The 72089-nt window shown below is 39.4% G+C and overlaps 3 protein-coding genes across 3 annotated transcripts; 2 read left to right on the plus strand and 1 right to left on the minus strand.

Moving 5' to 3' along the window:
• Positions 1–11865: 11865 nt before the first annotated feature.
• LOC146681458 (scavenger receptor cysteine-rich type 1 protein M130-like) lies at positions 11866–22088 on the plus strand. The gene is made up of 16 exons (XM_085448774.1): positions 11866–11923; positions 12226–12405; positions 12505–12659; positions 12848–12992; positions 13240–13548; positions 16019–16324; positions 16610–16906; positions 17327–17635; positions 18233–18529; positions 18820–19092; positions 19484–19650; positions 20079–20187; positions 20394–20582; positions 21017–21112; positions 21669–21818; positions 21904–22088. Exons 1-16 carry the CDS (start codon positions 11866–11868, stop codon positions 22086–22088), a joined length of 3225 nt encoding a protein of 1074 aa, XP_085304900.1.
• Positions 22089–34876: 12788 nt separating this feature from the next.
• On the plus strand, positions 34877–47464 carry LOC146681459 (scavenger receptor cysteine-rich type 1 protein M130-like). The gene is made up of 15 exons (XM_085448775.1): positions 34877–34934; positions 35207–35386; positions 35496–35650; positions 35839–35983; positions 36231–36539; positions 39010–39315; positions 39601–39897; positions 40318–40626; positions 41224–41520; positions 41811–42083; positions 42488–42651; positions 43066–43174; positions 43350–43508; positions 43912–44007; positions 47385–47464. The coding sequence occupies exons 1-15, from the start codon at positions 34877–34879 to the stop codon at positions 47462–47464; spliced, it is 2937 nt and encodes a 978-aa protein (XP_085304901.1).
• A 3821-nt stretch (positions 47465–51285) lies between these two features.
• LOC146681460 (serine/threonine-protein kinase SBK1) lies at positions 51286–57659 on the minus strand. Its single transcript, XM_085449409.1, has 4 exons — positions 57231–57659; positions 54103–54265; positions 53119–53321; positions 51286–52277 (listed from the first exon to the last, which is right to left on the minus strand). Exons 2-4 carry the CDS (start codon positions 54263–54265, stop codon positions 51684–51686), a joined length of 960 nt encoding a protein of 319 aa, XP_085305535.1. The 5' UTR covers positions 57231–57659; the 3' UTR covers positions 51286–51683.
• Positions 57660–72089: the final 14430 nt, after the last annotated feature.

A 72089-nucleotide genomic window follows, 5' to 3' on the forward strand; every position in this document is an offset into this window, starting at 1 on the left:
ATCCCTGTCAGAGGCCTTGTTGAGGGATCATGGTGTAGCTGAAGCTGAAATAGATACAGCCTTCTCCAGACCTTCTCCAGAAAGTGATGCATATCTGTCTAATATGAAGAAATATGATAATATGATAAACCTTTACTGCAGTCTATAAAGAGTCTATAAAGTCTATAAAGGGTTTAGAGTAGTTATAAAACAGCTACCCGATCACCTGCAGAGGAATGGTTTATTCAGCCAGATTTAAAAGTCATCACAGTACAGAAAAAGCATCAGTGAAGGTCACAAATTATCAGATAGTTGACTATTATCTGTGCTTGTTCTAGTTGGCCTCAGTACTGTTGATCATAATATTTCATTACAGAGATTAGATCATGCTGTAGGTATTAAAAGTAGTGAACTGCAGTGGTTTGAATGATACCCATCTAATAGACTTTAATGTGTTCATTTCAATGGGGGAGTCTTCTTCATGCATAGTGGTTAATTATGAAGTTCCAAAAGTTTCTATGCTAGGACCCATTCTGGTTACACTATACATACTTCCCCAAGGCAGTTTTATTAGAGGGCATAGCATAAATTTTTATTGCTATGCAGATTGTCACTCCACCCTTTGGAGAAAGCTCATTTCCACCACTTGTATCCACAATCTTGTTCTTTCAGTCACTACCCAAAGCTTGTGACCATAGGTGACGGTAGGTACGTAGACTGACCGGTATATTGAAAGATTCGCTTTACGCTCAGCTCTCTCTTCACCACGATGGACCTGTGTGCTGTCAGCATCACTGAAGCCGCAGCACGAATCTGTCTGACCATCTCCTGCTTGCTTCTCCCCTCATCTGTGAACAAGACCCTGAGATCCTCCACTTGGGGCCGTAACTCTTCCCTTACCCGGCGTGGGCACTCCACCCTTTTCTGGTTGGGGACCATGGCCTCAGATTTGGAGGTGCTGATTCTCATTCCTACTGCTTCACACTCAGCTGCGATGGTGAGTGTGAAGTGGTCTGCCAATTCAGAGGTACCCCCCCCCGATCTCCAGGAAACATTGTAGAGGCATGTCAACCAAGACAGCCATACACATCCAGAGTCTTCAGGAATTTAGGGCAAACTTCGTCCGGATGATCTGATATCCTCGTATCGGTGTTGTTCCCACATCATCATAATAAATGTTGTTCCAGATTCAACATTGCAAGTGACCAGTCACATTGTTGTGACGTCCCCCTTTTGTGCCTTTGAAAAATACCGCCTTAAAAAAATCTAATTCACTTGCGAGAAGAGAAACCGCTTCTGTCCGCAGATCCAGGAACTTGAATTCTTTGCATTTCAGGATACTTTTCTTTAATAAACAGTAAGCATTATACATCCTTACAGAGGCGGTTTCTCTTCTCGCAAGTGAAGTAGATTTGTTTTTTTTCGAGGTCGCGGATGATGTCAGGAGAAGGTGATTGGTCACTTGCAATGTTGAACCTGGAACAACATTATTTATGATGACGAGGAAACAACACCAACACGAGGATATCAGATCGTCCAACCTAAGTGGCCCTGCCACCAAGGAGTTGTTTAGCTGCCTCAGTAACCTCCCTCCCAGAGATTGATGAGTTTCCTCCTCATCCCCAAACTCTGCTTTCTCTATGGAAAACGTGAGTGGGATTAAGAAGGTCCTCAAAGTATTCCTTCCTCAGTTGAGGTCAGCAGTGCTCCCTTCGTACTATACATAGTGCAGGTATAGCACCACTTTCCCCTCCTGAGTCACCTGATAGTTTGCCAGAATCTCTTCGAGGCAGTCCAAAAGTCTTTTCTATGGCCTTTCTGAACTCCTCCCAAATTGAGCCACTGCCAGAGCTCGTGCCAGGTCTGTCCAGCATCCTCCCCTACCTGATTACTCAACACTAGATGGTGATCAGTTGACAGCTCAGCACCTCTCTTCAATCGAGTGTCCAGAACATATGGCTGCAGATCTTGATGATATAATTACAAAATAGATCATCCACCTGCAGCCTAGAGTATCCTGTTGCCATGTATACATATGGACACCCTTATGTTGAACATGCTGTTCATTTTGGAAAAACTGTGGTTTGCATAGAAGTCAAGTAACAGAACACCATTCAGGTTCAGATCTGGAAGGCCATTCTTCCCAATCATGATTCCCATGATGCACTTAGCATTTCTCTTTCTCTCACCTCTTTTCACCCACAATACGTTTATACTCTAAACCTAATTATCAGTTATTGTTAACCTCTGGGTCTCTTCCACAGCATGTTTTTTGTCCTGTCACCCCCAACCAAGAGGACTGCCCCTCCCTGACCAGGGCTGGACTGGGACAAAAAATCATTCCAGGCATTTTGACTAGAGACCGGCCCACCAGGTATTATAGGAAAAACCATAAAGCCTTTGAATGAAAACAAACGTTGTTGTGACAGTGATGTACACTGTCTTGTTGGTACATATGTATCAATCTAATAAAATTAAACCTACACCATCCTCCCTATTCTGGTATTCTAAACAGTACTTAGCCGAAACCCAAAGACTGCTTGGTTGAGTTAACTTCCTGAACTATCTACAACATATGGTGGAAACCTGAAATTAAGACAGAGAAGACTAGAGGTGAGACATGATCATTACTGAATATTAAAAATAATAAATGACAGATTTAGTGATATTTTCATAAACTATTTATTTACCACATCAATAAACAGCATGGCAGGGCAAAATAGTTTTTCTAACATGGCAACCTTTTAAAAGTGAAAGGAGACAGAAAGACAGGTGAGAAAGAATAAAACTTAACTGACTTTTTGATGGCATTTTACACAAAGTACTAATACAGTATCTAGAAAATGTGGGAAAATACTGGCATCATGTACAGTACTTTCTTCTGAAGAAATTATGTTGGGACCCTGAAAAAAACTTACTATGTACAATAATGGATTTCTATAAATTTGACATCAGATGAAAACTTTGGTTGTAAGATTCGGATAATTATTTGTTAAAAGCTAGAAATTTTAAATGAGAATAAGAAAGAAAAGTATTTCTTTGTGCCCCCTTTCCCTGTTAATGCTCTACCTGGCCCCCTGGCAAAACTTTGCTAGACCCGCCCCTGCACAGTTACCAGCTGTCAGCTACATAGAAAAGGATCCTGGTGTAAGTTGTCTCTCAGAAACAGTTCATAGCTTTCCTTCAACCCATTCATGTCACCTAAAAGGTAAACCTGTTTCTCCATCACCTGTTCAGCTCTGATGATTCAGTAAGAACATCTCCTGGTTTCATCTTCATGTTTCCCTCTCACCAGATAACCAAACAAACATCAGCTGATACTAGAAAGTAATATTAAATAAATTCTAACAACAGCTTATTAAGTTTAAAGGCGCTGCTGCTGTTTAACGCGACCTCTGCTAGTTTCCTCTTTCTAGCGCAAAGCGGGAGATAAACAAGCAAGAGAGACGGGACTTGTGGCAGAAACGCCAATCAGCCGATCATTGATCAGTTTCATGATTGAAGTAGCAGCAGGAGAGGGAGGTTTGAGAATGAGAGAAGAAGAGGCAGCTGACAGCGTAAAAGACAGAATAACTCCAGCTTTTTGTCTTTTTTTTTATTGTAGCTGAAGTACGGGACTAATCCCGTTTATTTTCAGCTCAATACGAAACGCATAATATTAACTCTGAATACCAGAGGATTCCGTTTTTTGCTGGACGGTAGGCAACTCTACTAACTAACCATATGAATAAAATAAAGTTCACCAGTAACATCATAGCACCCACCCAACTGTATAGAAACTCCGTCATGCTAGAGTACACAGTACGAGTTATTGTAACTGACTGTAAAAAGTCAGCACAACGAAAATAAACTCCACCTAAACTTGGTTTATATCTGACCCAGATAGACTGCAGGTCATAACTTCTTACCTGAAGCTCATTTCACCTGACAGTCGGACCTGCGGCCGCCTTGGGTCTCTCCACCTCCGCCTCCCCTTTCCCCCATCCACCTGCTGGCCTCCACCACTTGCTAAGTTTACTGAATCTGTGAAAGCTCCACCATAGCCACTACCAAACAATTGAGTTATTTTTACACGTCTGCCAGCATCTATCCAATCCGCCACCTTTCACTGTTTACAAGGTTACGGAAAAAAAGACAACAACAAAACATTGGTCCATTTAAAACGAAAAATTACCATGCCCGATGGCCAGTCCAGCTATGTCGCTGACCCTGGTTCTGCCAGAGGTTTCTTTCTGTTAAAAAAGAATTTTTCCTTCCCACCGTAACCAAAGTGCTTGCTTTTAGGGGATCGTTTGATTGTTGGGGTTTTCTCTGTGTAATTGTTGGGTCCTTATCTTTCAATATTAATGTGAAATATGCTGAGCGACATTCAAACGATGGACTGATGTCTTCTTCATGTCACGGGGCCAAGTGGCCTGTACTGAACAGGACTCAGGTGCAGAAACCCAGAGCAGAGACAGCAGATGATGTAACAATTTATTAGGCTAAAGTGCAAAAAAGAAAACGTAGCAAAGACAAAAAAAACAATAAGACGTGGAGTTTGACGAGGTGTGGCCCGGGGAACGTGGCTAGGGAGCCTAGCTAGTGGAGCTGAGCAGGGAACAGTCACACTGAAGAGAGAAGATAGAGGAGTTAGCGAGGTAGTGGAGGCAGCTCTGAAGTGGCCAGTTGTAAGAGTAGCAATTCTTACTTGCAGTAGGGGACAGGGAGTGTTGAGAGGGGGGGTGATGAGAATCCAGGGGAGGCTGAGTGGCGTGGAAAGGCTGGCCTGAGATCCGGGGCTTCAGATGGAGTGTGATGGCAGGTAGTGATGGGACGTTCTGTATCGAGGCTTCGGAGCGTGTGTCGAGTAATGGAGGGGGCGTTTCCGCGAAGCGCGTATCGAGGCTTGCTTCATTTATGGGAGGAGCTGAAAATGATGACGTCCGAAGCCTCGCTGCCCGGCTGTACCACGTGACTGGTTCATGAAGTGGTTCGAACTTTGCCGCGAGATATGACAGCGATATAAACCCCTCAGACTGCATTCAAAAATGTGGGTGTTTGATGGAGAGTTGCGGTTAGTGAGAGTTTGGAGACCGTTTGGAGGTTTATGAGAGTGAGGAGAGAAAGTCAGGAGAGAATGGAGCCAGCTAAGAAGAGGAGGATGTCCTCCCCTGTATGGGAACATTTTGATCTTATTCCTCCCAACAAGGTATGTAAATTTCTACAGAAGATGTATTTTCATGATACTGATGGTGCAATACAATTTATGTTGAGCTGTCTTGACTTTTGTACAAGGTGAAGTGTTTGCTATGTGCCAGGGAGCTGGGATATAACAACAACACCTCATCCATGCTTAGGCACTACAGAGCTTTGCATGAGAATAAGGGGGACACCGATTGTGGAGCAAGACCAGGTGAGCCATCAAATGCAATGATAATATAGGATGCAGTAATGTTACTAAATGATATAACAATATTATACAACTGTTATAAGTTACGTGTGTGATATTTATATTTGTGCTTTATCTTTATTGTCTTTCCTCAGGAGAACAATCTCAAATAGATGAAGACCTGGTCAGCATGGTGATTGAGGACTCCCAGCCATTTAGCATTGTGGAGGACAAAGGATTCAAAAGATTTGTTAAATCATTAAATCCTAGCTATGTTCTCCCCACTAAAAAGGTCGTAAAAGCAGTGAAAATTTAGTTTTTACAGAATAAAATGTGAACAGGCAGGACTGCTGTCCATACCTCAACGTTACAAAAGCACAACTACTGTCCACACCCCAACCACACCTCACCTCACAGTAAATGATCATTTCCATTTCAAGCATTTCCAAATAATCATTTCCCATACTGCCACTATAAATATACACAGTATACTGCCATCACTACAATATACATGTTTTACACACTCCTTTTGTTGTTGACATTTACAGGCTGTGTGCAAAATGCCACACTCTTCAAATTCATGCCAGCTATTATTTTTACGTCCAGTAGGTGTCCTGCTAGAGCAAATGAAGCTTCATGAAGCTTCGCGTTGGGGTGAACCAATTGGATGAAAAGCTTCAGTGCTTCATGAAGCTTCATCTGCCCATCACTAATGGCAGGAGGGCAGGCAGGTGAGGCATAGAGAGATTTTCAGAATGATTGCTTGGTATCCTGAGTCCGGAGGTGGAGCATGAGCCAAGATGAATCCAGCAACTGCAGCACAAGAGAGTTAACAAGTAGATCACAGCAAGAACTTGAGGTATAAGGCCTGTTACCAACATGTGTTGATGACGAACTGGCAGTGAATGAACATCAACGTGTGGTTTAAATCCCTCTGGCTTGATTGCCTGCAATAGGCTCCAGGTGTGCAGGAGCTGGAGTTGGCCCTGCCCAGGGGCGGATCCCAGGTCAGTTCAGGAGCCTTATGGAAATTCCAGCCACCCACCGCAGACCATGACACTTCAATTTTAAACCAACATTTAGTAAGTTAATATTAATGTAACCAAATGACAGATGTATTACTTGTTAAACAAATGTGTAAGCTACTACACTATGGTGCCACTGGACCAATATATATTTAGGTTTTTTTTTTCAAACTTGTTTTGTTTTTCTTGTTGTAATCTCATGAGTTCCTATATTAACTGAGATCTTAAACATCTGCATCCACATTCAAAACCACATAAAAAACCAAAATATTTCTCAGCCTTCTCATTGGTTACTCTGTGTGTACGTGTGTTCCTGTGTGCGTAAGTTGGGTACATTTTGTGCACTGGAGAAGGGGAAGACATTATGTGTCTGTGGTTTACGTGTTTGGGGTGGATGTGGGTTCTGAGTAAACATTTTCACATGCATTTAGTGGAATCCAAAGCATGCTCAGATGACTTGAGGTAAAATTTGTTACATAAAAAAGACCAAATAAACCTCTTGTTTTAACTGTGTTTCTCAAACCTTTTCATCAAGTGTAAACCCACATCCAACCCTGCCAGATATTCTCCTTCATCAACACAACCAGGAATGTTTCAAATATATACGTTTTTGTAAACCCAATATTATTTAGCCGTCATTGACTAAGTGTGCATGAAATCTCTTTACAGACAGTTTCAAGTGTTTATAGTAGTTCATTTAAGTTGCAATGCACGCCATGCACACATAACCTTAGTCTGAAATTGTGGTCATAAATTTTTTGTACTTGTAAATCAAATGTTGAATTTGTGTACTGAGTTTTGTAACCTTGTAAACCAAAATTTCTGAAAGTTTTATGTTTATGTTTTATGTTTGTGCATCTACAGATGAGAATTTGTGTGTGTAAAAAAAGTTATGTGTTTGTAAAAAATATTTACACGAGTTACAATTTTTTTTGTTAAGGTCTGGTTGCAGATACAAAGCAAAAAACTATGTGCACTCAGGTTCCCTAATCCTAAAGTAATAATGCTATTTCTAGCATTATTACTTTATCCTTTCAGCAGCTACTGAACGTTAGTGGACCTAGCTTCTATGGGATATTTATATAGAGATTTATATAGAGATCTTCCAGCTTCAAACTGTATTACCCTTCCAGGACCTGAAGCTCCGTAGAGGACCCCTCCAACAGCCAAACCCATCTGTTCTCTGATTGGATTGTTAAATTTGTGATTGACATTACATTGACCAATCAGCTTAAAGGAAGAAAAATCGGGTCAAAATTTGTACTTGTAAGTTGAAATCCACGTGCAGTGAGGAAACCTGAGCGCAAAGTTTTACACGTAGTTTTTTGCTTTGTATCTGTAACCAGACTTTAACAAAAAAAAATTGAAACTCGTGTAAATGTTTTTTTGCAAAAACAAATCTTTTTTACACACAGACAAGTTCCCATCTGTAGATGCACAAACATAAAACTTTCAGATATACTACTTAGATAGGTATACCAAACAACCTGAATCTGAGCGCATGTGACTCCATCTATATCCAATTACAAGTTCTCTGCCTACATTGCTGATCACTTGCTGAGGCTCCAAAGGGGTCCTGTCTTCTTTGTCACTGGCCTTCAGAGGGTCCCCCGGCCAATGTCACTCCCCAGCCAAGCTACAGGGGTGTCCTGGCACCTCTGCCAACACAAGCCTCCATAGAATGTCCTCCAGACATGCTGACCTCAGTGTAGTGGTAACACTACACCAAAGGTGCGTAGTGTGTACAAACACACTACACACCTTTGGAGTGGAAATCGCAAGTTCAATTTCCAGCACAGTGTCCTGGCTAGACCTCCCATGCTAAAAATCAATCCTTGGAATGGCGTGACTATACCTGCAGCTGTGTATGATTGTCTAGGTGACAAATAAAGCTCGGTTTTTGTTGTTGTTTTTCACAAGGCACCAGAGGATCTCCACCACTGATGTTGACCTCCAGCTAAGTAAAGCTGAGCTGTCCCATGTCCTTCTAATTTGTCTTGCCTCCACTACTGGTTTCCTGGCCAAATTCCAAATGTTTTTGTAAAGGTTAAATTACATCATGGGCGTTATCATTTAATATTTTCCAAACTTCATCTTATGAAATGTGTTTTTTTTTTCATATATATATCTTAATTTTTTTTGCAAATATGTTGTCATGTTTTTGCATCTAGTTTAAGATCTTGGCTGTCTTTTCTGGATGTGGTTGAAGAGTCCTGGTGTCTGTAATGCTGTTTAACACGATTTTGCACACAGTTTTGCTGCCATCATTATTTAGCAAAAAACAAAAACAAACCAAAAAAAAAAAATCATTGTCTGCTATCCTGGCTGCAGGGCATGCTCATGTGTTAATTACATATAGAATTGCTATGAAATCTGACACATTACTGAATAATAATATAACATTTTTTGAGCCACCCATAAGTTGACTCGCTGGTGTGTTTCACATGCCCCGATGCATAACCCATTGCATTTGTCTTCTTCTGAGTTCTTGAAAAAGTCGCACAGTCTTGTGGAACAGTGTGTGTTTCCATAGTGTGCATTGACCTACAACAGGGTTTGTTTGTGCACCCCGAGAGTCTTGTTTGGTGGGTAGCATGCCCTTTAATTTTGTATTCAGTTTGATACAGTAAAATTCATGAATTTACTGTTTAAGTAAATATTTAAAACACATGAAAGCATACATCTATTTTTTTTTTTAAATACACACCTTTAAACACAGTTGGGAGCTGATTTTCTCCTGAGAATATATCTGAAGCAGAAGCATATGTGATCACTGCTTCCTGCCTAGATAAACGATCTGGTTTCAGAAATGCAACCCAGAGGTTTGTGGCTTTATTTCTTTTAAGCTAGTCTGGAGTGATACTTATGCTTCATTTCTGATCAGGTCCCTGATAAATGTGGTCAAGTTGCCTCTGTGTGAATCTTATACTTAGATGTGAGTAGAGATGGACCGATCCGATATTACGTATCGGTATCGGTCCGATACTGACCTAAATTACTGGATCGGATATCGGAGAAAAATAAAAAATGTAATCCGATCCATTAAATATCACGAAAGCACCTCATAAAACTTGCAACACGCGTAACTCACCTCAGAACGTTAGCACGTCGGAGCAGTATGCATCACGAGATAGAGCGGCTGTGGCATTTGTGACCTGTCGGTGGTCTGGATAGCATGTGGAGCTTCGCTAGCAACCCGGCATTTCATCTCCGACAAAGTTATCCCCGAGAGAAGTAAAGCAAGTGTGTAAGTCCATCTCTGAATGTTTGTAAAGCATTCCTGCGTAAAGCTTAACAAGCGACTGCCTCTTCTTGCTGCTACTTCAATCATGAAACTGCTTAATGATCAGCTGATCGGCTTTTCTGTCGCGACTCCGTCTCTCTGGTTTGTTTTTGGCCCACTTTGCACCAGAAAGAGGAAACCAGCGGCTGAACAACAGCAGCGCTTGATAAGCTGTTGTTAGAATGTATTTATTATTACTTTCTACTCGAGGATCTTTTGTAGCTGATGGCTGGTAACTGTGCAGGGGCGGATCTAGCAAAGTTTAGCCAGGGGGGCCGATAGGGCATTAACAGGGAAAAGAGGGCACAAAGACATACTTTTCTTTCTTATTCTCATTTAAAATGTCTAGCTTTTAGTAAATAATTATCTGACACCCAAAGTTTTAATTTGATGTAAAATGAATAGAAGTCAATTACTGTATATAGTGACTATTAAGTCTAATATAGTACTTTTTCCTTTGGGAAGGTACCATCTGTGCAGTCTGCAATTTTGTTGAAGAAAGATGTTGAATCTATTTAATATTTCTTGAAAAATAATTGATTTCTGTGCATTTTTTTTCACACTGCATCAAATTAAGGTTGATTACGTCGATTAAGCATCATGAGGTGGAGCGTGAGGGGTGGTTCCCTATTTTTTATTTATTTATTTTTGTTGTTCCTGGGAGTTGGAACCCTATTAGTTAGGTTGCTTAATATTTACGCTAAGTACTCTTTAAAATACCAGAATAGGGAGGATGGTGTAGGTTTAAGTTTATTAGATTGATCAGTATTGCTGAACTATGAAATTTATTTTTTTTTGCATACAGGTATAACAGAATAGCTTTAGTGTAGTTGTTGTTTTAAACTTGAGTATGAACTTATACAAAATGCAGCAAGATATTTAAAAAAAAAAACAGTTTTGTTGATTAAAAAACACTATATCGGATTCATATCGGTATCGGCAGATATCCAAATTTATGATATCGGAATCGGTATCGGACATAAAAAAGTGGTATCGTGCCATCTCTAGATGTGAGAATAAATTCTCAGAATGTTCTCCTGTAATAATCAGATTTTCACAAAAACTATTACAAAACAACTTTTTTTCAGGGACCATGCATTGAAAAAGTCACCAACTGAGGTCCAACATTTTATTATTTTACCATTAGTTTATTTATATTCAGATTTTTATTACATTTTCTTTTAAGTTTGGTTAGTGTGTCTTAGTGACAGGAATTAAGAGAGGCCACAGACACATGTAAAATAATTTAGAGTGAGTTATAATATGTAAGCTTGACAATGCTCCTTTGCTGTATTAAACCACTTAACCTTGACGTATAAATCATTCAAACATAACCAATGCACCTAACTCAAAGAATGAACGACTGTCGGATCAACATATAACAGAAAGGTTGGTACCTTTAGACAGGATGTTAGTAGCAGCATGTGGCAAAAACATGTGTTCTGTTCCCATTTCTTTATCTGCATGTAAAATAAAGTAGGAAAATGACACAGGGGAAAAAATTTTTATTTTTGCAGCAACAAAGAGATTCTGATGATGATGATGCAGGCCTAAAAATGATTTACTGTGTTCCCAAGAAATAGGAAAAAATGCAGCACAGCGCAAATATCAGTGACAAATTGTAATTAGTATGTACAGACGAGATCAAGAGGGAACAGCAGTGAGTGTCCAAAGCCATTTATAAAAATAGTGGATGCTCTGTCGTAGCTTGGGGCTGCATTTCAGCTTGTGGTGTTGCAGAATTGTCACAAATAACGGAATTATGAATGCAGGAAATGACTGCTTGGAACAGTGCTGGGTCAGGCATCCTATCAGCAGTTGAACTGGAGTTAAATCAGTCTGTTAGCATTTCTTTTAAAATTATTAATTTAAAAAAACAGCTATTGAATCAGCTATTAAAGGTTGAATTTAAAGTTTATCAGTAAATTAAATTTCACATTCTCATAAAATCAGTAGTGTGATTTACTGTTGATATGTTTACACATTTTCTCAGTGTTACAGCATCAGAGTGAGTTTAAGTTTAACATAAAAAGGTGCTGTATAAGAAATTAGAGCACTTGTGTTTTCTTTCAATCTAAGTTAACATTTGTGAGTCTAACTTTGGCGCATATTCTGCTCATTTCCTTTTTTGTGGGTGAAGCCACGGGAATATAAGGTTGAACATATCATTTGTCTGCCTCACTCTCAAGTCATAAGCTGTGGTGATGATGTGGTTCCTGCTCCCCCTTCTCCGCCTCACTCACATTGAGCTGGTGATCTCACAAGGCAAGTTAATTTAGTTTCTTTAACTTTGAATAGTAGTAATATTATTAATTAATAGCATTATTTTAAATTAAAAATCTTTAAAATATCTTTGAAATCTTTAAAATGTTTAAAGTGAAATCTCCCTGTGTGTGTGTGTGTGTGTGTGCGTGCGTGCGTGTGTGTGTGTGTGTGTGTGTGTGTGCGTGCGTGCGTGTGTGTGTGTGTGTGTGTGTGTGTGTGTGTGTTCAGGTGAGTTACAGCAGTGATAAAAACTGTTAAATATTAAATATGGTGGTGAATTCAGAAAGTGTTTTTATGAACAGGTCATACGAGACTGCAGCTCAAAGGAAACCAGTCAAATGTGTGTTCTGGGCAGCTGGAGAAAGAAGAAAATAACAACTGGGTACCTGTTCAACAGGACAACTTTGATTTTGATGTGTGCCAGCAAATGCACTGCGGTAACTCTCTCAGCCCAAACAAAAACCTTAATGTGACATGCACAGGTAATTCAACACATCTATATTCCAACACAAACAACTTCCAAGCAAACACTTCACACTGTGAAACTGCTCTCTCTCTCTCTCTCTCTCTCTCTCTCTCAGATAAAGTTAAAGTAGTTCTGAAGCACTCTGGCAAAGACAGCAAGTGCTATGGTACAGTTAATATTGAAGTGAATGATTCAGTTAATCCTGTGTGTGCCTCCTCCTGGACTAAAACTGAAGCTGAATTGGTCTGCAAGGAGCTTGGATGTGGGGAAGTGAGTTTTCAAGTTTAGTCACCATAAGTTACCTGTTGTTCTGATACATGGATACTGAGCGTTCATGTATCAGAAACTGTCCATACAGCAGTGCTACTGGATTTATTGTGATAAGTGTACTAACGTGCACCATTAATACTGGATGATTATCAATGAAATAACATAAACTCATAAATGCTCTGTTCTAGCTGATTTATACTGAAGAACATCAGAATTCAGGAGGGATAATGGACCATGTGAGCTGCAAAGGCAGTGAGTCCTCACTGTGGCACTGTCAGTCTCAGCATGGCAAGAACATCCAGTGTTCAAACCAACCTTATGTGGTGTGTTCAGGTGAGATACAGCAGTGGAAATGTACAGAGTGGCTGCTGATGGCCTTTGTCTGCTTTTATAATGGGATTTTAAATCCTGCAATAAATTCTATGTCGAGAGAGAAAATGAGTTACTTCATTCAGTGAAATTGTGACATTGTTAAATTCTGATTATATTTTTCCCAAAATGTGTTCAGTAAGAGTTTAATTTAATGTATTTATTCTTTTTGTGTTTCGTGGCTGATAAATCTCTTATTGTCGTGGTACAGACAGTGTGGAGGTGAAACTGGCAGATGGTCCTGGAAGATGTGCTGGAAGATTGGAGATAAAGCATGAGGGCCAGTGGAAGAAAGTTCTTGCAAAAGAATGGACAGACGCTCAATTAGCAGCTGTCTGCAAACAACTGCAATGTGGGGAAAAAGGCAAAACTGAAAAGTTCAGTCAGGGTTCTGGTAGCTTCCTGTCAATAACGTGTCCGAGAAATAAGAAGATATCAAAGATATCTGAGTGTTTAACAGAAAACTCAAACAACCAATTTTCGGATCGGGAAGCGGAAGCAGCTGGAATCACCTGTGAGGGTGAGTGTCACGTGCCCTTTGACCTTGTTGCTGTGTATAACTGTTATAAGTAATTACACATGTGTCACAAATGATAGTGCTTTCCCAAAGTAAACATACTGAAATATAATAAAATGCTAGAACCAGGAAAAAGACATTTTCATTCATCGATGTCAGTCAGAAGAAAAAAGTGTTTTTTCCCTCTGCTTAGTTACATGCTTCTATTTATTAAATCATCAAGTCTAAGGTCTAAATACACTTACCTGTGAAAATCCAACTAGAAACCCAGATAAACAATTTGTCTTTTTGCAGTGTTGGTCCACGGTATAATTGGCCATTTTTGACTACTTTTGATGTTTCCTCTACATTTCACCTTAAAAACTATTTACTTTGCCTTGTTTGGTATCATTGTTTTCAGCACAGCCTCACGTGTCTGAATTTACAGTTATGTTTTCATTTTGACATGCTGTATTAACACAATTGATCTAAAATCAGACAAAAAAACATAAAATCAGAGTAGAAAAAGTTATATTTTTTACTGTAACAACCACAAACATGTTTAATGAATCATATTTCATAACTTTAAATGCAAATATAAATTGTCAATTTTAAAATTCTATGCACAAGTTTTGCAAACAACAAAGTTATTTGCATCCATTTACCTTGACTTTTTAAATAACAATTTCAAACTATTTACATAACAATCAGCTGTTCTGCCTTCAATAAGATGCCACACAAATTATTTGTGCCACTCCAAATATTTCTGTCCACTATAAAGGAGAACATCACAGCCTGATACCTGCAGGTCTGACAGCAGCAGGTGTATCACTCCTGTTTCTACCTGGAGACAGCAGTCGCCTCATTGTTCTGACACACAACACAAAACTATCCACAACACTACACACTAACTACACAAGACAACACATTAACTACACACTCCAAACACACTAAATGTCACAAATCTCTCTCTCTCGCCGTCACTCCTAAAACCTCTGTTTTTGTTTTTTTGTTTTTGTTTTTGCTCATAAGCAGAGAGTGCTTGCTAACGCTGTCCTTAGACAGTAAACGTGACAAAACTATTCAGGAAAAAACGCCACGTATATATTGTTTATCATGACTCTGGTTTTACGTGGCCTATCAACACAATTTAAAAACTGGTATATATCACCTTGTTGCTTTGTCTTTAAGTGGTCATGTGATTGGCTTACCACGACTACTTTATTCTTCCTCAGTCAAACAGCAGCACTCATGTGATTGTTTTGCCCCCTTAGCTCCAGGTGTTGTGCTAGACAGCGATCGTGATTACCGTCCGCGGGAGCGCGCGCAGCTGCTTAAAGCTGTAGCGTCCAGATTACTTACAGCTACTTCCATGCAACTGATATAAGATGCGGTAAGCTGAAGACAGCTTCAACCGTCTGTTTGTTGAAAAATAGTAACGGACCGCGTTTTCTTCTTAGTAACTGTAACGGCGTTGTAACGATTGGAATAGTAATTAGTTAGATTACTCGTTACTGAAAAAAGTAACGCCGTTAGTAACGCCGTTACTTGTAACGCCTTTATTCCCATCACTGGTCTTTTGTGAAAAAGTCATTAGGCTTTTTTGGGTGCCAAATGTCTTTGTCAGTAGATTAGCAGACTAATTACAGACAAAACAATGTTTTCCCAATAGTGGAGTGTTTACCAGCCACTCACACCTTGGCCAATAGAATAGAATAGAATAGTCTTTTATTGTCATTGTAAATTTACCACAAAATTGTGGGGGCTCCTCGTCAAGTGTGCAGAAATAAAATATAAATAGTAAGACAACAGGAATAAATAACAAGCATTCTTCATTGCTTTTAATGTCTTTAAATTTCCTTCACCTTAATTCTAAAAAATCTGAGGTTGTCAGTTGTTACAGTAAAACCGAATCATCATTTAAGAGCCTTCGTATCATTTTTGGTACTGATTTGAAATTTGAATCTCACATCTCAACGCTCACCCAGTCTATTTCTCTCATTTAATTAGGAAACATCACAAATTTCAGACCCTTACTGACACTTAGCTTTGTGGAACTTTTATTGCACGCTTTAATTTTCTGTTGTCTTGAGTACTGTGACTCACTTGTCACATGCACCTCTCGGTCCTCTTTAGCTCGTGTTTAGCTGGTCCAGAATGCAGCACCTACACTGCAAACAAAAACTAGCTGGTGCTCATACATATATATAATGCTTTTCTACTCCTTTAGAGCACCCAGAGTGTGTTTTGCTGAAAGTAGTAGAGAATCATTATTCTGCTCAGCTATCAGCAAACACATTCAGCATTTTAAAGTCAAAGCGCTTTTTACTACAAGCCCAATTAACCCAGTCACAAGCACACATTCATGCAGTGCTTTAATCCTGTGTCTAAGGGCTTTGTCTAACATTCACACATGAACGAATGACCTTTCAACAGGTAGACGACCTGCACAGCCACTTACTGTATATCATGTTTCTCTCTTTGTGTCCATCAGGTCACAAGGTGGTGTTTTTAAGTGGAACCTGTTCTGGTCATGTGGGGATAGAGCATGGCAGAGAAATCTACTGGCTCTCTGGGTCTAAAGAGACATGGAACCAAGAGTCTGCAGACACAGTGTGTCAGCAGATGCATTGTGGGAACGCTGCAAACTTTTCTTTCAATTCTAGGGCTGATATGATTAATAAAGTTTGGAAAAACTCTTTTAGCTGCTCATCCAGAGAAAACTCTCTTTTTGAGTGTAACCAAACTACACCTCTGCCTCCTGACCACCATAATTCTACTGCCTATGTGAAATGTTCAGGTAATGTGAAATATGAATGAGTTAAAGTATAAAACTAAGACTGACGTCAATATGGAATTGATTTATTGTGTCACTAGTTGTAATGTGATCCACTCAGAAGAGACAATTTATTTATAACAGACTTTACCTTTTAATGTCCATAGATGTACATTCACCTCCTTGTTTTCTCTCAATCAAATTTCTACTATTTTCTATTTTTTCTGAAACCTAGCTTGGTCTAAGAAGTTGTGAAATATCTGCTGATACTAGTTTCCTCTTAAATTTAACTTTTTCATGTCACAACAGGAAATATTAAGATGAGGTTGATGAACAGCTGCTGGGGAAAAGTCAGGATTCGTGTAGAAGAGAAGGAAGGAGATATGTGTGGAGACACCTGGACAGAAGACAAGTCTGTGAAGCTGTGTGAAAAGCTGAACTGTGGGACGCCCATAAAAGCCCACAACAGTCCCAAAGATGGTGATATCCTCTTTAAGAGTTTACACCCGACAAATCAGACTACTGACCTGACACAGAGCATCTTTGTCAAAAACCAGGACAATGATAAGTCCTGTAAACAAAAACCAGCCTATGTTGTTTGCTCAGGTAATTGTTTTTTTAAAAGTAATTTTATATTACAAAAATATAATAAATGTCATAACTTGCTTTTTAAAAAGTTTCATTTTCAACTGATTTGGACCCTTTGGAAAAAAGTGCCAGTTTTATTGGTTTGTTGATTCTTCAGTAACTAAGTTACAGGATAACAGAATGTAAAAAACAAACAAAAAGACATAAGTCTGTTTTTAAATGTTCCTTCAAATGTTTTAAAAATATCTTTTTAAATACTGTTTTTATAATTAAGCTCATTTGTGTTAAAGAAGCAAATATAAATCTTTCTGAAGCTATCAGACTGAAATTCTTTACACTAAGATGATGATAGTTCTTGTTGCTTAAAATTCTAATTAAAAATAAAATAAGACTATTATAAATATATGGTATTATTATTTTTGTTTTGTTTTCTTGCAGGTAGGGTCAAGCCCAGATTTAGCATTCCCAGTTACAAATGCTTTGGAAACGTAGAGGTGGAGTATGAGGGGAAGTGGATCCCTGTGTGCGAGGATGCTCTCAAAGACACTAACAATGGAAACACCATCTGTCAGGAGCTTAAATGTGGTGATGCTGTGGAGACTCTTCCCTACTTTGGACCTGCACCAGCAGAGAAATTAGCCATTTCAAACCTAAACTGCATTGCAAATGCTAACAGTCCATTATCTGCATGCAGCAGTATTACTGCTTCTACAGCTGCCTGCAAACACAGTGGCCTCCGATGCTCTGGTGTGTATAATGATCTTTGTGTCAGCAGTTTCTGAATTATTCTTTGCTCCTTCAGCCTAATTTTAAAATAAAGGCTTTGAAACTGAATTGAAATTGAAACAAACTGAGACTAGTTTGTATTTCAGAAAAATGTTGAGATAAAAATAATGCTGCTTTCAAACTTTGACATGCTCGCCTTCAAAGGTTACTTTTAGTGCAATAAAGGTTAGAATGTTAACATCCTCACCTCCATTAATGATATTTGTTCTACTCAGTTTTACTCTTTTCTTTTCTGCTTGTTGTCCATGTCACCAGTATGGCTCTGCCACACAGTCTGACTCACTTAATGTCTGGAATCAGCTGGAAACAGCTGGCCTGTGCAGTCTGATGGTTATAGAAATATCGCTGCCATCAGTTGTCATCTCTTTGTTATCACTCTATAAAATCATTTTATTTACACAGCAGTCAGAAGGGTAGCTAAACTTCAAAAGTGTAAAACTTTAAGTTGATGCAGGATCATAATGTCATTTCTGTGTGCAGAGTGTGTTATTTATATCATTCAGATCCTGTTGGTTACATCATGTTTTGTGAACTTTTTATTTCTCTTGTCTGTCTCAGAATGGAGGACGATGGTACCTGACAAAAAGGCCTGTAGTGGAACAGTGTTGGTTCACTGGAGACAGGGACTCAGTGCTGTTTCCAGAGAAAACTTCAATGAAACTGAGAAGGAAAAGCTTTGCCAGGATATGGACTGTGGTGGATACCAATCAACAAATAAAATCCACCCCCAAACAATTGAAATAGATTCTTTTTGGAACAAAAGCTTCAGCTGTGGTGAAAATCCAGGAAGCATTTGGGAATGTGAAAATAAATCCACACCCTCAAGGAAGGAGCCTGTCTTTATTGAATGCAAAAGTAAGATTTATATCAGCAGGACTGATCTTAAATGATCACAGACTTTTTACATTTGCACTGGAAACACTGAAGAGTGAAACAAGACACTCGGAGTGTGAAGGAGAATTATTCCAGATACACTGGATAAAGTAACAAACCAAAGCTAAAAGTGTTAAATGAACTATTTGATTATGGACTTGTGCTTCATATTTTGACTTTGCAGTGCAGAGAAGATTAACTGATCATTTCTACCTCAGTGCTTTATGTCTTTATCAATACTTGACTGCAGTGTTTATTGCTTTCCTTCCCAGAGGAGCCCAGTGTCAGCATTTCACAGGGCTGCCGTGGGGAAGTGAGGATAGATGGCGTTCCAGTGTGTGCTAGTAACTGGGATCTATCCTACGCACACAAAGTTTGCCAAGAAAACCTTTGTGGCAATGCTGTCTTTATTGAATCCAAAGCTTCATCAAAGGGTTCAGGTAACATTTACCATGTCAGCTGTGAAAAGTACCATTCCATCATTGGCCAGTGCAGGAGGACTAAAGGAAAGTGTGACACAAATGTGGTGTTCATTACTTGTAGTGGTAAGTGTGAGTCCATACACCTCTCTTTCCATAAACTCATCCCTATATACAGTACATACATGTATGTCCTCTCTTAATTATGGTAGTATTTTAATTCATTATCTTGGGGTAATTGTTACAGGTTTTTGTTTTTTGCAAAAGGAAACATGACAACGACATTCTCAAATTGCTTATGCCACTGTTAAGGAACTTATTCCAGTTTCTGTAACAATGACCATTTGGCTTGTTCATTAGAAAAGTCATCTCAGAAATTTAAAAAATGTACAAATTATTTTTGTTCATTTTTTAAACACATTATGAACGCAAGCAGATCATCTCTAACATCATATTTGCCAGACAGAAGTGGATGAGCTTGTTTCCTTCTTTAAACACAGTTTCTTTGCTTTTACAGAAAGTGTAAAGTTCCGCACCGCTGAAAAACATGGAGGTGTCCTTTATGTCATTTATCGAGATAAGTGGGAAAGAGTATGTCCATTTAATCGTTCCGCAGTGTTAGAGAGAAAGCTCTGTGAAGAGATTAAGAAAGAAAACCATAGCATCTCTACGGAAGACAAACAGGTAAATCTTTACATTCTGTTTCTTGAAACCGGTCACTAATCTTTCTCGTATGCTACAAACCAATATCATGGACAGTTTCCTGGCTCTGTGTCTCAGTTTATTTAAATCTAATAATGAAGAATGGAATGTGATTTTTATATTATTTAGGTTTATGAAATGGAAAGAAATGTATGGGAGGTTTAGCTGACTAAATACAAAATGCTCCAAGATTTTTAAGTTAAAAACTTACTGGACACTTTGCTGACACAAAGTTGCAGAAACGTAAAAGAAATGGACTGTCCTACCTTTGGTTTGGACTTCTAGTGACTTCTTTTGCTGTGTGTTGCTTTGATGCTTCAGTCAGGCCTGCTTTTTACTGCCAGAGATATTTTAGTGTTTTTTGTTCTGGCTGTATCACTAAATGTGAAAAAGTTTAAATTTGATTCAAGATAAACTTAGAAACAACACTGGAGTTCACTGATGTTACCATGGACATCAAGCGCTCTGTCAAACAACGTTCCTGTGAAAAAGTTTCTCCAGCTACAATCATTTGTCCCGGTAAGAGAATTCATGAATCCTTTCTTAATATCTTCTATTGGTTTCAGAAATATTCCTTCACATGTTTTGCAGAGAAGAGACTTTTTTTAAAATCTGTAACTCTGAGCTTACTTACCTTGAGGTGGTGCAGATAAACATGATGAACCAACTACAGCTCTCACTGTGACTGGATCCAGAAACACCTAAGTGGCTTTGCTTTATTTCAGGCTATGTGAAACCAACTCCCACGCCAACATCACCCTCACCACCCCCACCACCCTCACCAACCTCACCACCTCCTTCTACATCCATAGCACCTATTATCGTGGGTGTGGGATTTCTTCTTGTTGTAATAATTTTGATTTCTGTATTTATACGATTTTGTGTCAAGAGAGCCAGGAAGTCCAAAGTTTCATGTGAGTATATTTATTACATGGCTTGTTTCTCTTTTAACAAATTACCTTAGAACGTATCAAAAACTAAACTGAACATGAGATCCATCCTCATCATCCAAGTTTAAAGAAAAAGGCGTTGGAGGCTTTTTGCCACAAGAGGGCAGTCTTTCAGCATACTGACTGAATTCTGACTTCAGACAGCATTTTAAATAACACAGTCACTGTTGCTGACTGAACAAGCAGCACATTAGCAAAGTCGAAGATTGCTTACTTGATTGAAAATGTACATACAAAACGTGTAGAATTACCCAAACCTGTGCGTGTGTTGCGATTTTCCTTGTCTTGTGTTGTACCCTGGTACACTGGTACATCACTGGTTCAATAGCACAGTGCATTGGTTAGACAGCTGTAGTTATGTACTCTATCAGTAAATGTGTAATACATTAATCTTTCAGCAAAAATGCTGCCTGGGAAAGAACTGGAGTTTGAAAGTGGGGAATATGAGGATGTCATAGACAAAGAAAATGAGATGGAAGACCTCAGTCATGGTAGTGTGTCATTTATTCATTCATTTGTTTATTGATTGATTGATTATTTTGTTCATTCATTCAGTTTTTTCATATTCGTGTTATTAATCCTAATCAAAGTCTAGATTTTAGTGTCATTTAAACATAACTAAAACTCATTATTTGTATTGTGGTAATGATGTGGTAATTTAAGAAGCAGTAATACCTAAAACACTGTTATACTTTACACTGATAATATTAATCATTATTACATATTAATACACCAATTGAAGTTATGTCTACTTAATTGCACTATATCATCAACTTGAGAGGTTCTGTCTATAGAAATGAAAACCTTACCTGAATTAAATTTGGCTTTACTTTTTGATGTTGTCTTCTTGCCTTGAGCTACTGCTTCTCCCTGATGTCCACTTAAAGGTGCACAATTTCCCTTTCAGCGTGGGCCTAAACAGAGATATAAAACAGATTTCAAATTACTGCACTAGTCAAGGTTCCGTTTTCATTAAAAATATGCACATATCTGAGATGTGGGCGTTTTGGGGGAAACTTTTTTTGTGTTCTCATGTTATTTTTCATTCAGGAGTCAGATCAGAGGCGGAAATGATCTCAGAGAAAGATGGGCAAAGTGTTTCCTCTTTACCTTATGAGGATATTGAAGCAGATGAGGCTCGACCCCTGACCTTCTCAGGCACGACTGCTCCTGCTGCCCGAGACATCAACGTTCATGAAGGTGTCCATAATGAAAGTACTAGCACTATCACAGTGTTTTGACTAATCAATGTTTAACATTTGCAATCTGATTTTCTTTGTGACAGATGGGGTGACTTACGAAGAGGAAGATTCACAGGAAAGTTATGACGACATTGGTATGATTACTGAAACTGCACAGACTACACCAGAGGTTCACAACAGCTCCCAAACAATTGATGACTTAAACACAGCAGCCCCAGGATTGGTGGAGAGAGATGAGGACTACCTAGAGCCAGATGTGGATGGGTGAGCCAAATATGGCTTTAGCACCTACTTAAAAAATCAGATCATGTAAAATGTGCCTTCCTTAAATGATATTATTTTAAATGGCTAAAAGAAAATTCAATTTGACCCAAAACCTCAGTGTAAAAAGTAGCAAAATCTGTCTTTTGATAAAGTTTGGCAAAAAACTTGAAATGTATAATATATAAAAAGAATGTTAAGTACTAGTATTCTATCTTTCTATTTTTTTGTTTGTTTGTAAACCTATAATTGAATGTAAGGTTTTTATAAACATCCTTACAGTGTTTCATATGTAACATTTATTATAATTAAATCTTTTATAATTATTACATTTTTAGGTTTGAACCTTTAAGTACTTCTAGTGATGCCTCAGAGACTCAGGAATTTGGGAAATGGTTTAGATGTTGAGTATCAAACTGTATGTTATGTATGCTATATATAGTTTGATACACAGCACAATAAGCCGTTTTATCCATAAGATGTCGGTTTTAGAGTCTCTGAAGTTCTAAAACTGAAAATAAAATGTCCCATTCTTTTAGGTTGTTCACTTGTTTGTTTCTTTCTTTCTTTCTTTCTTTCTTTCTTTCTTTCTTTCTTTTTTAAAATCAATGCTTCGATTCAGAGTGTTTTGAATAAAAATTCATTATCACACAATTTAATGTTCTATGTAATAACTTAATAATTTCTCCTGGTGATCAAAGCTAGAGTCATTGCTTGCTACCAATGTTAACATGAATAAGGTCATTGCTAAGGCACTGACAGACCAGCTAGCGCAGCTATTAGAAGACCACTGAGAAGAGAGACAGCGATACAAGCAAGGGGACTAATTTGTAAGCAGTGCCCCTCATATCTCGTGTAAACATCACATCTAGCATCCCTGTCAGAGGCCTTGTTGAGGGATCATGGTGTAGCTGAAGCTGAAATAGATACAGCCTTCTCCAGACCTTCTCCAGAAAGTGATGCATATCTGTCTAATATGAAGAAATATGATAATATGATAAACCTTTACTGCAGTCTATAAAGAGTCTATAAAGTCTATAAAGGGTTTAGAGTAGTTATAAAACAGCTACCCGATCACCTGCAGAGGAATGGTTTATTCAGCCAGATTTAAAAGTCATCACAGTACAGAAAAAGCATCAGTGAAGGTCACAAATTATCAGATAGTTGACTATTATCTGTGCTTGTTCTAGTTGGCCTCAGTACTGTTGATCATAATATTTCATTACAGAGATTAGATCATGCTGTAGGTATTAAAAGTAGTGAACTGCAGTGGTTTGAATGATACCCATCTAATAGACTTTAATGTGTTCATTTCAATGGGGGAGTCTTCTTCATGCATAGTGGTTAATTATGAAGTTCCAAAAGTTTCTATGCTAGGACCCATTCTGGTTACATTATACATACTTCCCCAAGGCAGTTTTATTAGAGGGCATAGCATAAATTTTTATTGCTATGCAGATTGTCACTCCACCCTTTGGAGAAAGCTCATTTCCACCACTTGTATCCACAATCTTGTTCTTTCAGTCACTACCCAAAGCTTGTGACCATAGGTGACGGTAGGTACGTAGACTGACCGGTATATTGAAAGATTCGCTTTACGCTCAGCTCTCTCTTCACCACGATGGACCTGTGTGCTGTCAGCATCACTGAAGCCGCAGCACGAATCTGTCTGACCATCTCCTGCTTGCTTCTCCCCTCATCTGTGAACAAGACCCTGAGATCCTCCACTTGGGGCCGTAACTCTTCCCTTACCCGGCGTGGGCACTCCACCCTTTTCTGGTTGGGGACCATGGCCTCAGATTTGGAGGTGCTGATTCTCATTCCTACTGCTTCACACTCAGCTGCGATGGTGAGTGTGAAGTGGTCTGCCAATTCAGAGGTACCCCCCCCCCGATCTCCAGGAAACATTGTAGAGGCATGTCAACCAAGACAGCCATACACATCCAGAGTCTTCAGGAATTTAGGGCAAACTTCGTCCGGATGATCTGATATCCTCGTATCGGTGTTGTTCCCACATCATCATAATAAATGTTGTTCCAGATTCAACATTGCAAGTGACCAGTCACATTGTTGTGACGTCCCCCTTTTGTGCCTTTGAAAAATACCGCCTTAAAAAAATCTAATTCACTTGCGAGAAGAGAAACCGCTTCTGTCCGCAGATCCAGGAACTTGAATTCTTTGCATTTCAGGATACTTTTCTTTAATAAACAGTAAGCATTATACATCCTTACAGAGGCGGTTTCTCTTCTCGCAAGTGAAGTAGATTTGTTTTTTTTCGAGGTCGCGGATGATGTCAGGAGAAGGTGATTGGTCACTTGCAATGTTGAACCTGGAACAACATTATTTATGATGACGAGGAAACAACACCAACACGAGGATATCAGATCGTCCAACTTCGTCCACCTAAGTGGCCCTGCCACCAAGGAGTTGTTTAGCTGCCTCAGTAACCTCCCTCCCAGAGATTGATGAGTTTCCTCCTCATCCCCAAACTCTGCTTTCTCTATGGAAAACGTGAGTGGGATTAAGAAGGTCCTCAAAGTATTCCTTCCTCAGTTGAGGTCAGCAGTGCTCCCTTCGTACTATACATAGTGCAGGTATAGCACCACTTTCCCCTCCTGAGTCACCTGATAGTTTGCCAGAATCTCTTCGAGGCAGTCCAAAAGTCTTTTCTATGGCCTTTCTGAACTCCTCCCAAATTGAGCCACTGCCAGAGCTCGTGCCAGGTCTGTCCAGCATCCTCCCCTACCTGATTACTCAACACTAGATGGTGATCAGTTGACAGCTCAGCACCTCTCTTCAATCGAGTGTCCAGAACATATGGCTGCAGATCTTGATGATATAATTACAAAATAGATCATCCACCTGCAGCCTAGAGTATCCTGTTGCCATGTATACATATGGACACCCTTATGTCGAACATGCTGTTCATTTTGGAAAAACTGTGGTTTGCATAGAAGTCAAGTAACAGAACACCATTCAGGTTCAGATCTGGAAGGCCATTCTTCCCAATCATGATTCCCATGATGCACTTAGCATTTCTCTTTCTCTCACCTCTTTTCACCCACAATACGTTTATACTCTAAACCTAATTATCAGTTATTGTTAACCTCTGGGTCTCTTCCACAGCATGTTTTTTGTCCTGTCACCCCCAACCAAGAGGACTGCCCCTCCCTGACCAGGGCTGGACTGGGACAAAAAATCATTCCAGGCATTTTGACTAGAGACCGGCCCACCAGGTATTATAGGAAAAACCATAAAGCCTTTGAATGAAAACAAACGTTGTTGTGACAGTGATGTACACTGTCTTGTTGGTACATATGTATCAATCTAATAAAATTAAACCTACACCATCCTCCCTATTCTGGTATTCTAAACAGTACTTAGCCGAAACCCAAAGACTGCTTGGTTGAGTTAACTTCCTGAACTATCTACAACATATGGTGGAAACCTGAAATTAAGACAGAGAAGACTAGAGGTGAGACATGATCATTACTGAATATTAAAAATAATAAATGACAGATTTAGTGATATTTTCATAAACTATTTATTTACCACATCAATAAACAGCATGGCAGGGCAAAATAGTTTTTCTAACATGGCAACCTTTTAAAAGTGAAAGGAGACAGAAAGACAGGTGAGAAAGAATAAAACTTAACTGACTTTTTGATGGCATTTTACACAAAGTACTAATACAGTATCTAGAAAATGTGGGAAAATACTGGCATCATGTACAGTACTTTCTTCTGAAGAAATTATGTTGGGACCCTGAAAAAAACTTACTATGTACAATAATGGATTTCTATAAATTTGACATCAGATGAAAACTTTGGTTGTAAGATTCGGATAATTATTTGTTAAAAGCTAGAAATTTTAAATGAGAATAAGAAAGAAAAGTATTTCTTTGTGCCCCCTTTCCCTGTTAATGCTCTACCTGGCCCCCTGGCAAAACTTTGCTAGACCCGCCCCTGCACAGTTACCAGCTGTCAGCTACATAGAAAAGGATCCTGGTGTAAGTTGTCTCTCAGAAACAGTTCATAGCTTTCCTTCAACCCATTCATGTCACCTAAAAGGTAAATCTGTTTCTCCATCACCTGTTCAGCTCTGATGATTCAGTAAGAACATCTCCTGGTTTCATCTTCATGTTTCCCTCTCACCAGATAACCAAACAAACATCAGCTGATACTAGAAAGTAATATTAAATAAATTCTAACAACAGCTTATTAAGTTTATTAAAGGCGCTGCTGCTGTTTAACGTGACCTCTGCTAGTTTCCTCTTTCTAGCGCAAAGCGGGAGATAAACAAGCAAGAGAGACGGGACTTGTGGCAGAAACGCCAATCAGCCGATCATTGATCAGTTTCATGATTGAAGTAGCAGCAGGAGAGGGAGGTTTGAGAATGAGAGAAGAAGAGGCAGCTGACAGCGTAAAAGACAGAATAACTCCAGCTTTTTGTCTTTTTTTTTATTGTAGCTGAAGTACGGGACTAATCCCGTTTATTTTCAGCTCAATACGAAACGCATAATATTAACTCTGAATACCAGAGGATTCCGTTTTTTGCTGGACGGTAGGCAACTCTACTAACTAACCATATGAATAAAATAAAGTTCACCAGTAACATCATAGCACCCACCCAACTGTATAGAAACTCCGTCATGCTAGAGTACACAGTACGAGTTATTGTAACTGACTGTAAAAAGTCAGCACAACGAAAATAAACTCCACCTAAACTTGGTTTATATCTGACCCAGATAGACTGCAGGTCATAACTTCTTACCTGAAGCTCATTTCACCTGACAGTCGGACCTGCGGCCGCCTTGGGTCTCTCCACCTCCGCCTCCCCTTTCCCCCATCCACCTGCTGGCCTCCACCACTTGCTAAGTTTACTGAATCTGTGAAAGCTCCACCATAGCCACTACCAAACAATTGAGTTATTTTTACACGTCTGCCAGCATCTATCCAATCCGCCACCTTTCACTGTTTACACGGTTACGGAAAAAAAGACAACAACAAAACATTGGTCCATTTAAAACGAAAAATTACCATGCCCGATGGCCAGTCCAGCTATGTCGCTGACCCTGGTTCTGCCAGAGGTTTCTTTCTGTTAAAAAAGAATTTTTCCTTCCCACCGTAACCAAAGTGCTTGCTTTTAGGGGATCGTTTGATTGTTGGGGTTTTCTCTGTGTAATTGTTGGGTCCTTATCTTTCAATATTAATGTGAAATATGCTGAGCGACATTCAAACGATGGACTGATGTCTTCTTCATGTCACGGGGCCAAGTGGCCTGTACTGAACAGGACTCAGGTGCAGAAACCCAGAGCAGAGACAGCAGATGATGTAACAATTTATTAGGCTAAAGTGCAAAAAAGAAAACGTAGCAAAGACAAAAAAAACAATAAGACGTGGAGTTTGACGAGGTGTGGCCCGGGGAACGTGGCTAGGGCGAGGGAATGAGGCCTGAGATGCGGAGTGGAGCTGAGCAGGGAACAGTCACACTGAAGAGAGAAGATAGAGGAGTTAGCGAGGTAGTGGAGGCAGCTCTGAAGTGGCCAGTTGTAAGAGTAGCAATTCTTACTTGCAGTAGGGGACAGGGAGTGTTGAGAGGGGGGGTGATGAGAATCCAGGGGAGGCTGAGTGGCGTGGAAAGGCTGGCCTGAGATCCGGGGCTTCAGATGGAGTGTGATGGCAGGTAGTGATGGGACGTTCTGTATCGAGGCTTCGGAGCGTGTGTCGAGTAATGGAGGGGGCGTTTCCGCGAAGCGCGTATCGAGGCTTGCTTCATTTATGGGAGGAGCTGAAAATGATGACGTCCGAAGCCTCGCTGCCCGGCTGTACCACGTGACTGGTTCATGAAGTGGTTCGAACTTTGCCGCGAGATATGACAGCGATATAAACCCCTCAGACTACATTCAAAAATGTGGGTGTTTGATGGAGAGTTGCGGTTAGTGAGAGTTTGGAGACCGTTTGGAGGTTTATGAGAGTGAGGAGAGAAAGTCAGGAGAGAATGGAGCCAGCTAAGAAGAGGAGGATGTCCTCCCCTGTGTGGGAACATTTTGATCTTATTCCTCCCAACAAGGTAAATTTCTACAGAAGATGTATTTCCATGATACTGATGGTGCAATACAATTTATGTTGAGCTGTCTTGACTTTTGTACAAGGTGAAGTGTTTGCTATGTGCCAGGGAGCTGGGATATAACAACAACACCTCATCCATGCTTAGGCACTACAGAGCTTTGCATGAGAATAAGGGGGACACCGATTGTGGAGCAAGACCAGGTGAGCCATCAAATGCAATGATAATATAGGATGCAGTAATGTTACTAAATGATATAACAATATTATACAACTGTTATAAGTTACGTGTGTGATATTTATATTTGTGCTTTATCTTTATTGTCTTTCCTCAGGAGAACAATCTCAAATAGATGAAGACCTGGTCAGCATGGTGATTGAGGACTCCCAGCCATTTAGCATTGTGGAGGACAAAGGATTCAAAAGATTTGTTAAATCATTAAATCCTAGCTATGTTCTCCCCACTAAAAAGGTCGTAAAAGCAGTGAAAATTTAGTTTTTACAGAATAAAATGTGAACAGGCAGGACTGAGGCCTCAGTGTGTAGCTGTCCATACCTCAACGTTACAAAAGCACAACTACTGTCCACACCCCAACCACACTTCACCTCACAGTAAATGATCATTTCCATTTCAAGCATTTCCAAATAATCATTTCCCATACTGCCACTATAAATATACACAGTATACTGCCATCACTACAATATACATGTTTTACACACTCCTTTTGTTGTTGACATTTACAGGCTGTGTGCAAAATGCCACACTCTTCAAATTCATGCCAGCTATTATTTTTACGTCCAGTAGGTGTCCTGCTAGAGCAAATGAAGCTTCATGAAGCTTCGCGTTGGGGTGAACCAATTGGATGAAAAGCTTCAGTGCTTCATGAAGCTTCATCTGCCCATCACTAATGGCAGGAGGGCAGGCAGGTGAGGCATAGAGAGATTTTCAGAATGATTGCTTGGTATCCTGAGTCCGGAGGTGGAGCATGAGCCAAGATGAATCCAGCAACTGCAGCACAAGAGAGTTAACAAGTAGATCACAGCAAGAACTTGAGGTATAAGGCCTGTTACCAACATGTGTTGATGACGAACTGGCAGTGAATGAACATCAACGTGTGGTTTAAATCCCTCTGGCTTGATTGCCTGCAATAGGCTCCAGGTGTGCAGGAGCTGGAGTTGGCCCTGCCCAGGGGCGGATCCCAGGTCAGTTCAGGAGCCTTATGGAAATTCCAGCCACCCACCGCAGACCATGACACTTCAATTTTAAACCAACATTTAGTAAGTTAATATTAATGTAACCAAATGACAGATGTATTACTTGTTAAACAAATGTGTAAGCTACTACACTATGGTGCCACTGGACCAATATATATTTAGGGGTTTTTTTTCAAACTTGTTTTGTTTTTCTTGTTGTAATCTCATGAGTTCCTATATTAACTGAGATCTTAAACATCTGCATCCACATTCAAAACCACATAAAAAACCAAAATATTTCTCAGCCTTCTCATTGGTTACTCTGTGTGTACGTGTGTTCCTGTGTGCGTAAGTTGGGTACATTTTGTGCACTGGAGGAGGGGAAGACATTATGTGTCTGTGGTTTACGTGTTTGGGGTGGATGTGGGTTCTGAGTAAACATTTTCACATGCATTTAGTGGAATCCAAAGCATGCTCAGATGACTTGAGGTAAAATTTGTTACATAAAAAAGACCAAATAAACCTCTTGTTTTAACTGTGTTTCTCAAACCTTTTCATCAAGTGTAAACCCACATCCAACCCTGCCAGATATTCTCCTTCATCAACACAACCAGGAATGTTTCAAATATATACGTTTTTGTAAACCCAATATTATTTAGCCGTCATTGACTAAGTGTGCATGAAATCTCTTTACAGACAGTTTCAAGTGTTTATAGTAGTTCATTTAAGTTGCAATGCACGCCATGCACACATAACCTTAGTCTGAAATTGTGGTCATAAATTTTTTGTACTTGTAAATCAAATGTTGAATTTGTGTACTGAGTTTTGTAACCTTGTAAACCAAAATTTCTGAAAGTTTTATGTTTATGTTTTATGTTTGTGCATCTACAGATGAGAATTTGTGTGTGTAAAAAAAGTTATGTGTTTGTAAAAAATATTTACACGAGTTACAATTTTTTTTGTTAAGGTCTGGTTGCAGATACAAAGCAAAAAACTATGTGCACTCAGGTTCCCTAATCCTAAAGTAATAATGCTATTTCTAACCACTGATATACCAAAACTTTATCCTTTCAGCAGCTACTGAAAGTTAGTGGACCTAGCTTCTATGGGATATTTATATAGAGATTTATATAGAGATCTTCCAGCTTCAAACTGTATTACCCTTCCAGGACCTGAAGCTCCGTAGAGGACCCCTCCAACAGCCAAACCCATCTGTTCTCTGATTGGATTGTTAAATTTGTGATTGACATTACATTGACCAATCAGCTTAAAGGAAGAAAAATCGGGTCAAAATTTGTACTTGTAAGTTGAAATCCACGTGCAGTGAGGAAACCTGAGCGCAAAGTTTTACACGTAGTTTTTTGCTTTGTATCTGTAACCAGACTTTAACAAAAAAAAATTGAAACTCGTGTAAATGTTTTTTTGCAAAAACAAATCTTTTTTACACACAGACAAGTTCCCATCTGTAGATGCACAAACATAAAACTTTCAGATATACTACTTAGATAGGTATACCAAACAACCTGAATCTGAGCGCATGTGACTCCATCTATATCCAATTACAAGTTCTCTGCCTACATTGCTGATCACTTGCTGAGGCTCCAAAGGGGTCCTGTCTTCTTTGTCACTGGCCTTCAGAGGGTCCCCCGGCCAATGTCACTCCCCAGCCAAGCTACAGGGGTGTCCTGGCACCTCTGCCAACACAAGCCTCCATAGAATGTCCTCCAGACATGCTGACCTCAGTGTAGTGGTAACACTACACCAAAGGTGCGTAGTGTGTACAAACACACTACACACCTTTGGAGTGGAAATCGCAAGTTCAATTTCCAGCACAGTGTCCTGGCTAGACCTCCCATGCTAAAAATCAATCCTTGGAATGGCGTGACTATACCTGCAGCTGTGTATGATTGTCTAGGTGACAAATAAAGCTCGGTTTTTGTTGTTGTTTTTCACAAGGCACCAGAGGATCTCCACCACTGATGTTGACCTCCAGCTAAGTAAAGCTGAGCTGTCCCATGTCCTTCTAATTTGTCTTGCCTCCACTACTGGTTTCCTGGCCAAATTCCAAATGTTTTTGTAAAGGTTAAATTACATCATGGGCGTTATCATTTAATATTTTCCAAACTTCATCTTATGAAATGTGGTTTTTTTTTTCATATATATATCTTAATTTTTTTTGCAAATATGTTGTCATGTTTTTGCATCTAGTTTAAGATCTTGGCTGTCTTTTCTGGATGTGGTTGAAGAGTCCTGGTGTCTGTAATGCTGTTTAACACGATTTTGCACACAGTTTTGCTGCCATCATTATTTAGCAAAAAACAAAAACAAACCAAAAAAAAAAAATCATTGTCTGCTATCCTGGCTGCAGGGCATGCTCATGTGTTAATTACATATAGAATTGCTATGAAATCTGACACATTACTGAATAATAATATAACATTTTTTGAGCCACCCATAAGTTGACTCGCTGGTGTGTTTCACATGCCCCGATGCATAACCCATTGCATTTGTCTTCTTCTGAGTTCTTGAAAAAGTCGCACAGTCTTGTGGAACAGTGTGTGTTTCCATAGTGTGCATTGACCTACAACAGGGTTTGTTTGTGCACCCCGAGAGTCTTGTTTGGTGGGTAGCATGCCCTTTAATTTTGTATTCAGTTTGATACAGTAAAATTCATGAATTTACTGTTTAAGTAAATATTTAAAACACATGAAAGCATACATCTATTTTTTTTTAAATACACACCTTTAAACACAGTTGGGAGCTGATTTTCTCCTGAGAATATATCTGAAGCAGAAGCATATGTGATCACTGTTTCCTGCCTAGATAAACGATCTGGTTTCAGAAATGCAACCCAGAGGTTTGTGGCTTTATTTCTTTTAAGCTAGTCTGGAGTTGATGGTGATACTTATGCTTCATTTCTGATCAGGTCCCCGATAAATGTGGTCAAGTTGCCTCTGTGTGAATCTTATACTTAGATGTGAGTAGAGATGGACCGATCCGATATTACGTATCGGTATCGGTCCGATACTGACCTAAATTACTGGATCGGATATCGGAGAAAAATAAAAAATGTAATCCGATCCATTAAATATCACGAAAGCACCTCATAAAACTTGCAACACGCGTAACTCACCTCAGAACGTTAGCACGTCGGAGCAGTATGCATCACGTGATAGAGCGGCTGTGGCATTTGTGACCTGTCGGTGGTCTGGATAGCATGTGGAGCTTCGCTAGCAACCCGGCATTTCATCTCCGACAAAGTTATCCCCGAGAGAAGTAAAGCAAGTGTGTAAGTCCATCTCTGAATGTTTGTAAAGCATTCCTGCGTAAAGCTTAACAAGCGACTGCCTCTTCTTGCTGCTACTTCAATCATGAAACTGCTTAATGATCAGCTGATCGGCTTTTCTGTCGCGACTCCGTCTCTCTGGTTTGTTTTTGGCCCACTTTGCACCAGAAAGAGGAAACCAGCGGCTGAACAACAGCAGCGCTTGATAAGCTGTTGTTAGAATGTATTTATTATTACTTTCTACTCGAGGATCTTTTGTAGCTGACGGCTGGTAACTGTGCAGGGGCGGATCTAGCAAAGTTTAGCCAGGGGGGCCGATAGGGCATTAACAGGGAAAAGAGGGCACAAAGACATACTTTTCTTTCTTATTCTCATTTAAAATGTTTAGCTTTTAGTAAATAATTATCTGACACCCAAAGTTTTAATTTGATGTAAAATGAATAGAAGTCAATTACTGTATATAGTAACTATTAAGTCTAATATAGTACTTTTTCCTTTGGGAAGGTACCATCTGTGCAGTCTGCAATTTTGTTGAAGAAAGATGTTGAATCTATTTAATATTTCTTGAAAAATTATTGATTTCTGTGCATTTTTTTTTTCACACTGCATCAAATTAAGGTTGATTACGTCGATTAAGCATCATGAGGTGGAGCGTGAGGGGTGGTTCCCTATTTTTTATTTATTTATTTTTGTTGTTCCTGGGAGTTGGAACCCTATTAGTTAGGTTGCTTAATATTTACGCTAAGTACTCTTTAAAATACCAGAATAGGGAGGATGGTGTAGGTTTAAGTTTATTAGATTGATCAGTATTGCTGAACTATGAAATTTTTTTTTTTTTGCATACAGGTATAACAGAATAGCTTTAGTGTAGTTGTTGTTTTAAACTTGAGTATGAACTTATACAAAATGCAGCAAGATATTTAAAAAAAAAACAGTTTTGTTGATTAAAAAACACTATATCGGATTCATATCGGTATCGGCAGATATCCAAATTTATGATATCGGAATCGGTATCGGACATAAAAAAGTGGTATCGTGCCATCTCTAGATGTGAGAATAAATTCTCAGAATGTTCTCCTGTAATAATCAGATTTTCACAAAAACTATTACAAAACAACTTTTTTTCAGGGACCATGCATTGAAAAAGTCACCAACTGAGGTCCAACATTTTATTACTTTACCATTAGTTTATTTATATTCAGATTTTTATTACATTTTCTTTTAAGTTTGGTTAGTGTGTCTTAGTGACAGGAATTAAGAGAGGCCACAGACACATGTAAAATAATTTAGAGTGAGTTATAATATGTAAGCTTGACAATGCTCCTTTGCTGTATTAAACCACTTAACCTTGACGTATAAATCATTCAAACATAACCAATGCACCTAACTCAAAGAATGAACGACTGTCGGATCAACATATAACAGAAAGGTTGGTACCTTTAGACAGGATGTTAGTAGCAGCATGTGGCAAAAACATGTGTTCTGTTCCCATTTCTTTATCTGCATGTAAAATAAAGTAGGAAAATGACACAGGGGAAAAAATTTTTATTTTTGCAGCAACAAAGAGATTCTGATGATGATGATGCAGGCCTAAAAATGATTTACTGTGTTCCCAAGAAATAGGAAAAAATGCAGCACAGCGCAAATATCAGTGACAAATTGTAATTAGTATGTACAGACGAGATCAAGAGGGAACAGCAGTGAGTGTCCAAAGCCATTTATAAAAATAGTGGATGCTCTGTCGTAGCTTGGGGCTGCATTTCAGCTTGTGGTGTTGCAGAATTGTCACAAATAACGGAATTATGAATGCAGGAAATGACTGCTTGGAACAGTGCTGGGTCAGGCATCCTATCAGCAGTTGAACTGGAGTTAAATCAGTCTGTTAGCATTTCTTTTAAAATTATTAATTTAAAAAAACAGCTATTGAATCAGCTATTAAAGGTTGAATTTACAGTTTATCAGTAAATTAAATTTCACATTCTCATAAAATCAGTAGTGTGATTTACTGTTGATATGTTTACACATTTTCTCAGTGTTACAGCATCAGAGTGAGTTTAAGTTTAACATAAAAAGGTGCTGTATAAGAAATTAGAGCACTTGTGTTTTCTTTCAATCTAAGTTAACATTTGTGAGTCTGACTTTGGCGCATATTCTGCTCATTTCCTTTTTTGTGGGTGAAGCCACGGGAATATAAGGTTGAACATATCATTTGTCTGCCTCACTCTCAAGTCATAAGCTGTGGTGATGATGTGGTTCCTGCTCCCCCTTCTCCGCCTCACTCACATTGAGCTGGTGATCTCACAAGGCAAGTTAATTTAGTTTCTTTAACTTTGAATAGTAGTAATATTATTAATTAATAGCATTATTTTAAATTAAAAATCTTTAAAATATCTTTGAAATCTTTAAAATGTTTAAAGTGAAATCTCCCTGTGTGTGTGTGTGTGTGTGTGTGTGCGTGCGTGCGTGTGTGTGTGTGTGTGTGTGTGTGTGTGTGTGTGTTCAGGTGAGTTACAGCAGTGATAAAAACTGTTAAATATTAAATATGGTGGTGAATTCAGAAAGTGTTTTTATGAACAGGTCATACGAGACTGCAGCTCAAAGGAAACCAGTCAAATGTGTGTTCTGGACAGCTGGAAAAAGAAGAAAATAACAACTGGGTACCTGTTCAACAGGACAACTTTGATTTTGATGTGTGCCAGCAAATGCACTGCGGTAACTCTCTCAGCCCAAACAAAAACCTTAATGTGACATGCACAGGTAATTCAACACATCTATATTCCAACACAAACAACTTCCAAGCAAACACTTCACACTGTGAAACTGCTCTCTCTCTCTCTCTCTCTCTCTCTCTCTCTCTCTCTCTCAGATAAAGTTAAAGTAGTTCTGAAGCACTCTGGCAAAGACAGCAAGTGCTATGGTACAGTTAATATTGAAGTGAATGATTCAGTTAATCCTGTGTGTGCCTCCTCCTGGACTAAAACTGAAGCTGAATTGGTCTGCAAGGAGCTTGGATGTGGGGAAGTGAGTTTTCAAGTTTAGTCACCATAAGTTACCTGTTGTTCTGATACATGGATACTGAGCGTTCATGTATCAGAAACTGTCCATACAGCAGTGCTACTGGATTTATTGTGATAAGTGTACTAACGTGCACCATTAATACTGGATGATTATCAATGAAATAACATAAACTCATAAATGCTTTGTTCTAGCTGATTTATACTGAAGAACATCAGAATTCAGGAGGGATAATGGACCATGTGAGCTGCAAAGGCAGTGAGTCCTCACTGTGGCACTGTCAGGCTCAGCATGGCAAGAACATCCAGTGTTCAAACCAACCTTATGTGGTGTGTTCAGGTGAGATACAGCAGTGGAAATGTACAGAGTGGCTGCTGATGGCCTTTGTCTGCTTTTATAATGGGATTTTAAATCCTGCAATAAATTCTATGTCGAGAGAGAAAATGAGTTACTTCATTCAGTGAAATTGTGACATTGTTAAATTCTGATTATATTTTTCCCAAAATGTGTTCAGTAAGAGTTTAATTTAATGTATTTATTCTTTTTGTGTTTCGTGGCTGATAAATCTCTTATTGTCGTGGTACAGGCAGTGTGGAGGTGAAACTGGCAGATGGTCCTGGAAGATGTGCTGGAAGATTGGAGATAAAGCATGAGGGCCAGTGGAAGAAAGTTCCTGCAAAAGAATGGACAGACGCTCAATTAGCAGCTGTCTGCAAACAACTGCAATGTGGGGAAAAAGGCAAAACTGAAAAATTCAGTCAGGGTTCTGGTAGCTTCCTGTCAATAACGTGTCCGAGAAATAAGAAGATATCAAAGATATCTGAGTGTTTAACAGAAAACTCAAACAACCAATTTTCGGATCGGGAAGCGGAAGCAGCTGGAATCACCTGTGAGGGTGAGTGTCACGTGCCCTTTGACCTTGTTGCTGTGTATAACTGTTATAAGTAATTACACATGTGTCACAAATGATAGTGCTTTCCCAAAGTAAACATACTGAAATATAATAAAATGCTAGAACCAGGAAAAAGACATTTTCATTCATTGATGTCAGTCAGAAGAAAAAAGTGTTTTTTCCCTCTGCTTAGTTACATGCTTCTATTTATTAAATCATCAAGTCTAAGGTCTAAATACACTTACCTGTGAAAATCCAACTAGAAACCCAAATAAACAATTTGTCTTTTTGCAGTGTTGGTCCACGGTATAATTGGCCAATTTTGACTACTTTTGATGTTTCCTCTACATTTCACCTTAAAAACTATTTACTTTGCCTTGTTTGGTATCATTGTTTTCAGCACAGCCTCACGTGTCTGAATTTACAGTTATGTTTTCATTTTGACATGCTGTATTAACACAATTGATCTAAAATCAGACAAAAAAACATAAAATCAGAGTAGAAAAAGTTATATTTTTTACTGTAACAACCACAAACATGTTTAATGAATCAGATTTCATAACTTTAAATGCAAATATAAATTGTCAATTTTAAAATTCTATGCACAAGTTTTGCAAACAACAAAGTTATTTGCATCCATTTACCTTGACTTTTTAAATAACAATTTCAAACTATTTACATAACAATCAGCTGTTCTGCCTTCAATAAGATGCCACACAAATTATTTGTGCCACTCCAAATATTTCTGTCCACTATAAAGGAGAACATCACAGCCTGATACCTGCAGGTCTGACAGCAGCAGGTGTATCACTCCTGTTTCTACCTGGAGACAGCAGTCGCCTCATTGTTCTGACACACAACACAAAACTATCCACAACACTACACACTAACTACACAAGACAACACATTAACTACACACTCCAAACACACTAAATGTCACAAATCTCTCTCTCTCGCCGTCACTCCTAAAACCTCTGTTTTTGTTTTTTTGTTTTTGTTTTTGCTCATAAGCAGAGAGTGCTTGCTAACGCTGTCCTTAGACAGTAAACGTGACAAAACTATTCAGGAAAAAACGCCACGTATATATTGTTTATCATGACTCTGGTTTTACGTGGCCTATCAACACAATTTAAAAACTGGTATATATCACCTTGTTGCTTTGTCTTTAAGTGGTCATGTGATTGGCTTACCACGACTACTTTATTCTTCCTCAGTCAAACAGCAGCACTCATGTGATTGTTTTGCCCCCTTAGCTCCAGGTGTTGTGCTAGACAGCGATCGTGATTACCGTCCGCGGGAGCGCGCGCAGCTGCTTAAAGCTGTAGCGTCCAGATTACTTACAGCTACTTCCATGCAACTGATATAAGATGCGGTAAGCTGAAGACAGCTTCAACTGTCTGTTTGTTGAAAAATAGTAACGGACCGCGTTTTCTTCTTAGTAACTGTAACGGCGTTGTAACGATTGGAATAGTAATTAGTTAGATTACTCGTTACTGAAAAAAGTAACGCCGTTAGTAACGCCGTTACTTGTAACGCCTTTATTCCCATCACTGGTCTTTTGTGAAAAAGTCATTAGGCTTTTTTGGGTGCCAAATGTCTTTGTCAGTAGATTAGCAGACTAATTACAGACAAAACAATGTTTTCCCAATAGTGGAGTGTTTACCAGCCACTCACACCTTGGCCAATAGAATAGAATAGAATAGTCTTTTATTGTCATTGTAAATTTACCACAAAATTGTGGGGGCTCCTCGTCAAGTGTGCAGAAATAAAATATAAATAGTAAGACAACAGGAATAAATAACAAGCATTCTTCATTGCTTTTAATGTCTTTAAATTTCCTTCACCTTAATTCTAAAAAATCTGAGGTTGTCAGTTGTTACAGTAAAACCGAATCATCATTTAAGAGCCTTCGTATCATTTTTGGTACTGATTTGAAATTTGAATCTCACATCTCAACGCTCACCCAGTCTATTTCTCTCATTTAATTAGGAAACATCACAAATTTCAGACCCTTACTGACACTTAGCTTTGTGGAACTTTTATTGCACGCTTTAATTTTCTGTTGTCTTGAGTACTGTGACTCACTTGTCACATGCACCTCTCGGTCCTCTTTAGCTCGTGTTTAGCTGGTCCAGAATGCAGCACCTACACTGCAAACAAAAACTAGCTGGTGCTCATACATATATATAATGCTTTTCTACTCCTTTAGAGCACCCAGAGTGTGTTTTGCTGAAAGTAGTAGAGAATCATTATTCTGCTCAGCTATCAGCAAACACATTCAGCATTTTAAAGTCAAAGCGCTTTTTACTACAAGCCCAATTAACCCAGTCACAAGCACACATTCATGCAGTGCTTTAATCCTGTGTCTAAGGGCTTTGTCTAACATTCACACATGAACGAATGACCTTTCAACAGGTAGACGACCTGCACAGCCACTTACTGTATATCATGTTTCTCTCTTTGTGTCCATCAGGTCACAAGGTGGTGTTTTTAAGTGGAACCTGTTCTGGTCACGTGGGGATAGAGCATGGCAGAGAAATCTACTGGCTCTCTGGGTCTAAAGAGACATGGAACCAAGAGTCTGCAGACACAGTGTGTCAGCAGATGCATTGTGGGAACGCTGCAAACTTTTCTTTCAATTCTAGGGCTGATATGATTAATAAAGTTTGGAAAAACTCTTTTAGCTGCTCATCCAGAGAAAACTCTCTTTTTGAGTGTAACCAAACTACACCTCTGCCTCCTGACCACCATAATTCTACTGCCTATGTGAAATGTTCAGGTAATGTGAAATATGAATGAGTTAAAGTATAAAACTAAGACTGACGTCAATATGGAATTGATTTATTGTGTCACTAGTTGTAATGTGATCCACTCAGAAGAGACAATTTATTTATAACAGACTTTACCTTTTAATGTCCATAGATGTACATTCACCTCCTTGTTTTCTCTCAATCAAATTTCTACTATTTTCTATTTTTTCTGAAACCTAGCTTGGTCTAAGAAGTTGTGAAATATCTGCTGATACTAGTTTCCTCTTAAATTTAACTTTTTCATGTCACAACAGGAAATATTAAGATGAGGTTGACGAACAGCTGCTGGGGAAAAGTCAGGATTCGTGTAGAAGAGAAAGAAGGAGATATGTGTGGAGACACCTGGACAGAAGACAAGTCTGTGAAGCTGTGTGAAAAGCTGAACTGTGGGACGCCCATAAAAGCCCACAACAGTCCCAAAGATGGTGATATCCTCTTTAAGAGTTTACACCCGACAAATCAGACTACTGACCTGACACAGAGCATCTTTGTCAAAAACCAGGACAATGATAAGTCCTGTAAACAAAAACCAGCCTATGTTGTTTGCTCAGGTAATTGTTTTTTTAAAAGTAATTTTATATTACAAAAATATAATAAATGTCATAACTTGCTTTTTAAAAAGTTTCATTTTCAACTGATTTGGACCCTTTGGAAAAAAGTGCCAGTTTTATTGGTTTGTTGATTCTTCAGTAACTAAGTTACAGGATAACAGAATGTAAAAAACAAACAAAAAGACATAAGTCTGTTTTTAAATGTTCCTTCAAATGTTTTAAAAATATCTTTTTAAATACTGTTTTTATAATTAAGCTCATTTGTGTTAAAGAAGCAAATATAAATCTTTCTGAAGCTATCAGACTGAAATTCTTTACACTAAGATGATGATAGTTCTTGTTGCTTAAAATTCTAATTAAAAATAAAATAAGACTATTATAAATATATGGTATTATTATTTTTGTTTTGTTTTCTTCCAGGTAGGGTCAAGCCCAGATTTAGCATTCCCAGTTACAAATGCTTTGGAAACGTAGAGGTGGAGTATGAGGGGAAGTGGATCCCTGTGTGCGAGGATGCTCTCAAAGACACTAACAATGGAAACACCATCTGTCAGGAGCTTAAATGTGGTGATGCTGTGGAGACTCTTCCCTACTTTGGACCTGCACCAGCAGAGAAATTAGCCATTTCAAACCTAAACTGCATTGCAAATGCTAACAGTCCATTATCTGCATGCAGCAGTATTACTGCTTCTACAGCTGCCTGCAAACACAGTGGCCTCCGATGCTCTGGTGTGTATAATGATCTTTGTGTCAGCAGTTTCTGAATTATTCTTTGCTCCTTCAGCCTAATTTTAAAATAAAGGCTTTGAAACTGAATTGAAATTGAAACAAACTGAGACTAGTTTGTATTTCAGAAAAATGTTGAGATAAAAATAATGCTGCTTTCAAACTTTGACATGCTCGCCTTCAAAGGTTACTGTTAGTGCAATAAAGGGTAGAATGTTAACATCCTCACCTCCATTAATGATATTTGTTCTACTCAGTTTTACTCTTTTCTTTTCTGCTTGTTGTCCATGTCACCAGTATGGCTCTGCCACACAGTCTGACTCACTTAATGTCTGGAATCAGCTGGAAACAGCTGGCCTGTGCAGTCTGATGGTTATAGAAATATCGCTGTCATCAGTTGTCATCTCTTTGTTATCACTCTATAAAATCATTTTATTTACACAGCAGTCAGAAGGGTAGCTAAACTTCAAAAGTGTAAAACTTTAAGTTGATGCAGGATCATAATGTCATTTCTGTGTGCAGAGTGTGTTATTTATATCATTCAGATCCTGTTGGTTACATCATGTTTTGTGAACTTTTTATTTCTCTTGTCTGTCTCAGAATGGAGGACGATGGTACCTGACAAAAAGGCCTGTAGTGGAACAGTGTTGGTTCACTGGAGACAGGGACTCGGTGCTGTTTCCAGAGAAAACTTCAATGAAACTGAGAAGGAAAAGCTTTGCCAGAATATGGACTGTGGTGGATACAAATCAACAAATAAAATCCACCCCCAGACAATTGAAATAGATTCTTTTTGGAACAAAAGCTTCAGCTGTGGTGAAAATCCAGGAAGCATTTGGGAATGTGAAAATAAATCCACACCCTCAAGGAAGGAGCCTGTCTTTATTGAATGCAAAAGTAAGATTTATATCAGCAGGACTGATCTTAAATGATCACAGACTTTTTACATTTGCACTGGAAACACTGAAGAGTGAAACAAGACACTCGGAGTGTGAAGGAGAATTATTCCAGATACACTGGATAAAGTAACAAACCAAAGCTAAAAGTGTTAAATGAACTATTTGATTATGGACTTGTGCTTCATATTTTGACTTTGCAGTGCAGAGAAGATTAACTGATCATTTCTACCTCAGTGCTTTATGTCTTTATCAATACTTGACTGCAGTGTTTATTGCTTTCCTTCCCAGAGGAGCCCAGTGTCAGCATTTCACAGGGCTGCCGTGGGGAAGTGAGGATAGATGGCGTTCCAGTGTGTGCTAGTAACTGGGATCTATCCTATGCACACAAAGTTTGCCAAGAAAACCTTTGTGGCAATGCTGTCTTTATTGAATCCAAAGCTCCATCAAAGGGTTCAGGTAACATTTACCATGTCAGCTGTGAAAAGTACCATTCCATCATTGGCCAGTGCAGGAGGACTAAAGGAAAGTGTGACACAAATGTGGTGTTCATTACTTGTAGTGGTAAGTGTGAGTCCATACACCTCTCTTTCCATAAACTCATCCCTATATACAGTACATACATGTATGTCCTCTCTTAATTCTGGTAGTATTTTAATTTATTATCTTGGGGTAATTTTTAGGTATTTATTTTATAAAACAGAAGATTATTTCTTTAAAATAAAAATGACATTGTCAAGCTCATTATAAGATATAAGAAATCTGAGTTATTTATTGAAAATCTTTTAAAAATATGTTGAACACATGTTTTACACTTAAACTTTAATAAATGCAGAGTGATGACAGGTGCTTGCTTTGCTCCTAGTGATTTTGCTAAAGCTAAGGTGACCATCTCTAACATCATATTTGTCAGACAGAAGTGGATGAGCTTGTTTTCTTCTTTAAACACAGTTTCTTTGCTTTTACAGAAAGTGTAAAGTTCCGCACGACTGAAAAACATGGAGGTGTCCTTGAAGTCAATTATCGAGATAAGTGGGAAAGAGTATGTCCATTTAATCGTTCCCCAGTGTTAGAGACAAAGCTCTGTAAAGAAATTAATGAGACCCATAGCGGCTCTACGGAAATCAAACAGGTAAACCTCTCCATTTTACGTCTTGAATCGGTCACTGATTTGTCTCATATTCTACAAACCAAAATCATGGACAGTTTCCTGGCTCTGTGTCTCAGCTTAATCTAATAATGAAGACTGGAATCTCACATTTTAAATATTTAGGTTTATAAAATGGAAAGAAATGCATGAGACTTGTATCTGAATAAACACAAATTGACCAAATGTTTGAAGTTAAAAACTTTCTGGACACTTTGCTGACACAAAGTTTGCAGAAATATAAAAGAAATTGAATGTCCCAATACTTTTGGTCTGGACTTCTAGTGACTTCTGCTGTGTGTTGCTTCAGTCCGGCCTGTTTTTTACTGCCAGAGAAATTTCAGTGTCTTTTATTCTGGCTGTATCTCTAAATGTGAAAAAGTTTAAATTTGATTCAAGGTCAACTTAGAAACAACACTGGAGTTCACTGATGTTACCATGGACGTCAAGTACGCCGTCAAACAACGTTCCTGTGGAAAAGTTTCTTCAGCTACAATATTTTGTGAAGGTAAGATAAACCATGAATCCATCAATCAATTACTTGTTTTTGACAGAAAGACACTTTTTGTATTCTGTAAATCTGAGCTGACTTACTTTGATCAGTGTGATACAGATAAATTATGACTGAAACTCACTGTGACTGAATCCAGAAAAAATAATAAACTGGCTGTGTGTGATTTCAGGCTATGAAAAATGGACTCCCACACCACCACTGCTGCCACCACTTTCCTCTATATCCATAGCACCTATTATCATGGGTGTGAGATTTCTTCTTGTAGTGATCTTGACTTTTGTATTTGTACGATTTTGTGTCAAGAGAGCCAGGAGCTCCAGAGCTTCATGTGAGTGTATTTATTACACAACTTACACACATGGCTTGTCTCACTTTTAATTGAAAACCTTAAAAAGTGTAAAGATCCCGATTGAACATGAGATCATACTTTATATTCCAAGTTTAAAACCAAAAAGGGTGTTGCAGACTGCCACAAGAGGGCAGTCTTTACAGGCATTTCAAATATCACCATCACTGCTGCTGACTGAACGAGCAGCCCATCAGCTCAACCAAACATTGCTTGATTGAAAATGTAAATACAGAAGAGAAAAATTAAGCACACCTGTTCTTGTGCTGTGTTTTTCCTGCTCTTGTGCTCCTTGTTACCTCACTGGTACATTAGCACTGTGCATTGGTGAGACAGCTGTTGTTATGTACTGTATGAGTAAATGTGAAATGCTGTAACCTTTCAGTAAGAATGCTGCCTGGGAAAGAACTGGAGTTTGAAGGTGGGAAACATGAAGATGTCATTGACAAAGAAAATGAGATGGAAGACTTCAGTTGTACTGGTGAGTCATTAAGTCTTTCATTCGTTTTTTCTTGTCTATTTTTCCCTAAACAAATCTTTAGCTTAGTGTCATTTACATACTGTACATCATTAAGATCATATTTTAGTTTGGAAATATAAAAAGCAGTAACACCTTTAACACTTTTTTACTTTACACTGATAATTTTACTTATCATTAGAGATATTATTTGAACAAATTATTATTATTATTTTTGCTTTTGTAAGTTATTTCTACCTAATTGATTTGCATCAAGAACTTCAGGCTCTCTGCTCATAAAAAACAAAACCTCACCTTCTGATGTTGTCTCCTTGTGCACTGCTACTGCTGCTCCCTGCTGACCGTTCGAAGACATACACTTTCAATTTAACCAAAATTTGAACAGAGCTGAACAGAGATATAAAACAGATGCAAATGCAAAATTCTCGTATCATTGGTGAGGAGAGTTAGGTGTCTGTCTGTAGTCCAGAGTGTCAAAACCCCAGAAATCGTCAGGAGCATGACCACGAACAGCGCTTATTTGATTAATTGAAAATATGTCAAAAGTGAAAACAATCTGCCAGCCAATCAGCCACCATGTTTCCACTCACAGTCCAGTGAAAATGCAAATATTTTTAAGCTGTAAACACACAGCTTTCCCTCGCCAGATGTGCCTCATTGCAAAGCAGCACTTTTTAACATAATGCAGTCTAAGTCTGTGATAATAATCTTAAAGTAGTCATTTATTATCTTTTGTGTTTATTTCTTCTCATGGTTGTAGCTTTTTTTTCTGCAGCTAATTTAGGGCTAATTTTCACAGTCATGACAACTGTTCACAGAACACATTTTTCTATAAGTCACCCAATTTGTTTATTTTTCTTAAACTTAAGAATAATTAAGGTTGTGACTGTTGTGAGTGTCAGGTGGGTGATCTTTCAGTCTGTTTAGCTACATTTTGTACATTTTGTTTTAAGACTAGCCTCTTGAGCCCCAGCACCTCCGGTGCCAGGGGCAAAAAGGGGTGAGATCTTGTTTATTTGGCTGTAACAAGAGCTTGGTAATAAAAGTCCCGTTAACCTCTGAATCTCAGCTAAGAGCTCATATTAACCATTTCTACAACCTCCAAACACAGTGAAAGCAGCAAACTAGTCAAAGCCTGGCACATTTGTCAAAAAAATCAACACACTGATTCAGAAACTGATTCAGAAAAGTTTGTTCACTCTCACCCCCGTTCTCTGTGACCTGCTGGAGCAGGGGGGCTAGGACTAGGAGGAGGAGTTGGCCGTCCGACTGCGGTCTGGAGTGTGGAGCCTTCCTGCTGCTGCGGAGTCGGGGCGGTCTGCCTCTCCCCACCGCAGGGAAAAGGGAAACACCACCTGGGTCTGGGTGCAGTTCCCCCCTCCAGGGGCGGGGGCACCTAGACCCGGTTTGTAGAGTACGCTTGGGGAGTGTGATCGTGTGTACAACGTCTCTTTATGTCTGTCTCCACGTTGGTTGAGTGTGGAGTAAGTGCATATGAGAGCATGAGGGTGGGAATGGATGTTTGTATCTGTGTGTGCCTGTATGTCTGTGTCTATATGTCAGGTTGGGTGTCAGGCGCCACCTCTCTGGGGACATCTCAGGCCCTCCAAGGTTTGGAGGTCTATCTCCCCCCACCACCACTTCCCCTGCCAGTGGCGGACCCCCTCAGACATCGGTGCGTTGGTGGTTCTTTGTGTCCGGGGATGGGCGTCCAGGTACACACCGGCTCACTCCTTGGCGGCCGCTTATCGGGGCCTGGGGCTCGGTCACTCAGGCGCAGCTGGCTGCCGGCGGAGCTCACGGGCGCGTCACTGCAACTCCCCCTGGCTTCTGCTCCGCGGCTGCTGAGTGAGCCCTCATCTGGGACTCTCCTCAGCTCTTTCTGGGACAGTGGCGCGGCTGCCCCTCTGTTGGTCTTCCTTGGTCTCTTGTGTTCTGGGGGCCTCTGGATGTCTGGAGTTTTGATCTCCTCCATACCTGCTTCATGCCCTGGAGGACAGGGCTGTGGCCCCCCCACACCCTCTAGCAGATTATTACATGAAGGAACCTTTTAAAAAACAAAAAACAAGCGCGTCCATGCTCACAGGTGTACACACGGTTGATCACACCCACAAACTACACCCTTTTTGGCTCCTACCTCAAAGCACACTGTGTTCTGTTGATCTTATGTGCTGCACAATAATGTTTAATATTTAGTATTTACTGTCATATTCCCATATATCATTGTGATGTTGTTTATTCTATTACTCTTGTTCTCTTCTGCTTGTTTTCTTTTTTCTTTCTCAGCAGGTGACCCAGGTGATCGATATATGCATTTTTTTTTCTCTGCCCGTTCTGTTGGTTTTTGTCTTTTGCCCTTCTCCCCCGTCCCTCTTCTCAGCTGTTTCTCTTTCCCTCTTTCTTTCTCCCCTTCTTTCCCCCAGTCAAGTCTGTCCCGTATTCAGTAAGTGAAAATAAAATAAACCAATAAAAGGTGAATCAAATGGACCATTACGGCAAGGCTGGGATGATCAATTTGGTAAAGTAAATCCGTTGGGCATCTTTCTTTGCCTTTAGACAACAATTCTGATGGCAAAAGAGCCAAACGGGACAGGCCAAAAAAAAAAAAAAAAAAAAAAAGTTTGTTCAAAAAACAAACATTTTAGGCATGTAAATAAAGTTAAATCATTTCTGCTGTTCAATAAATTTCAACTGACATATATTGCCAAAATGTAGCAAACTGCAAAAAGCCTGGCTTTCTATTCATTAAAAGTGCTGCAGTCTTTGACTGTTTCACTTCAGGAGCGTTAATCTCTTCACAGATAATGTCGATATGTTGATTCCTTTTTTTCTGGAGTTAAATGTGAACCGAAGCATATTTTCAAACTGTTTATGTGCAGTAAAATCCAAAAATAAATTATACTTACTTTTTCTTTATTCCAGCCTCTGTAACTTTGATCTAGTAACATTTGCTGTAATATTTACACCTCTGATGAAATCTCACAAATATTAGCTTTATTTTGATACCAAGATTGTTTAAACAGAGTTTGTAATTGCAGAAAAATACAGGCTCAGAAAGCCACTTGGTGAATAACAGGCTAGTCAGCATTAGCATGCCATTTGAAATCAGGATGAATTATGGGTGTATTGCTGACTAAAACTTACTTGCCAATATTACTGTTGAGCTGACATTACATTTTGTTCTTACCATGGGAAACTGGATAGATGAATACCACTGACATAAAATGAGTGACATTTTTAGGTTTGCTCCTCTGAGTACATCTAATGCCTGAGAGATAAGCTGTTTCATCAACAAGACGTTTTGAGAGTCACTGGAGTTCTGAAACTGAAACAACGTTCTCTATTATGACTTAAGAATTTATGCCAATGGTCAAAATTAGAGCAGGTGCTTACTACAAATGTTAACCCGAGTCAGGCCATCGTTGAGGCACTGACAGACCGGCTAGTGCAGCTTTTATAAGACTGACAGACCTACTAAGGCCTCGGATGCTTGGTTAGGAGTTAGCCAAGGGCCACTGAGAAGAGAGCCAACGATACACCCAAAGGGACTAATTTGTAAGCAGTGACCCTCATGTCATATGTAAACATCACAGCCAGCATTGCTGTTAGAGGCCTTGCTGAGGGATCATGGTGTAGGATTAAGTCTGCTGTGTAGCTGAAGCTGAAATAGATACAGCAGAGACATAGTGGTCCTCAAGTGATCCCGATGACAATTACCGTACAGAGTCTCAAGTGTCATATGTCCAGAGAAGGAACCAGTTGGGACTTAGAAGCCATATACACAGTGTTGTTTATTTGGAAATATAAAATGAGAAATCATGTTTCTTAACAATAGAAATCATGTCTGTCCACAGCCTGTTTGTTTGTTTGTTTTTATTATTGTTGTTTGGTTTACACACTTGTTACCTCCAAATCATGCTTATTGTAGATGCTGTCCACACACACACACATGCACACACACACTTATTGGAATCAATGTTTTTAAAAATAGATAAACCAAATGTAACTTCTCATAAAATTTCCACTCTAAAAATCTAATATGTAGAAAGAACAATAAACATAATAAAAAGTTTACTGCAAGTTCTGAAGTCTGCAGAATCACGAACTTGGTGTGATGCCTTGTTACATAGAACACACATGAAAATATTATTTTAATCTTCTTTTCATGTATGTGAGAAGCAGCACATACATGTGAAAAAGTGTAAGCCTCCTTTCATATTACCTTAAGTTTTGAATATTTATCACAGTCACATGTTTCAGATCAGCAAAAAAATTTAAGATTAGACAAACATAACCAAAGTAAATATAAAATGCAGTTTTTAAATGACGATTTCATAGATTAATGCAGAAAGGTTATCCAAACCTCCCTGGTCCTGTGTGAAAAAATTATTGCCCCTCTTGTTAAAGAGTTATTCACAGATGAATTAACTGTGAATAACTACATTTTTTGGAAAGCTCAGTTCAGTTTGACACTCTGGCCTGATTACTGGTAGAATTGGTGAATCAAGTAATCAGTTAAATAGAACCTGACTGACAAAGTGAAACAGGCTAGAAGACCTCAAAAATCAACACATCATGCCACGATCTAAAATAACACCTGAGAAACAAAATCACTGACATCTGTTAGTCTGGAAAGGGTTACAAGCCATTTCTAAGGCTTTGGGACTCCAGCGATCCACAGTCAGGGTCATTATACACAAATAGGGAAAACCTGGAACAGTGGTGAGCTTCCCAGGAGTGACTAGCCGACCAAAATTACCTCAAGAGTGGAGCTAAAATTCATTCAGGAGGTCACAAAAGACCCCATTGTGGCTGAATTATGAAAATTCTCCAAAGATGAGTGGCCCAAAATTCCTTCACAGCGCTGTAAAAGACTCATTGCTAGTTGTTGCAAATGCTTGATTGCAGTTGTTTCTATTAATGGTGGCCCAACCAATTATTAACTAATAAACACATTTCATTTAAAATGTGGATCTGAAAAAATAGGAAATTAGGAAGGGGGCAAAAACACACCACTCTACAGTCAGTGAGCCAAATTCCTCCACTGGCTTTGCTACTAATACACTGCCTGTATTAGTTTTTGTATGACAGGCCTGGAAGTGCACTTGGGTCCCAGAGTGAATTGAAAGAAGACCCCAGTTTGTGTACTGTCCTAAAAATATAGTAAAGTTGGAGTAGAGTTGGAAAAACACATTAAAGACTCTGGTCAGTCTGGTTCTTCCATCCTCAGATCCTGAAACATTCCAATCAGAAAGCAACACTGGTGTCCCGTGTATGTGAACAGCAACAGCAAGACATCTATCAGTGGAGAACAAGCTGCATGAGATTATGCATGTAACCTTGTTAAAGAAAGGTCAATAAAGTATGGCAGATGGGGTACAAAAAATAACTCGTGAGGTCATGAATTTGATCTGTTTTATGTAACTGTGTGTATTTCAGCCGTGACCTGCAATCACAGCATTGTAAGATGGTGAAAGATGTCTATCTGTGAATGGTACTCATGACCAATCGTCACTGATCAGTGGTCATGACAATTTGCATATTAATGATCGTCAGTGGTGCTAGTTTCATTCATTATGCAGATTTACTGTGTATAAATTTGGGGAAACCTGCATTCAGCTGAGACTGAAGAAGAATGTTTCTCCCGCTGAAAACGCTGCGTCCAGATAAACAGAATCAACTTCTTGGGGTTTCTCTTTGTACATAAGACAGAAATAACCATATAACTACAGAACATATAATCATGAATTGTATATTTTTGCATGCTAGGTACACACACTTTTTTTTAAATGTTTAGTTTTTACATATAAGAACATAAAGAAAAATCATCTGGTCTTCATCATTATTACACCATGTCATTGTTTATTTCACAGAAACTAAGTGAAAATACAAAAGCAGTGTATGAAAAACTAGAAGCACTCTGCTGCAACTGCGTTAATTGTTTTCTGTATGTCAGTTTCTCATTGTTTCGGTTTCTCTGCAACCGTCTCTGTTCCCTCCTTTTTTTATTGTTTTGCATCTGTTTTCTCATTTTATGCTGTTTTTGCAGGAATCAAACATAAATTTCATAGATGAAGCTGTTGAGCAATTATTAGGTCATTTGTATTTCTGGTGGACGTAAATTCAAATAAAATTCAACTCTGTCCCTGCAGGCACAGTCTATGTGTTATACTACTCAAAACCTCAAATATACTGTATGTACTAGTGGTGCACGGTTTTAAGTCACGGATCGGATTTTTGGATCAGCAAAAAAAGAAAAAAGACATAAATTTAACATTTACTTATTGAATTATTTTTTGTCTGTTAAAAACATTCAACTCAACACTCATTCCACTCAATTATTTAAAAAAATATGGTACAATATAGGGCAGTACAGGGCTTTGTATCTACCACTAAATTCAATTCAATTCAATTGTATTTATAAAACACCAAATCACAACAACAGTTGCCTCAAGGTGCTTTATATTGTAAGTTAGACCCTACAATAATACATACCGCTCATTCTATCGCACTCTGCTGTGATATAATGAGCTGTCACGGTCACGTAGCTTTCCATTGCTACACCCATTTGTAGTAGTTAAGGCAACAGAAGATGCCTGGGACAGTTCAGCCATAACTTTAAACACCCCAATAGCTTTTGTAATAGCTTTTGTAATAGCTTTAGCCTGGTCAGATTGGGCAGCAAAGGGCTGCCTAAATACCGCAAACTCCTCTGCTCCGCCACTTGGACCTAAATACCGCAAACTCCTCTGCTCCGCCACTTGGACCTAAATACCGCAAATTCCTCTGCTCCGCCACTTGGACCGCTAAGCTGGCCATAACTATCGCTTGACAGATCCACCACGCGCACCCTACACATACTTTTTTTTCTTCTTTTTCGAATCTTCTGATCACGTGCATGCCGACCTGTGGAGTGGGATCAGTTCAGATTACGAATCAACCTTGATCCGTTGCACCACTAGTATGTACCATAAGGTACACGTATTTTAACATACAGTCTGTATCATCCCATATACAAAAAAGACATTGCCTTAAAAATAATTAGGTTGTATTGTTAACTTTTATTTAACTTAAATTTCTTTAGTAAGAGTAGCCTGAGCCAAGATAGGCAACATGAATCAGGAACCTCAAAGACTTGAGGAAAGCCCAGAGAAGCACAGGGAGAACATGCAAACTCAAAACACAGGGCCATCTTCTCCTGAGGCACCTCTGCCAATCACCACGCACCAATTTACTGTTACTATATAATTTTTTTATTAGTTAAATGCAACAAATACATACAGAAAACTCCCGTTTTATTTTTTGTCTGTTTTGCGTACTAGCAGCAAGATGGTGCTGCTTCCTCACAGCAAGAAAGTTCTGGATTCACAGAGTCCTTTACCTCCATATCTGGTGGGTTTCTTTAGTTTCCTTCCACAGTCTAACGATGTTCCTGGTAGTTTTATTGATGATTTTCAGTTCAAATGTGAGATGGATATTTTGAATGGTCAGTAAGACAAGACATTTGCTAGTCTTAGGATGCTTTTACACAAGGACAAAGGCATCAGAATGATATTAAAGATCACTGCAAACCACACGCTGGCTTTGAGCTACATCATATATTTTTATTGTTTTTAAGCAATAAGGAGCTACAAAATCCAGAGAAATGCTGCTTTCTTTTTTCCCTTTTCCCCCGACTTTTACTGCTGATCATTACCCGGTACCTTCTTCAGCCAGTCCTTCTCCACATATGCTCTCACATCTCCCACTGAACACCTTTTTCCTGCATCCAGAGCCAGGAGTTTACCAAACATCTCCATGGCTACTGGAGTGAACCTTTTCCACAAAGGAGGGATGTCCTCCTCAGCGTTAGATCGATTTTCCATTCTCCACCAATCTGCAAACTCTTCGTAGAAGTCATCCGAGTCCACACAGCGTTCCCAGGGGAAGTAGCCTGTGAGGATGCAGAAGATAACCACGCCAAATGCCCAGGTATCCAGACTTGGCTCCACACTCAGAGGTGGAGCAGTCACCTCTTTCTGGCCCTCGGGCAGAGCTACAGAACAAAGTTCAGGGGCCATATAGGGAAGGATTCCTGTGATAAAACGTATCAGGGTTCCTCTCTTCTGGGCAAGTCCAAAGTCCGCCAGCTTCACCTGGCAGCAGAGATTGTCCAGCAGAAGAATATTTTCAGGCTTCACATCACGGTGGACCAAACCATGGGTGTGGATGAACTCCAAAGCACTGGCGATCTGAAGGACACAGCGTTTTACTGAGGATTCTGGGATACCCACCTAGAACAAATGAAATTGGAGATGGGCTTGTGACCCTAATATAGAAGCTGGATACAGTCGTTTTTAATATATTTCTAGTGCTCATCATTTCTTTCACCAAACATTAAACATCTAAATGTTTTCTTCTGATGAATGTGAGTTCAAGAAATTTGGAAAACCATTCATATTGGTTGTGAAAGGTTTAATTCAGTCAGCCTAAGTTCAAATTAACCCGGTCCGTTAGAATCTTTTAATTCTGTATATTTGATGGATCTGCCTCTTAATGTTGTAAAATGTCCCAAGTTTATCTTAGGAAGATTTGAATACAGCCATGGCTTATGGACAGTGCTGAAGGGGTCGTCCCCAGATTTCCAGGGCCAACAGCAGAAATCTACTGATTTTCATTTTGATTGACTGTTTTTTTTTTTTTGTTTTGTTTTTTTTGAGATACAGTGAGATACATTTTCCTTTACATTCCTTTGGTGGCCAGAAGATACATCTTAAGTACATTATTGTATCAACTCTGTCCCTGCAGAGGGACTCAAACATCTTTAGAAAACACACAGAAACACAGGAAACACACATAAACCCGTCAAATGCAGGGCCCTTTTCTCCTGAGGCAACACTGCTAACCACTGAGCCAATATGTTGGCTTACGACAAAATACCTGCAAAACTAATAATATTGCCATCAAATTCAACTGCACTCTGTAGTTCAATTCACAGTTGACGTCTTAACACACTAAAGTCAGATGGTGCACATGTGACAGTAAATTCAAGTAAATGCTTACATTACATTACAATCTTACAAACCCACTATTATGGCTCTAGTTGTAGTCTTATTTTGCAATTGTTTGACTCACTTTTGGTTGAATGACAGCAAAAAGGTCCCTTCCAATGATCAGCTCCTGGGCAAAGCAGTAATGCTCATTAGACTGGAAGGCGATGCCAAAAAGACCCACAATGCAGGGGTGGCAGGACAGGTGCAAGGAGATGCAGTACTCTCGCAGAAAGCCCTGCAGCTTAGTTGAAGTTTTGGGCATCACTTTCAATGCCATGGGAGTCCCTGCAGATCATTCATGTTTTTGTAATTAGTATCCCAGTTCATACACATGTTTGTGTTACTTTGTTAAACAGATAAATCAAACTGATGACAGTTGAATATGATAATTATTTAAGACACAACAACAGAGTATTTCCAAAACGTAGGCTAGCGTGTATGGGTCACCCCCATACACGCTAGCTGTTTCCAAATTGAGAACCTCCAGGCCTCAAGCCAGCCACCCTTTGCAACCCCATGCTATGCATTCAGGCTGTCTACTTTGTCTCCACTGACACCTTTATTGCTCCGCTTTGATTTGACTCAATTGCACTGGGTCATTCAGGTTTCAAGATTTGCACAGAATCAGAAGACATCATACACCTTATGTTTTCTTCAAGTAGCAGTTTTCCCAAATTTTTAACCTGAGGTTTCTTCACTAAAGCATTCTCTCTCTCAGTAGCTTTTATTTTATTTCAACCCACAGAGATGTCTGGCATGACAAAAAGAACAACTTTGGTGACTTTTGGTAGACTATAAATGACTACGTGTTTTTGGTCTTAAGTCTGTTGAATATATACTTTTCAGAAACATTATATGTCATCATATATTGCATCCTTTTGTGATAATACAACAGCTAAGTGCAAATAAAAAACAATTTTCTGCCATGTATTAAGAAATTTTAAAACTCCTAACATTAAAGAAGGTAAATTATGTAACTGATTTCTCCTGGGAAACAAAAGATTTTTATAACACATAGAAGGAAACCGGTTATACTCTTCTTTAAGAAGAATAAGTGCAGTCATACCTCTAAAGCGATGTGTAACCAGGAGCACTTTCCCATATTTCCCTCGTCCGATCTCTTTGATGACATTGAAGTGTTCTTGGATTTCCAGGTGACTGAGGCTCTGTGCTGTCAGCTCCATCAACTCATCAATCAGGTTGCCATCAGGGAGGCCCAGCTCAATCATCTTTAGCCAAACATAAAGCAAAAACAAAGCAAGTGCTTTTTCAAATTTAAAATTGCTCTCCCACGAAAAAACAAACAATCAAAAAAACTCAATCCCTTGTTTGTGCAAGCAGCTTGTTGCATGCCATCGAAATTTTGGTCAGAGCTGATGTGATAGAGCCACATAGGGTGTGTGCACAGCCATTAAATACTTTAAAAATATTAACTATGTTAAGATTTTGTTAAAGTTTGAAAAGATAAAAATACTGATTTAAATCCCAAGTTAAGAACATAAATGAGCATATTAAACAAAAGTTTGACTCTGAATCTTTATCCATGGTTAAATCAAAAGCCAGAGCTGAAATTTTTAACCTGAGGTTTGAGACGCCAGCACAATATTCTGCAAGAAAAACCAAATCTACGATTTCAGGTGAAGTAAGAGTGCAGTTTTTTCAAGAAATGGCTCTTTTGTTTCTGAAAAACTTTAATTTCCAGTGTCAAATAAAATTTATACTATCATTCATACTATTAGGGTATTTTTTGATCAAGAACATCTACCAATCCAGTCAGATGGTTGTTATTTATTTATTTTTTAAATCACACACATTGTTATACTTGCTATGCATGAGTAAAACTTTTGAATGACATTTACATTTTTCGCCGAAAACAAAAAATGGGATTGCAGATTTTTTTAGTACCTGTTTTGTCAGTGGTTTGCCATCTTTAGCCATGATTATCATATTAACCATAATAAAATCTTACCTTTGCTCTTTACTGTTCTTGATAAAGTCACTGGAGTTTAAAAAATGGCAATCCAAACAGACACAAAAAATGCATAGGCTTAAACCACCATTCTTACAACTGACAAAATGCAGCTAATCAATATCCTGAACAAGTGCAGGTTAAATGTCTGTGCTGCCTGTCCTTCACTTTCACTGCTGCTGCTGCACGAGTGGACTTGAAAGCTTTTCGTTTCCCAGCATGCAGCTTTCAAATGCTGCGATGGGGTCAGTGCCCACTTTGACAGCTGATTACAAACTGCCACTGGGGAGGGCACGCCCACGTAAACACACATACACGATCACACTAAAACCAACTGCACATGTGCATGTAGTATAAATCTATGAAAAACACAAATTTAAACACATTTTCATAAACCTTACTCAATCCTTCTTTTAATGGAAAAAGCAAATGAAATTACAGTTTCAATATTTGTGGCTCTGTCACACACACACACATACACACACACACATCCTCGCCCCAAACACACACACACAAACAGTGACTTTAGCCTTTTGACAAACCCCATGCAGAAACATGTTTCTTTGTGGTTGAATTAAAATCATCATAAATATAAGTATGGAAATAACCTGGAAATAATATTATTTTTTATTCTTTCCCAGTTACTCTGAAGCACATAAAACATTTCACCCAAATCTAGTTTTAATGGAGGAATGTAGCAAGTTGTGGATACTAGTACTTTTATATCTACCAGTTTTTGCCTGCTTCATACTTCACCAGTGTAGTTTAGATGAAAATATTCTTCTTAAACATATTAAACTCACTGACAGTTGTAAGTGCTTTAGAAAGTAACTTATTACAGGTTGAACTATACAAGAATGATAACAATATCTAAAGTTTATCTTCACTGACTGTAACTGTATCGAGGAAACTGAAATGAATGGACTTTTATTTAAGTATTTTTAGTGTGGTATTGCTACACTGACCTTTTGACTGGGATTTGTTACCACTTTACAAATGAGGCTGAGGTGTCCAAGTAAATATATCATATGACACATGGTTATGATACTCTGATTACATTGCAGATTGGACTCAGTGATCTGTATTTGGAAGAGAGAAAGCAGTTCGCTCTCGAGTTGCATGTTATTTTACTGTGCATGTCTAATGAATGTTGCCATACAGGGTTTGTTTTTACAGTAGCATAACTATAATGAGATTTTTCCTTCTGTACTACAGGAAATAACTAGAGCTGAATGTTGTCTGTGAAGGTTCTCAGTCATCCAGGTCATCGTAGTCAAAGGAGCTTGCAAAGAAAAGCGTCTGGACTTCTTTAAGACTTCTTTAACTTAAAGAAGTCTTAAAGAAGTCCAGACGCTTTTCTTTGCAAGCTCCTTTGACTAGAGCTGAATGTTGCTTTAACTGTATTGTAACTCTATATTTTTAGGGATATAAACATCGTGTCCTGCAATAGGGGGTAAATGGCTGCCATGATATGAAGTCAGACATGTGAATTCAAACTAATACTTTGCAAAGTCATCACGTGTGTTCCTAATGTCAAATAAAACACTCCTGTCCTGGACAGTTCTGGTGGAATGGCCTATGTTTTTATTTTGTTGGCTGTCTGCTCCACAATTTTTCTTGCTAGATGAATTTGCACCTGAAATGTAATGAACACATTGATGGTTTTTAGAAAGTACTAATTTTGGTCAACACATGCCTTCATCTAGTGTGATCGTGTCAAGCACCTGTAAAGCTATCAGATGATTTGGATTTTAGTGATCCTCTAATTTTCCATCTATCGTCATCAAAAGGATAAAATTTTTATTTATGCATTGCTTTGGTATTAAACAGTGAATACTTTCTGTAGCATCCCCGGTTGAAAAGATGGTCTCTCAAACTGATGGTTCACAATCCTTTTATTAAACAGCCGTGTATGTGAACACACCGTAAGAGCTACAACATACAGAATAAAAGACTATTAGTAAATCAAACAGTGTGTTACCTTTAACCTTTTGACTTATTCATTAATCACAAATTAATTCTCCTTACCTTACATAACAAATAACACTAAAACTTGTAAATTATTGCATATAACAGGGAAATCGTTGCATCGCTGCCTAAACATGACGAGGTACGTTTGCGCCCTCTAGTGGGTGAAAACTTAGCCTTTATGCTTAGTAGCGGTCAGCTGCTATGCTCCGTAAAACAACAAAATACATATCTACAGGACAAACTTTGGTACAAACCTTGTTCCCTCATCAACCAGGTGCTAAGAAACTGCTTTCCACTCAGTGTTGCACCTTAATAGCCGTTCTTTTTCCCATTCCCGTCCATTAACCATAGAGCACACCTTCTCTCTGTGCATTAAAACTCGCGCTTCTGCCATATGGTTTACGCCACTTGATTTACGGCACCTTGTCGCTCTGTGACTTTCAAAATAAAAGCATTCACTCCAACAATATAATAGCCACTCATAAGTTTACAAAACACTTTACCAAATATTAATGAGGTCATTTACACTCCCACCAAATCATTAAGAGCTTAACTGGGAATTAACTGAAGCGATAATGATTTCCTAATGAAGAAATGACCCGTAACCATTAAACTGTATGATAACACATAGTTCCATTGAACCTTAAACTTTAGAATACAGTTAAACAGTCTCTAATAGCAAAACCAGTTTCTACACTGGGCGTTCCACTATAGAACGTTTACTTGAACATTGTCCCTTCTCAGTCTTCCTTTCTCCGAAGCAAATCCTTACTTTTCTTACAAGTCCGTCTTTGTCAGTTACTGTGTCCACTACACGTGCTAATCTCCATTCATTGCGGGGTAGATCATCCATCTTCTCCATGACAACATCTCCAACTTTCAAGTTTCTCCTTGGAGTGTGCCATTTCTGTCTTGTTGCGATGTTGGATAGATACTCCCTTTTCCAACGTGACCAAAACTGTTCTGATAAGTACTGCACCTGCCGCCACCTTTTACGTGCGTAAATATCCTCTTTGATGAATGTGCCTGGAGGGGGCAGGGATATCTTTGATTTCATAGTAAGCAGGTGATTTGGCGTCAAGGGCTCTGGGCTGCTTGGGTCACTTAGGTTGTCCACCGTTAGAGGCCTGCTGTTGACAATCGCCATTGCCTCATAAAAGAATGTTCTTAACGATGCGTCATCCATTCTGCCAGATGAAAGTGAAATTGTGAAGCGCAGAATGTTTCGAACTGTCCTGATTTGTCTTTCCCATACACCTCCTGTATGGCTTGAATGAGGAGTGTGCATTTTGAAGTCACACTGCTTCTCTGCAAGAAATGTGGTAATGCGATTGGAGTCCACTTGTTTTAAAGCTTCTTGTAGCTCATTTTTGGCTCCGACAAAGTTGCTTCCTTGATCGCATCTAATCTCACTGACTGCTCCTCTTATGGCTATAAAACAGCGGAGCGCATTGATAAAGGCGTCTGTAGTCATGTTGTCCAACATTTCTATGTGCACTGCTCTGCAGCAAAGGCATGTAAAAAGAAGTCCATAACGCTTGTGCTCTTTGCGAGCTTGTTTGGTTAGAAAAGGACCAAAACAGTCCATTCCACAGAATGTAAAGGGTGGAGATGGATCTAAGCGCTGCGTTGGGAGATCAGACATCTTTTGTTCCTCTGTGCCTCGTCTGAGTTTGCGACACTTCACACAGTGGTGTATAAAATTTGCTACGGCCTTGTTGATGCCTGGAATCCAAAATCCATTCACTCTGATCTCATTGATTGTAAAACCTTTCCCTTGGTGCTGCACCTTACTGTGGAAATGATCTATTATTAGTTGAGTGACATGGTGACCTTTTGGAACTATCACTGGGTGTTTCAGTATTGAGGAGAATGAAGCATCTTTAAGTCTTCCTCCCACCTTAAGGAGTCCATCAGTATCAAGAAAAGTGTCCATTTGAAACAGTTTACTTTTGTGTGGAAGTGGTTTCCCGTTCTTTAGCAACCTTATCTCCTCTGCATATTCACTTGCTTGTGTGTCTCTTAGAATAACACATTGTGCATTTTGTCTTTCTTGTACTGTACTGTGGCCTGTTGTTTTGTCTCCCTTGGCACAGCGAATGAGTCGAGCTATGGCTTGGGTGGCTTTGTACCATGAGGAAAACTTTGTTAACTTGTCTGATAAACCTTTTTTCTCTGTTTTGAGCGTGTTCAGTGCCTGCACCTTCTTAACCTCTGGGTCTCCAAGTGGTATGTTCATGTCGATGTCAGCAGGTGGAGGTATTTCCTTTTCCCATAGAAGCTGTGGCCCTTTGAACCAGTTGGATATGATGAGCTCACTTGCACCTGAACCTCTAGAGGCAATGTCTGCAGGATTTTCCTCAGAAGGGACATATCTCCACTGCTGGGGAGAGCTGTTGAGCCTTATCCTCTGAACTCTATTGGAGACAAATGTGTGAAAACGTCTTGCATCATTATTAATGTAGCCTAAAACTACCTTAGAGTCCGTCCAGAAATACTCCTCTATCTGTGTCAATCCAAGCTCATCTTTTAACATGCTACTTACAGTAATGGAGACAACAGCAGCGGTCAGTTCGAGTCTTGGTATTGTTGTTACCTTGATGGGAGCAACTCTGGTCTTTGCTGTGACTAAAGCACAATGCACTTTATCATCTTTGTTTACATGTCTTAAGTACGAACACTGACCATAGCCGTATGAACTTGCATCAGAAAAGTGATGCAACTCTGTTTTTACAATTGGGCCAAAGTCTTTAGGGACATAACAGCGTGGTATTACGATTTTCTCTAAGTTCTTCAAGTCACTGTTCCAGTTATCCCACATTGGCCTTAATTCGCTTGGAAGGGGATCATCCCAGCCTGTGCCTTGTTTGCATGTCTCTTGAAGCACTCTTTTGCCTGTTAGTACAAAAGGAGAGATGAATCCTAATGGGTCATAAAGGGATGCAACCATAGATAGGATGCCACGCCTTGTAGCAGGTTGAACATTGGGGTGAAAACAAAACCTGAGTGTGTCTGAGCCAATGTGCCAGTGAATGCCTAGTGCTCTTTCAAGTTTAGAGTCATTAAACGCCAGGTCACATGCTTGCTGTGGGGAGGCACGTTCAGATGCTGGAATGCTTTCTAACACAGTTTTGTCATTACTTACAAACTTGTGTAGTCTGAGGCCACCTGACGCACAGAGTGTCTGAGCCTCCTGAGCGAGCTGTATTGCTTCTTTGACACTTGGAGTGCTCGTCACACCATCGTCCACATAGAAATCCTTCATTATAAATTGAGATGCAAGAGGAAACTGTGTCTCGTTTTCTTTAGCAAGATACTTTAATCCATAATTTGCACACCCTGGTGAGGACGTAGCACCGAAAAGGTGCACCTTCATCCGAAACTCTTGGGGCTCAGTGTTCATTGCGCCATTTTTCCACCATAAAAATCTTAAATAGTCTCTGTCTGCTTCATACACGTGAAATTGGTGGAACATTTTTTCAATGTCACATAATAATGCAACTTGATGCCTTCTAAACCTGATGAGAACACCATTAAGGCTATTCAGCAAATCTGGGCCTGACAGCAAATGATCATTAAGACTGGTACCTCTGTATTTTGCGGAGGCGTCAAACACTACTCTGAGTTTGTCTGGTTTTTGGGGGTGATATATCCCGTGGTGAGGAATATACCATCTTTCTCCTTCTTTAGCTTCATTCTGCACTTCCTCTGCATCACCCCTTTTCAATATTTCACTCATGAACTTTATATACTGTTCCTTGTACCTTTGGTCTTTTGACAGTTTGGTTTTGAGGCTTTGAAGCCGCACAGTGGCCATTTGCTTATTGTCTGGTAGGAGGGGTCTCTCCTTAAATGGAAGTGGCATTTCATAATGTCCTTCAGTGTTTTTGTAAATGCCTTCCTTTAACATGTTGAGAAAGAGAATGTCATCTTGAGACACTGACTTGTTATCCTTGTCGTTATCCTTAAAGTCAGACTCAAGGACCTTGATTACATCAGCTGGAGTCACTAGGGGAAGCTCTTTAACTGCAACTCTGTGACACACAGTAGACATGCTAGAAGAGTCACCATAAGATGATGTCGGGCCTACAATACTCCAGCCCAATGCTGTGCGAACTGCATAGGGTTCGTTCTCGCCTCCTAAGATTACCTGCTTTGGAGCTAATGCCTTAGAGCAACTGTAGCCAATTAAAAGGCCGACTTCACATTCTAGCTGTGGAGGAATCTCGTTCCTTATTTCCTTGAGATGATTCCACCGCCTTGCCGTTTCACAGGTAGGAATGTGGTATACATTCTTTAGTGTAAGCGGGAGGGAGTTCAATCATTTCTGAGGAGTTATAGCCTCTTACCTTGAGACCTGAGATGCGTTCGCTTGGCACAACAACATCCTTACCAAGCAGTGTAGTGAGCTTCAACCTTATTGGGGTAGCCTTAGCTTGGAGGTTATTAGACACATCTTGGTCAATGAACACGGTGTCACTTTGCGTGTCTAGGAGGGCATAAACAAGCCTTTCTGTACCTGGATGTTGCTCTGAAGAAACCCATACTGGTAGAATCATGGAGGTGCTCACGCACTGTTCACTGGCTTCTGCATTCAGAGACAGGGTGGTTGCAGCCTGTTCTGTGCTGATCTGAGTTTGTGGCTGGTTTGAGGCTGATTTATCATTGTTATAGTTGAAGTCGTGCAGACAGGTAGGATGTTTTTTCTTACACACTTCACATACAAGTCTGTAATTACAGTTCTTTGCGCTGTGTCCGGGTTTAAGACAACCATAACAGAGTTTTTTCTCCTTTATATATTTCCTTCGTTCCTCAAGCAATATTCCATTGAACTGTGGACAACTGTGAAGTTTATGTCCGTTGTTTTGACAGAACATGCATGGGGCCTTAACATTTGGACCTTTATTTTCAGTCTCAGTTATCGCCTGGGTATGGAGAACACTAGAGGTGGGCCTTTTGTCCTTTTGGCAGCCCTTACCAGTGTCTGTGGTGAAGTTTACAGAGTGGAGAGCCTGAAATGATGTAATCGGGTTGCACATGATCTCTGCTTCAGAAGACATGAACTTGGCAAAGTCCTTTAAACCTGGAAACTTCCCACTTTCTTTCATAAACTGAGTGGCCTGACGATTCCAACTTGCAGCCGCCCAGTTTGGCAACTTTTGAACGAGTTTTTGGTTCTCCTCACAATCGTTGAGAATGCTTAAGCCTTCAATGTGGGGCATGACCTCGTGACATGTTTGAATGAAATCAGCAAATGCCCTGAATCCTGTGGAGTCATTTGTTTGGATCTTTGGCCATTTTGCCAGTCTTTCTCTGAAAGCCCTCTGTACCACAAATGGATGTCCATACCTGTGGTTGAGACGCTCCCATGCATCTCTGTATGCTTCACTGTCGTTTCTATAGAAGATGCCATCAAGCGTTTGTCGAACTGGACCTCCTATGTATTTCTTTAAGTAGTGCAGTTTGTCAGCAGGTGAGATGTTCCTTTTATCAATGAGAGCAGTAAAGGAAGCTTTCCACTCTATGAATTGTATTGGGTCACCTGTGAACGTGGAGGGCTCTGGCACTGGCAGTCTGTTCAATGCAACACTATCCAGTACTGCTTGTGCTAAGTAGAGGACATCTGTTTGTGGAAGTGAGGCAGACACTACATTGTTGTCAGGGACTTTACTGAGATTAGAAACTGTGGGGGCTTTCTGAGCAGTGTTTCTATAGTCAACATCAGAGGCACTGATTTCACTCTTTATCTCAGTGTCATAGGTCCTTAGTCTAGCTCGTGCAGCCTTTAACTCCTTTTCAGCCTTCAGTTTCTCTAGCTCACGCCTTTGAGATTCGAGCTCCTTTCTTTGCCTTTCTTCTAAAAGCTGAATCTTTTCCTTTTGTTTTTCCTCCTCTAATAACACCTCATACTCTGCTTCTTTGGCTGCTAACTCTGCTGCAGCCTCTGCTCTTTTAACAGCTACTACTGACATTGCAGAGTATGACTTACTGGCAGAAGAGTTTTTACTTGAGTGCGTGACTGAGGAACTGTAAATGGACTGAGCATAGTCTGGCTCAAGAAGCTCACGGAGACGTATCTTTACCTTGTCCCTATCATAGTCATCTATGCCTGAGAGTCTTTCATGAGCAATCTTGATAATGTCTCTGGTGACTGCTTCACATGCGTCTATGAGTCGCCTTGTGCCACTCGAGGGAGTAATGTTTTCTCTAATTTCCATATACAACTTTATGACATTCTCCTTTTCATTCTCTAACATGCCCATGAGTGAAGCAATTTGATTGTTTGTTAAGTCTCCTTTTAATTGCTCTCGTGTTTTACGTACTTGTTTTTTCCATTCATCATAAACTTTGAGAAGCCGTTTTTCTTTCTTGTGGGCCTCCTCCTCCTGATACGCTTGCATTTTTTCAGTAGGCCTCCTTCGACGAACAGAGTGTGGAGGCTCCTCTTCCTCATTGGCCTTGGGATCCTCCGCAAACTCTGTCTCTTCTTCAGATGCTTCCATGCTGAGGACGGGGCAATTTAGTTGACCATCAGATCCCAGAAGACTTTGTGTGGAGCTGTGGAACTGGGACCTCGATGCTGAGCGTGGGATGGAGCTCTTCTCAGCTGGGGTCAAGCTCTTACTGTAGCATCCCCGGTTGAAAAGATGGTCTCTCAAACTGATGGTTCACAATCCTTTTATTAAACAGCCGTGTATGTGAACACACCGTAAGAGCTACAACATACAGAATAAAAGACTATTAGTAAATCAAACAGTGTGTTACCTTTAACCTTTTGACTTATTCATTAATCACAAATTAATTCTCCTTACCTTACATAACAAATAACACTAAAACTTGTAAATTATTGCATATAACAGGGAAATCGTTGCATCGCTGCCTAAACATGACGAGGTACGTTTGCGCCCTCTAGTGGGTGAAAACTTAGCCTTTATGCTTAGTAGCGGTCAGCTGCTATGCTCCGTAAAACAACAAAATACATATCTACAGGACAAACTTTGGTACAAACCTTGTTCCCTCATCAACCAGGTGCTAAGAAACTGCTTTCCACTCAGTGTTGCACCTTAATAGCCGTTCTTTTTCCCATTCCCGTCCATTAACCATAGAGCACACCTTCTCTCTGTGCATTAAAACTCGCGCTTCTGCCATATGGTTTACGCCACTTGATTTACGGCACCTTGTCGCTCTGTGACTTTCAAAATAAAAGCATTCACTCCAACAATATAATAGCCACTCATAAGTTTACAAAACACTTTACCAAATATTAATGAGGTCATTTACACTTTCTGGTAGAAAAGGCCGGCTCATAACCGGCATGCCTCACATTTTACCTGTCTGTGCTCAATGTGCCAGGGTTGGTATGCATTTTTTTTAATCCTCCATTTTTAGACTTAGCTGACCAAATTGTGAATATTTGGTGTAGACTCTGCTTATTTGCAAACATCTACAATAGTTGAACGGTCAAAATTGAGGAAACCTCTCAGTTGTTTCTTTTCTTTTCTTTCTTTTTAAAAAAAACAAACAAACATTGTTAGCGTGCTATTCTGGGCATTACACACTAATACAACCCCAAAGAACTACCTGTTTGTCTACGCGATTCCTTGATTTGGTGTGCAAATATGCAGCTTTTCTTTCTTTTCTTTTGTTTTTGTTTGTTTTCTTAAATTTAATCAGTTTACAATAACTGACAGGTTTTTCATGTTTATTAAATTTTATATGGGCATAAAATAGCCTGTTAATCATCTGTTCTGTGTGCAGAGCCTACTCGTCAAAGCAGAGCTGATAATTATGATTATAAAGGATTTTTATTTTAATAATAAATGCGTTGATATATGTTTGAAATAAGCGTAGCCTTGGATGCATGTTGTTGAAACTTTCACGTGGAAGTGGGTCTTTAAGGGGAAGACAGCACCAGCCCGGTGGGAGGTTTACCATTGTGAGCCATGAATGCACTCAAGCTGTGGCACTTGAACAAACAAATCCTCCAGGCTGTCATCTACAACCCAGTGATGTGTCTGTGGTGGTTTTGCTGCACCTGTGTCTCTGTGACTGTGTGTGTATGTGTTTGTTGCCCCGTGTCATGAACACTTAATCTGAGGGCACAGAGCATCCATGCAAACAGAACTAACAACACAAAGAAACAGATACATTGGCGTGTTGGTCTCTGCAGGGCTACGGTGGGATAATGAGGTGTCACTCACTACTAACCGATTCAAGCGGTTCACACCAGGACAGGAGGAATGGTAACTGAACGTAGTATTTAGCACTTTTCCATCTTACTTGTTTTACAAAGTACTTGTGCAAGCTTGTGTCATTTACCCTGTCACACAAAGTTTTACAGGGTTTTTTTGTTTTGTTGTTTTTGTAAGTATGTGGACCTGATGAAACTATATATAGTGTATCTATTTTTTCACTTCTGTGGATTCCAAAAATATCCTGCTATGTTTGGCAGTAGTCAGCGAACATCATAGCAACGCTCTCTTGTCCTCAGTCACGCTGCCATCAGTGATTAAAGTTATGTAGTGGAGCATGTTTGAAGTTTATGATCATCATGTTACGCTGTCACCACTGACATGGAGTCATGTCATTTCTGAGATCTTTTTCATCCCAGGATGGTGCGCAGTAGTCTTCACGGCGCCAGACTGAATCCATATTACAGCTTCCTATCCCGTCTTTGATGCCCTCGTGTACTCACAAGAATTAAATTACAGAGCAGAGGAGTCTCACTTCTCAATATTCCTTTCACAGTTTGTAATTATTTCTAATAAAGATGTAGCCTTTAGCAATCATCACATGGATGCCAGTAGCACAGATGCCAGTAATATTACAGAGACTTTCAACAAAATATATGTTTTACCAGCAGGTAAAAATTATGCCACCACTATCATTACCAAATAAACTGCAGGAAAAATTCATATAGCCCACAGTTCTCTAAAGTCAGTGAAAATCTTTTAGGAACACATGGACATTTGGAGAATTCTGTTTATTTGCCATGTTGCACAGTCACACATGACTTCATACAAGATCACTTTCAGCCTTGTGATTCCAGAACTGAGAGCAGGTCTGGGATATGACTGGCTTTTGCTTAACAACCCAGCCTTGAAGTGGGTGAACTCTTTCACTCCATTAACAGTGAAGAACAGCTTGCAGCAGCAAGTCTGTCCAAATCAGCCAATAAGTTTATAAACTTTTAAACTCATCAGCTTCTCCCTTTGAAAGGTTTCATTTCACACATAGGAAAAATCCAAGTAAACTCCAAGTGAACCAAATTGCTTCCGAGTGTGATTACTGTGTATACATCTGCACAAACAAACTACACCAATAGGGAAAACAAACCAGAGTTTGATTTAAAGGGACGAAAGACTGTAGGCCTGAAAGTACCCTTATTTAATCCTGTGAGCTCCCAGACATCATTGGCAGTGAAGGTTCCTGATGTTGGTTATCATTGTATGATCTTTACCTTACAGTATAAAGTATGTTGAGTTGACTGTTTTTGTGATATAAATACAATTAGCTCCATAAATATTTGGACAGAGACAACTTTTTTTTAAAATGTTTGTTCTGTACATTACCACAATGAATTTTAAATGAAACAACTCAGATGCAGTTGAGGTGCAGACTTTCAGCTTTAATTCAGTGGGTTGAACAATTAGAATGCATAAAAATGTGAGGAACTAAAGAATTTTAACACAACCCCTTCATTTCAGGGGGTCAGAAGTAATTGGAGAAATTAACTGGAAAAAAAATTCATTTCTAATACTTAGTTAAAATCTCTTTGTTGGCAATGACAGCCTTAATTCTTGAACTCATGGACATCACCAGATGCTGGGTTTCCTTCTTCTTAATGCTCTGCTGTTTGTTTGTGGGACTTTCTGTCTGAAGTTTAGTCTTAAACAAGTGAAATGCATGCTTTATATTCCACTGCTTTGCTTTAATAAATTCCTGGGTTGCTTTGGCTTTATGTTTTGGGTCATTGTCTATCTGTATTATGAAGCGGTACCCCATCTGACTGTATTTTGATTGCCAGACAGTATGTCTCTGAACACCTGAGGATTCATTCGGCTGCTTCTGCCTTGTGTCACATCATCAATAAACACATCATTACTAAGTCATGCGTGTCGAAGCCATCACACTGTCTCTGCCATATTTTACAGATGATGTGATATTCTTTGGATCATTAGCTGTTCCACACCATCACCATACATTTTTCTTTCCATCATTCTGGTAGAGGTTGATCTGGGTCTCTGTTCAAAGAATGTTTTTTCCAGCAGTGTGCAGGCTTTTTTGTCTCTCATGGACATCCAATATTGTAGCAATTTATTTATTGTAGCAATGGGTTTTCACAGCTTAAGTATGGCTAATTTCACCAGCAATTTGACAGCATTTTGTCTGTTCACAGCAAAATCTTCTAAACTGCAAATTGCATATTGCAGACACCACACCTCAAATCAATTTCAGGTCTTTTATTTGCTTCATTCCATTATATAACTATAACTGGAATATGTATCAGTTAACAGGTAAAAAAAACAAAAAACTGTCAGAGTCTAAACATATATGGACCTAAGTTGAAAACTTGTTGAAGTTGAAGATGTTAAACCCAAATCAGTGTTATTAGAACATTTGTTATTTTTTTTCATTACTTTTTGAGCATTATTTCCTTTATTGGATAGTGGAGCAGTGAAGATAGACAGAAAGACACACAATAAAGGGCTCATCAGTATCATGAGTGACATTTCACTTCTCTACCTTGCCAGAACCAATGCAGTAATAATATGACCGGATAAACATCATAAACCTGAAGGTAGCTACAGAAATGGATATTTCTGATAACTCTCTGTGGGTTCAAGAGCTTCCAAATATTCTGAGGCAAATATAATTTAGAGAAGCTTTAATGAATCAGTAATTTAATCTATATTGTAACTTTGAAAACCCTGCAAAAACTGTGTTTTTTAAATGAGTGACATTTTTTAAAATGTCTCAGAGTGACACTGAAAAACTAGTTCATGCATTTATTACTTCCAGGCTGGACGACTGTAATTCATTATTATCAGGATGTCCAAAAAACTCACTGAAAAGCCTTCAGCTAATCCAAAATGCTGCAGCAAGAGTACTGACAGGGACTAGAAAGAGAGAGCATATTTCTCCTGTTTTGGCTTCCCTTCATTGGCTTCCTGTTAAATCCAGAATTGAATTCAAAATCCTGCTCCTCACATACAAGGTCTTAAATAATCAGGCCCCATCTTATCTTAATGACCTTGTAGTACCATATCACCCTATTAGAGCACTTCGCTCTCGCTCTGCAGGCCTACTTGTTGTTCCTAGAGTATTTAAAAGTAGAATGGGAGGGAGAGCCTTCAGTTTTCAGGCCTCTCTTCTGTGGAACCAACTTCCAGTTTGGATTCAGGAGACAGACACTATCTCTACTTTCAAGATTAGGCTTAAAACTTTCCTTTTTGCTAAAGCATATAGTTAGGGCTGGACCAGGTGACCCTGAATCCTCCCTTAGTTATGCTGCAATAGACGTAGGCTGCCGGGGGATTCCCATGATGCATTGAGTTTTTCCTTTCCAGTCACCTTTCTCACTCACTATGTATTAATAGACCTCTCTGCATTGAATCATATCTGTTATTAATCTCTGTCTCTCTTCCACAGCATGTCTTTTATCCTGTCTTCCTTCTCTCACCCCAACCGGTCGCAGCAGATGGCCCCGCCCCTCCCTGAGCCTGGTTCTGCCGGAGGTTTCTTCCTGTTAAAAGGGAGTTTTTCCTTCCCACTGTCGCCAAAGTGCTTGCTCATAGAGGGTCATATGATTGTTGGGTTTTTCTCTGTATCTATGAAGCGCCTTGAGGCGACTTTTGTTGTGATTTGGCGCTATATAAATAAAGTTGAACTGAATTGAATAAAAATAAATTTCTTCCTTAAATCTATTGTCACTTTTAGGTCAGAGTTGGTCCTCTGGTATATAAATAGATGTCAGGTGTTTTGCATATCCTACATAGCTGTTCTGAACAATAGCCAAACAGACTACCAGTGACATTTAGTACAAGGCCTCAGTGTTACAATCTAGAAATTTATCCCTGTGTAAAATTACATTAATGTGTCATCACTCCCAAATGTGTCACTCTTATCGCAGACCAAATCTCACAGCTGTTCTCAACTGTGGCTTGGCCAGTAATGTGTGGCTGTGACTACAATCTTCCTGCATGCACGACTTTGCGTGCGTACATGATGTTTTCGTCATTTGGCTAGTTTAGACTTTCTTTTGTGGCTTAGCCTTTCTGTGCATGCATGGTGGTTTCACACACACTGCATATAACATACATTAAAGTACAGACATGTTTGGTAAGCACCTGCTGTGGAAGAAGAGATTCACTAATAAACAGCAATGACTTTGGGCGTAGGACTTTTAGGCGTGAGAAACTGCAACTCTGCAGTCCAACTCTTGGTGACAGATGGTTCGTGTTGTAACACAGTTGTTTATCGCTCTCTTTAGATCACAAACATGCACATACACCCACACACAGAGACACACAACTACACAAGACATTAAGAACATCCACAAACACGTTTTTAAATGCGGCTTTAACATTTCCAGCTGCTGCTTTTAAGTCCTGAACATTACACCTGCCAGAATGATCATTCAAGAAATACTACTTATACTGTTTTTCAAAACATACAAATTATATAACAAGCAGCACAGAGCAGTGGTGCAATGTTTCTGTGTGGAGCTTGCATGGTCTCCCCATGCTTGCCTCAGTTCTCTCCAGACACTCCAGCTTCATCCCACAGTTCAACAACATGTATTGGTAGGTTAACTGGCAATTCAGTCTCCAGTCTATAATAGATGGGAAACTGGTGTGCCCTACTTCTCGCCCTAAACACCTAGGATAGGCTTCATCCATCCATCCATTTTATTTCATGGATGGATGTCAATGGAAATTGAAACAAATTTGTCCTCATTGCACAAATGGTGGCTGCAAATCAGCAGCCCAAGATAGCACCAGTCATATCCACAGTGCTTTGGCTTTTATAGTGGGTGGGAGTGGTAGTGCTTTGTTCATACATTCTATTTATTGTGTAATTGGATGGTTAACTGTCTGTCTAACTCTTTGAAGTATAGTGTTAAAAAGGAAATTTTACCAAAATTGTACATGCCTCATTAACAGGTCTCGATTGGTAATCTGGCATACTGGGAATTTTCCCAGTGGGCTGATGCACTTTTGGGCCGACAGGCCAGCTTGAATGGCCGCTGTGCACCAGCAGCCCATTCAGTAATTTTCATTATTGACACTGGATTGTCCAATCAAATCTGCTAATGCTACCAGCCCCTCCCCTACCTTTACTGTGCACTTGTGCACTGTGTAGGAAACGTTTGGTGTGGAAGAAGTGGCGAAAAGATAGAGCTGAGAAGCTGAGACAAAACAATAGAAAGAAACTAAAAATATATACAGCAAAATGTGTCAAATTAACCGACATGTTAGCTGTCGGGGCTGTTGCACCATGAACAGTAGTACCTGCAACAACTAGTAACCAGGTCACAGTCACAGGATGCTGCTGCTAGTACCAACTGTGGAGAAGTGAGAAAGAGATGGAGGAAGCTGAAATTAACGTGATAAGAAAATAGATGCAGGAACATAAGAATGAAGGAAGAGATGCAAGGATTAAACTAAAATGAATGGCTACTTTGACCAATGAGCCACTGCTAATATCTGTGTTCTATTATCACTAAAAGTTATCACTAAAAGGCAAACAGACAAAAACAGATTTCTGTGCCCAAAACTGATGTCATCTCTCGCACTAGTTCAGACACACAGAGGTCCCCAAACAAAACTGTAGATGGTGAAAAGCTTTGTCCAATTCACAAGAAAGCCCATCCTCTCTCAGTGTCCAGAGCATTTCGCGTGAAAACACTGTTAGATAGGAAAACGTTCTTAAAAGAAAACGACTTTTGCTTCAGATGCTGTACCTCATCTTCACACATAGCAAAGAACTGTAAAGCCAAGGTACAGTGTTCTGAGTGCAACGATGAGAAGCACTTCATGGCTGTCCACCCAGGACCAGCTCCCTGCCTAAAAGAAACCGAACCGGCAGCAGATTCAATGGTGGCAGGGAGCCTGACACCATTGAATCAGAGGAGATAACTTCTAAATGCACTCAGGTTTGTGGTGTGAATGAAGCAGGCAGTTCATGTTCTAAAATCTGTCTCGTTAATGTCTACCCAGCAGGCCACCCACATCAAGTAGTAAGGCTTTATGCCATCCATGATGAACAAAGTAAGTAATAGATCACTAGTACGTCCTGAGTTCTTCGAGTTGTTTAATGACTGCGGCCCTAGTTCCCCTTACTCGCTTAAGACATATGCAGGTACCAAAGAGACAATGGGTAGAAGAGCTACAGGTTATGTAGTGGCAGCTTTAGATGGTTCAGTCCACATCCCACTGCCTAGCCTAATTGAGTGCAAAAATATCCCAAATGACAGAGACGAGATCCCCACACCCAGTGCAGCTAGACACCACAGCCATCTAAAGTCAGTGGCTCACCTCATTCCTGCCTTGGACTCTAACGCCCCCATACTAATGCTTCTTGGACGGGATATCATTAGAGTTCACAAAGTCCGCAAACAGATAAGTGGCCCTAACAACGCACCCTATGCTCAAAAATTGGACCTAGGATGGGTCATAGTAGGAAACGTGTGTTTAGGTGACGTCCACAAAACTCCTGCAGTAAGGACTCTGTTCACAAATGCAACTGAAAGGAGACGTCCCACAGCGTTCGAGCCATGTCCTAATGTTTTCAACGTAAAAGAGAAACATTGTGGGATACAAGTTCCACTCAACTTCAGCTCCCAGCTGGCAGACAGTGCTTGTGAACCTGATCATTTAGGATGTAATGTGTTCAAACAAACCAGAAACGACAACTACATCTCACCTTCCATCCAGGACAATGCCTTCTTAAAAATAATGGAGGAAGGACTAACAAAAGATACAGATAACCACAGGCCCTGAATTGCCTAATGTCTCTTCTTCGCACCTTTGAAAAGAAAAAAGAGATGAAGGAACATTTCATCACTTTCATGGACAAAATATTCATTCAAACATGCAGAGATTGAAAAG

The sequence above is a fragment of the Copadichromis virginalis genome, linkage group LG23 (genome assembly GCF_057382275.1).
Source record: "Copadichromis virginalis isolate Kocher_CV1m ecotype Utaka linkage group LG23, C_Virginalis_male_GT1.1, whole genome shotgun sequence".
NCBI classification, from domain to species: Eukaryota; Metazoa; Chordata; class Actinopteri; order Cichliformes; family Cichlidae; genus Copadichromis; species Copadichromis virginalis.

What these genes read in the sequence shown, in the direction of transcription:
- LOC146681458 (XM_085448774.1), top strand. Translation starts at nt 11,866, where the DNA reads ATGTGGTTCCTGCTCCCCCTTCTCCGCCTCACTCACATTGAGCTGGTG. An exon ending in CAGTGGCCTCCGATGCTCTG is followed by an intron (nt 17,636 to 18,232) that starts GTGTGTATAATG and finishes TGTCTGTCTCAG; the next exon opens with AATGGAGGACGATGGTACCT. An exon ending in GGTGTTCATTACTTGTAGTG is followed by an intron (nt 19,093 to 19,483) that starts GTAAGTGTGAGT and finishes TTGCTTTTACAG; the next exon opens with AAAGTGTAAAGTTCCGCACC.
- LOC146681460 (XM_085449409.1), bottom strand. Translation starts at nt 54,265, where the DNA reads ATGATTGAGCTGGGCCTCCCTGATGGCAACCTGATTGATGAGTTGATG. An exon ending in GGTTACACATCGCTTTAGAG is followed by an intron (nt 53,322 to 54,102) that starts GTATGACTGCAC and finishes AATGATCTGCAG; the next exon opens with GGACTCCCATGGCATTGAAA. An exon ending in TTGCTGTCATTCAACCAAAA is followed by an intron (nt 52,278 to 53,118) that starts GTGAGTCAAACA and finishes CATTTGTTCTAG; the next exon opens with GTGGGTATCCCAGAATCCTC.
- LOC146681459 (XM_085448775.1), top strand. Translation starts at nt 34,877, where the DNA reads ATGTGGTTCCTGCTCCCCCTTCTCCGCCTCACTCACATTGAGCTGGTG. An exon ending in TGCCTATGTGAAATGTTCAG is followed by an intron (nt 39,316 to 39,600) that starts GTAATGTGAAAT and finishes ATGTCACAACAG; the next exon opens with GAAATATTAAGATGAGGTTG. An exon ending in GGAAGACTTCAGTTGTACTG is followed by an intron (nt 44,008 to 47,384) that starts GTGAGTCATTAA and finishes GGTCAAAATTAG; the next exon opens with AGCAGGTGCTTACTACAAAT.